Source organism: Corvus hawaiiensis, chromosome 9, assembly GCF_020740725.1.
Source record: "Corvus hawaiiensis isolate bCorHaw1 chromosome 9, bCorHaw1.pri.cur, whole genome shotgun sequence".
Taxonomy (NCBI): Eukaryota; Metazoa; Chordata; class Aves; order Passeriformes; family Corvidae; genus Corvus; species Corvus hawaiiensis.
The window spans coordinates 6,823,847-6,884,794 of NC_063221.1; the positions used below are offsets into that span (position 1 = coordinate 6,823,847).

The 60,948-nt window shown below is 48.6% G+C and overlaps 2 protein-coding genes across 18 annotated transcripts; both read right to left on the bottom strand.

Moving 5' to 3' along the window:
* Positions 1–4,580: 4,580 nt before the first annotated feature.
* RGS16 (regulator of G protein signaling 16) lies at positions 4,581–13,055 on the bottom strand. 3 transcript variants are annotated; one of them, XM_048312654.1, is made up of 5 exons: positions 10,370–13,055; positions 9,069–9,170; positions 8,325–8,386; positions 6,880–7,046; positions 4,581–6,580 (listed from the first exon to the last, which is right to left on the bottom strand). In XM_048312654.1, the coding sequence occupies exons 1-5, from the start codon at positions 10,447–10,449 to the stop codon at positions 6,380–6,382; spliced, it is 612 nt and encodes a 203-aa protein (XP_048168611.1). In that variant the 5' UTR covers positions 10,450–13,055; the 3' UTR covers positions 4,581–6,379. The 3 variants fall into 3 exon arrangements, with proteins under 3 accessions (XP_048168611.1, XP_048168612.1, XP_048168613.1); XM_048312655.1 differs by lacking the exon at positions 10,370–13,055 and adding an exon at positions 9,733–10,325; XM_048312656.1 differs by lacking the exons at positions 9,069–9,170; positions 10,370–13,055 and adding an exon at positions 8,519–8,864.
* Positions 13,056–16,969: 3,914 nt separating this feature from the next.
* On the bottom strand, positions 16,970–59,628 carry LOC125329996 (regulator of G-protein signaling 8). Of its 15 annotated transcripts, XM_048312639.1 has the most exons (8): positions 59,384–59,622; positions 53,699–53,748; positions 47,211–48,828; positions 38,324–38,382; positions 34,350–34,451; positions 33,403–33,467; positions 25,281–25,447; positions 16,970–23,582 (listed from the first exon to the last, which is right to left on the bottom strand). In XM_048312639.1, exons 3-8 carry the CDS (start codon positions 47,289–47,291, stop codon positions 23,400–23,402), a joined length of 657 nt encoding a protein of 218 aa, XP_048168596.1. In that variant the 5' UTR covers positions 47,292–48,828; positions 53,699–53,748; positions 59,384–59,622; the 3' UTR covers positions 16,970–23,399. The 15 variants fall into 15 exon arrangements, with proteins under 15 accessions (XP_048168596.1, XP_048168599.1, XP_048168603.1 ...); XM_048312642.1 differs by lacking the exon at positions 34,350–34,451 and having other exon boundaries at positions 59,384–59,628; XM_048312646.1 differs by lacking the exons at positions 53,699–53,748; positions 59,384–59,622 and adding an exon at positions 36,657–36,830 and having other exon boundaries at positions 47,211–47,229.
* Positions 59,629–60,948: the final 1,320 nt, after the last annotated feature.

Here is a 60,948-nt window from a genome sequence, read left to right on the forward strand (position 1 = left end):
TCCTGACTTTCCATGGTACCTTGGTACATGCACAAACTGGGAATCTGCATGTGGACATGGATACAGGCACAAGGGCACAGAAAAGCCCTTAAAGGGTTGGGTGGATGCAGTCTTGCTTGTGTTTTACGTGGATAGCCCAATCCTTATGGATGTCTGCACTGCTGACTCACATCTCTATGCCAGCTTTCACTAAGCTCTGCCTCTGCAGGAGTCTCATCTTTGTACCTCATTGTGGTGTTGGGCATCCTGCTTCCCGCAGCATGCAGTGCATCCGCAGGGTCTGGGAACATCCCACGGTCTCTGCATGGAATTTCACAGGGTTTGTGCTGCCACAGGAGACCTTGACACAGCCCCACAGGGACAGAGACTGTGAAAATTCAGGGAGCAATCTCCAATCTGTCTCAAGGCTGTCAGGATCTCATTTTGGTTCACATGAAGAATCTCTCCCGGTTTGACCAGGGCTATGGCTGTAGCTGCTGGTTTTCAAGTACCCTTTTGCAGGCTGCAAAACAGACTAACAACCAGAGCAAGCACATCTCAGCTTCGAAGCCAATATAGACATCCAAAAAAAAGCCAGTATTACAGTACATAACATCACATCACCCACCCACCCAAGTACAAAAGCCTTCTTCAGCTTGCTGATTTAATTAAAGTAATTTATTATCTTATGGTGGGAAGATGAAAATCCCTAGGATGGTAAGAACCCAAATGCTACAATGGTGGGAACGAGGTGTTTGCAACCAGCAGGGCTGTGGCAGTAGTGTCCTATGCCTGCATCCCAGCAAAGAAGGGTTTGCTGGTAGCACTTTCCTGATCCAAATTGTTTTCCACAGAGCCATAAGTTTAAACCCTGAGTCCCTGCAACAAGAAGTTTCCAGGGAATGAAAGGGTCTCAAAGGTTTTCTAAAGCATGGGAGTAACAGCTCCTCTCCGCCACTATTCTGTAGCCTCTGGGTTATAGAGTTCCTGCTGTATTTGCACATTTGCAGAATCATTATTTGCCCCCACACACTCAGGGACTCAGGATATGAGCTGCTGAGACACAGACAGCAGGAAAATCGAGGGCACAGCTAAGCAAATCTCCCTTTTCCTCCATTCTGATGGGCTTACACCCATTTTTGCATCCCTTCCCCTGAGAATCCATGTCCTCCCAGCAACCACAAGTAAACACGAGGCAAAATGTGGCAACAAAAACTGCCTGCCAAGGGCAAAATCATTTTTAAAGGAGCTATGAATAGTAGGATGAAGTTTTTTCTTCATGTTCCCTTCACGTGCTTTCTTATTATATTTCCGAATGGGAATATCCCAGGGTTTATGTGCTTGGCCATGCTGATGTGTCTTTCAGTGCTGGAACACAACCCTGGAAAATAGTCCACAGAAGGATGGCAGGTGATGCTACTACCCATGACAGAGCATCACCTTCTCACAGAACCATTTAGGTTTGAAAAGACCTCCTAGGTCATCGAGTCCAAGCATCATCCAGCACTGCCAAGTCCACCACTAAACCACATCCCCAAGTGCCATATCTGTGCCTTTTTAGAGTATTTTTACATTTTAAAAAATTTACTTTCTAGTTTTTTAGATTGCTGCTCAATCCTCATCACCACCAGAAAAGAAAAGAGCAGTGTTTTGCCAGCAGGGAAGGAGAGGTGAGGGCAACAGTGAGGCAGGCAGGGACCTCACCAAGCAGGACAGCACATCCCAATCCCTGGGCAAGGAGAGCAGGGCAGGTCCATTTAAAACAGCCCAGAGCAGCCAAAACAGGTCAGACATAGAATCAGGCTGAGCACCTGAGCTTAGATGCCTTTCCCAAGGAGAGGCGGTGGATCTCCAGCAGGATTTCTCACAGCTGTTTCTCATCCCCATCCTTGCCCCCAGGCTGTGGATGCACCATGTCTGAGCTCCCCTCCAGCACAGGCAGCCCAGCCCCGAGGAGTCAGGAGGGCTGCAGACCCCAGCACTGTCCTCGGTGCCCCAGCAGCAGCAGTAAACATGAGAATTATCTCTCATTCTTTCTTGGCTCCCGAGGCACCCCAGGGGTACGAATCCTTGTGCGCATCTGGAGCAGATTGGCAACCTTGGCATTCAGCTGCACGTGTCAGGGGAAGGTGAGCCATGTGGAAACACATCAGCTGTGAGTTCTGGCACGTTATTCAGGCAAAGGCCTTGAAGTGGAAGCTGCAGACCAACGCCATCCAGCTGCTCCCTCCCCACTGGCTGGGGCTGGCAAAGCACTGCAGAATGCGGGGTGAAGCATTTGCCGTGTTTGAAATGGCTCTGCTGCTGAGCTTCCTCCAAAAACGTATCTAAAGAACTATTTACAGCATTCCTTTGCAGCCTTTCTTTTAAAAGAGAAGTAAGTCATTGATGTACACACATGCAGCCATGAATTTGCCTGTTGTCATGTGTGTGTATCCATGGAAAATGAAGGCTTAGAATTCCTACACATATATATACACATCCACCTGCCTAAATACTTGTACTCCTGCATCCGTGTCCATGTCCTAAGGCCACCTCAAAGCTGCTTGGTCCTACTGGAGCAGGGACCCTCTGGCTAAAGGAGCCTCTGAGCTGCTGCTGGGAATGCTCAGGGTCTCAGGGCATGGGGAAATGGCTTTTTTCCACCAAATAAATCCACCCCCCATCCTGGCTCATGGAAACCTGGCCCTGGAGCAAGTATGTGTTCTCAGCCTGGGGGGCAGGGCAGTGCCAGTCCCCACATTGGCTCCTGAGCTCACATCTCCTCAGCTGCTTCCAAATTCACAGCCTCCTCCCTGGGAAACCAGCTGGGGTTTACTGGGAGTGACCACAGCCAGCCAATGCAAGCTTTGGCTCCTCTTTCTCAACGTGGTTTTGGGGGTTGAGGTTTTTTATCCCCCTGAGGCTTTAAGGTTTTGTTGCATTACCACTGGGTTTTGGCAGCAAGCCACAGCTGGATGCAAGGCTTGCTTTTAGTGACTGGATTTTCTCTTTGGGAAGCATCTCAGACTTGTAGAGAGGAAAGCAGGCTGCAAATGGGATTGTCCAGGATCAGCTGTGGAGTCTGAGAGCTGCCAACAAGGCTGAGACTCAGCTTGGTCCATGCATGATGCAGCAAGAATGGACACAGCCTCAAATTTCCTTCTAAAGAAAGCTCAAAAAGATATTATTTCTGTATTTTTCTTCATTATTTTATTGTTGTTGTTGGCCTATTTATTTTTTTTTAATGGAGAATTGGTTTTAAAATAACTTCAAGGTGTGCAAGACAAAATATTCATATTTTTCTTTCAGGAGCTGCAGTTGAAAAACAAAGCAACAACAACATTATTTTTGATTCTAGCTTCTAGTCTGCTTTACAGCTCTCTTTCCTGACAAGTAATTTAAATATTTCCTGGATAATTTTCAGCCCATTTCTTCCCTCTGACATGTACAAAGATAAGGTATAAATGCAAACTGCTATGATCCCAAACCACCTGGCTTGTAAGACAAGGCCATGTTTAGTTTAAAAGGAAATGAAAGGTGAGGGGAAGCTCAACCTGCTTTCCTCTGTCTAGGCGGGGAATAGGGATGAAGCTGAGTCGATGTATTTTACAATGACTGGTGATCCTTGGACCCTGCATGCCTGTATTAGAAGGGACAAGAGGTTCTGTTGTAGCTGCAGGTGCTTGTAAAATGCCTGTGAATGGCAAGGGGTGACTTGTGCTCATAGTAACACCTTGGAGTATGCATATTCCTGAGTTATTCCCCTGTGATTCCAGCTCCTCCTCTGCAGTCCTCTCACGCTCTCCTCTGCTGACGCAGGCCAGTTAATTTTGGCTTCCAGAACACACAATAAATAGAAAGAAGGCAACTGAAAAAACATGTTTTGGTTGGGTTTTTATTCCAAGTACTTCTTCAAGCTGCACTGGAGTGCTCCTCTCCCTGTGTTGCCACAGGCAGCCCTGGGTGCTTCCATGGAGAGCTCTCCCAGGAGAGACACAGACCATGCAACCCTCCCCTTCCCTCCCAGAGCATGCCAGGATGTGCTCAGACCTCAGCACACTCTGCACAGGAATAGGATGTTTTTTAATAACTCCTCTAATACCAGAGAGTTTCCCCCTTGTAAATGAATTCAATCATGAGGTGTGTTACGGACAAAAATCAAGTAGTATTTATGTGAATGACCCAAAAGCAGGTTTTTTTGCTAAAAGCAGCCCTCACTAGGATCTTCTTTCCTCTTAATTTTAAGATATTGATGTCTTACTAATACCAAGCAGATATTGGGAACTGCAGTCCTGTAAAGGGCTCAGAAATTATGAGCAGTAACAGCAGTACTGAATACCCTGGCAGTTCATATATTCAAAACTTCACTTCTGCTTTCATTCTTTTTATGAACCGCTCAATTTTCTTTGATAAACCAAATACCACAAAGCTTTAATCTTCTAAAATCTTCCCCCTTCCTTTTCTACTCTTGACATTGTCACTTTTAAAGTGACTGGAAACGCCCCCTGAGTCACCCAACACAAGCAGCTTTGCAGGGTTTGCAAAGCATCCAGAATTAGAATGTAAAATTTAATTGAAAGTCCACAACCAAAAAAAAAATAAAGACCCAGACCATGCTATCAGGGTATTTTCCTCTTTACATTTTATTTTATAATGATAACATTGTGTCAGTAATGAGAACAGACCATTGTGCGTTGCTCACTTCAGTAACACAGCAAAGGTGGTTCCAGTTGTTACAATAAATAATAAATAAGAAAGCAGCTGATATCTCCCTGTAAACACAGCCAGGACCACTGGCAGAGGCTCAGAGGTGGAACCAGGATGGGGATGGTGAAAGACGACTTGGAATAACATCCCCAAACTGGTCCTTGGTTCCTTGCTCTGCTCAAGCAGCTGTGAAAAGCCCAAATGATGCTGTGCTCTGGCTGTTGCTGGGACAGGGGGGCAGAAGAGAGTTCCCTTGGCAAGGAGTGAGTACCAGTGGGATAAGAACCTCCAGGTTTGGTCTTTAGGGATAAACAGAGCCCTGGGAAGCAGCCCTCAGCAGGGAGCAGTACTGGTGGCACTTTCCTCAGGACCCAACACAGGCTCCACATCACCCACCCATGCAGCTGCTGGCACCATTGTTGCCAAGCAGGAGCCACACCTTTCCAGGATCCCAAAATTCCTGCTGAGAGGAACTTTTTGAAGAGCTGCCCCCAGGTCTGAGCTGATGATGTGTCCGGCCACCCTTCCAAGTCGCTGAATTCATAGCACTGATTTCACTCACTGCACAGGTTTCTGGTAAAATGCGGTGGCTGCAGACTGGTTTCACCATCCAAGGGAACACCAAGCCCAATTATAAACCCAGGCAAAACCCCAGGTTTTCTCTCCGATGTGTGAAAATCAAGTTTTCCATAGGATCGCTCACCAAAGTGCCCGTTTGACTTCTCCATTCCCTGCCTAGGACAAGCTGCTGTGTGCCAAGATGCCTTCCACATCCCTAAGGGGAGAAAGGAAATAAGATGGGCTGCAAAGCATCCTTGTATTGCCATCCATGGTCCTCCAAACCCTTTAGCAGCTCTCTCTGCTGCTACTGGCATACTTTGCTCCACAATTGTGCTACAAATCTGTCTGGTCCTCTCAAATTATTACATGGAAAAGGTGGGAGGCATGCTAAGTGGTACAACAACTAAAATAATTTCATTTACAAACTCCTCAGGGCAAAGGACATACATGTGTGCTTTCAGCAGTGCTCTTCTAATAAATATAGATATAATAATAATAACAACAATGATAAATAACAATAATAGGAATAGAATGTTGTGCACGTGACCTAAGATTGGGTGCAATCTGAAGGTTGTGGAGCACAAGTGAGGGATAAAAACATCACTGCACTGGAAGGAGGTGGAAAGCTTTGATGCAGAGCATGCGTAGGACACAGCTGGAGGATCTTGGGATCAGGAGAAGGCAGGTGCTGGATCCCTCCAGCTGAAAATGCCATGTAGTCTTGGGGCTTTTATCCTGGCCATTCCCTGTGTGTGGGAATGGCAGGCTCCTGTGCTGGCCCCACAGGCCAGTGGCTGATGTTGCAGATCATAGAGCAGGTGGGAGCTCTTTGGTTGTGGATGCTTAGGGAATCCCATCTCTTTTTCCTGGACTTGCAGCCCAAATCAGATTTCTTTCTGTCTCTGCGGTGGTGCAGGTCTCTGGTTGAACTGCAAGGGGAGGCTCTGGGCTCCCACCTGCTCCGCTCCTGTGGGGAGGGAGGAATGCTGGGCCCAGTGGCTCCGTGTGGAGCGGGAAGCACTTGAGGTCCTGGGGATCCTGCTAAAATTCCAGAACTTCAGCCGAAACCCTGCCAAGTGACCTTGGCCCTTGCAAACCACATCCCAACCTGTGCCTGGCCCCCCGGCTTGTCCCCCCACCATGGCTCAGGTCAGGTGTGCGACTGCTTGCTGGTGCTGTGGCTGGTGGCCTGTTTGGTCATGTCCTGGTAGGAGGCAGATTTCAGAAAGCGGGGGTAGGAGTCCTTCTCCATCAGTGTGCGGGTCTTGGCCTGGGCCTCGTTGAAGCAGGTGGAGGTAGCCCCCGAGAGGTTCTTGCGGGTGATCTCCCTGGTTTCATGGTCGATATTCACCTGCAAGGCAGCAGCACCCACAAACATTAACTCCCCTCCCATGTGAGGACAAAAACTGTTTTTAATCCATCTTCAGATGAGGGTGAAGTGGCTCACAGACATTTCTATCCCTTCATGGTTAGATTCAGTATCTGTTCCAGCATTAACAAGTCAATGGTGATGGACCACACGATGCTAGAAATTAAAGCTTTCATGAACAAGAGGACATCTTCCCACTGATCCAAGAGCACTTTAATAAAACCCACCAGGATATTTTATTCCTTTCCTGCCCTATTTGATGGCACAGAAAATGCTCTCACCTCCCTGGGCGCCTCACTTTGGACAAACTCCTCAAAGATCTTGTTGGCTTTGGAGGCCAGCTTGGTTTTCGACCGGGTCTTTTTGAAGTCTTCGCATGCTAGCCAGAAGTCAAGATTCTCCTCGCTGAATTCAGTCTTCAGGAAGGTGTGGAAGGCATTTACCCCACCTGGGGAGGGGAGAGAAGAGCAGTTAATGGGACAGAAGGCAGGGAGGAGGAGGACCAGCAGCAGACACTGCCTGTTGAGCGCCCTGGGAGCTCAGACAGTGACAACTGCAGATTTCCTTTCCCTCCGGGCAAATTCCACCCTCTGAGACACTGCTAATTGGCCTCTAGACTCCAACAAAATCCTTTCCCACAGACAAGTAATCCTCTGGTTTTATTTATGTGACCTTTCTGTAATGAGGCTTCAGAGTATTTTCTTTACAGCTTCGGAAAAGAGCCAATTCTACCTAAGGAGAAGCGTGCTGACGCATCAGAATGCTGCAGGAACCAAACAGCAGTGCCTTTATTTTGATTTCTCAGCTGAGATCTGGGGGGAACAAGATGCTAAGGATGGGAGAGTAATTGCAGCAAGGATTTCAGAGCTGTGCTGGAAGGGTGTATTAAGTTACAAAGCTGGAGATGCTCGTTAGCCATCACAGCATGTGAGAAAGTCTGGAAAAAAATACACTTGGCCCCAGACTAGCACTGTGGAAGGACTTTGGCTGGGGAAGAGCTTTTAAGGTAGACTTTTGGATTAAAATTTGGCACTTCTGCCATTGTGCAGACCCCAGTGTAAGGAGAGGATTATGTGTGGGTCTAAGAAAGAGTTCCCATCTCTGGGTCTGCAGAAACTGACTGAATAGGGAGAAGGAGACAGCATCTCACAGGAGCCCTGTGCATCACAGACAGTACAGCTGATATCAGAGGGGGAAAGGCTACGGTTAGTCAGTAAAACAGCTGAATTCCTTCCCCCTGTGGAAGAGCCATCCCTGGAGGCACAGGACAGACAGACAGAGGGCAGCAATGCAGTTTTCTGAGCAAGCCTGAGGGGAGGTGGCTACATCGCTGTCTCCACGACACATTGAGAGCAGACACTGCGTTCTCCCGAGTGTGGAGAAAGGGGTGGTCTGGGAATATCATGACATACCCCCTGGTGGGCTGCTCCACATAGGATGCCCGTGACAATGCTCCTGTCCCAAGGCAGCAGTGAGGTGTTGGTGAGACAACACTTCTGCCCCCCAAAAACGCCCAGCCAGGAGTAAAGGGTACAGCTTCATGAGGCAGGCAATGAGCCCTGTGCATCAGATCTGGGCAGGAAAGGGACTTTTTTCTAAATCCTAAAACACCTCATTTGAGGAAGAGGCAAGATTTCATCATACACTAACTTCAGGCATACAGCTCACTAAGAGTACATTTGTCCTACACACACTCACCAAGAGAAGAAAACAAGATGCTACTCACTTTTGCTTTTGAGGAGCTGGTCAAAGGACTCCCTCCATTCCAGCACCTCGCGGGAAGAGTCTCTGGAAAAGACAAAAGGAAGTAAGGCTTGCTGTCCAGTGACGAGGCACGGCAGCACTTCAGTTGTGTAGCTCCATCAATGGGAGACAGTGGCATTCAGCAGGAAACCAAAGCAAGAGGCCAGTATCCGTTACCTGTGGGCTCTCTTTCCTCTCTCCTCCCTTTCTTTTACCTTCCCTGATGGCTCACCCGACCTCAGCTCCATGCTGCTGACCAGGAGGTTCCCTAGGGAATGCTCAGAAAAACCCTTTTCTGCTGATACCAGTCCAGCAGGTTCTCTAGGGAATGCTCAGAAGAGCCCTTTTCTGCTGGTGCCAATCCAGCAGAGCCTCCTCTGCAAGAAAACCCCCTGCCCTCAGCAGCAATATTTAGTGTTTTGTCTTTAATGCTGCCTGCATTCCCCAGAGACACCAGGAGGTGTGGGAGCCCTGCAGGTTTCTTGCCTCTTGCCAAGGCCCTGCTCTCTGTGCCTAGTGCCAGAGCTTCTGTTCTCCAGTCAGACTTTATAACTGCTGGAGCTGGAAAGTGATTCGCCTTCCCGGTCTGCCTGGGTGGGACCGTGGGGAGGGGGAGCTGTGCTCTGTGCTCTCTACTGCGCAGATGGGCAGGAGCATCCCTTGGGAAGGTCTGATCTGTGGGGACCTGGCCTGGGCTGAACCTGGGGCAGAGCAGTGCTTGGCTTACCTCTGCCTGGAGCTCAGCTGCAGCTTGCTGGAGCTCCCAATCTTGTGTCCTAGCTCGGTTTTATGAAGCAGGATCCCTAAGCGGGTCTTCAGATCTTTGGCTCTGAAAGGGAAGGAGGAAGGGGAGAGGTGGGATCGCTGGACCATCAGACTGCTGCCACCACCCCCTCCCCTCGCAGGGGCTGCACCCCACGGGCTCCGGGGGACAGCCCTCGCTCCCCAGCTTCAGCTCTCTGCTGTATGAAATAAATGCTCCCCACTTGCTTTTCCTGCTCCCTGGCAACCACGCTCGGCAGCGCATTAAACCTGAGGGACTGTTTTCTCCTGCCCGCTTCCCAGCTAGAGACACATGGAATATAAAGCACGACGAGCTCTTTCCTCTGGGCCAGGTAACAGAGCAGCTGCTAAGTGCCCAGCTGGAGCCCCCCCCCCAGCTCCCCGGAGCTAACCTGGTTCCTTTTCCCATCCCACTCTCCCGGCAGCGCTCCGCTGCTCCCAAACCACTGGAAAAACACAGCAATTCTTTCCGCTCGGCAGAGGGGGAGCATCTCCCTGCTGCCAGGCTGCTGCTCCCCTGCTCTCATTTTGGGGTGCCCTTGGGTCCCCAGGAGCCTGTCACCAGGCCGTGGAGAGGGTTGCGCTCCGCAGCAGCGCCATCCACCTACCCCATGCCTTCAGGAGCCAGCGGCAGCACGATGCTCCTGTGCCGGAGGCTGGGATGCTCCTGTCTGTCCCCGCGGCTCCGCGGCGAGGGCACGGAGGAGGCACCTCCCTACCGGGAAGTCTCTGCGGCAGCAGGGCAGGAGAAGAGGCTTCTGCCGCCGGGTGCCCCCGAGGCGTGTGGCCCCGCTGCTATTTTTGTGCCGCGGCTCGTTCAGGCGTCCCAAGGCGCCCAGACAAAAATAAGGGTTTAAATGTCATGCCGGCAGCGTGGGGCTTTGCAGCCGTGGTTGGCAGGGGGAACAACATATCACTTAACAGTTCAACCGTGTGGACAAAAATACTCCTGCTGCTGTCAACTCGAAGCAGGTTGTGCAGAGACAAAGCCAGAGAAACCCTGGTGTGTTTGTACAGCCCGACACGCGCCGAGCAGCCCTGTCCAGCCTCCTGTCCCTCCGCATGTTTTACCTCCGTGTTCCCCTCCTGGGGAGCAGAAAGGATGCAGCCACAACAAATCACTTCGCTGCGTGTTTCCTTGAGGTCTGCACCCCAATTTCTACCCTAACATCACATCCGCAGCAGCAGAGGTTGGTCCAGGTGCATCTTTCCCAGAGAACCCTCTACATCCCAGAAGAGCCTTACCTTTCCAGGCAAGTGATGGGGAGCGCGGCTAAGCCCCGGCACATGCTGAGAGCTGGGCACCCAGGCAGCCAGCAACTCATCGGGTCCTTACGGGCATGGCAGGAGGGTGCGACAGGCGGCTGCAGCACCACCTGCCCCGCGGTCGTGTGCTGGCGGCTGGAACAGCGGCGCGGAGCCGCACTTTATATCGGGTGGGAGGCGGGAGAGCGGGGAGGGGGACCCAGCATCGCTCTAGCCTCCAGCCAACCAAAAGCTGCTCAGGCAGCGCCCGTGAAGTAAGAGCTTAGGTAAGTCAGTGTGTGCTGGTAAGGGAGGGGGGAGTGGGAGGCCCAGGCTTGTCCTTGAGCATCACAGTCGTAGCTGCTTCCTCGAGAACAGGAAAAAACAGGCTCGTTTCCACCGACGTGTGGAGCCTGCTGAGTAACCGCCGGCGGGTGAGAGCGCGGGTGGGAGAGCGAGGGACAGGACAGACGCTGTAGCACACAGCAAGAGTTGTCAGCTCCATCCTGCTGCCCGAAGGCTTCCAAACCTCCCCGCACTTCCAGCATTGCAGCAGCAGGCTCTGCCCAAGTGGTTTAAGCAGGGGATGCCAGCCCCCAGCAAAGTCAGGCAGCATCCCAGTGGCAGGACGGTTTTCGCTTCCTGGGGCAATACGACAGAGCAGAAGGGTGTAATGTTTCCACTTCCCCCTAATGACACTGCCGGTTCACAGGTGCAATATATAAGGACAGTGTCTGGCCTCATGTGCTGGCTGAAGTTGCACTTCTTCAGCACAAATTCCCTGTTGGGTGTAGGGTGAGAGAAAGGAAGGGAACGGACGCACATCAAAGAAATCCAAAGCCTGGGAAAGCATCTGGTAATGGAAGATCCTGATGAGACCTGAAAACTGAAAGGAGATTAAAAGCCAGGGAGAGGCCGGAAACTGGAGGGGAAGGACTGAGCCAGCAAAACAGAAAGATAAAGAGAAATGGTTAAACCAGTGTCAGACACTGCACACCAGCAAACCCCAGGGTCTGGTGCTACAAGCACCAGAGGTCCATGACAACCCACAGGTCCCCTATGCCGAGGTCAGTCTCCCAGAGGATCCCAGAAAGCTGCCCTCCCTGCAATTCCCCACCTCAATGGCTCTGGAAGGGAGTGACCTTAAATCCCCCTGCTCATGGCCAGCCCAGGGCAAGGCCAGCGCTGCCACTTCCACTCCTCATACTCTCCCTTCCTCCCTACTTCATCCCTGCTATCCCAGCTCAGGCATTTTTCCAGAGCTCAAGTTGTTACCTGCCCTTGCTGCCTACATTCATCACACACAGCACATTGCCAGAGCATCTTTCTCATTGCCAGAGCATCTTCCCCAGGAGAGATGAACTGTGCCAGGAGGGTGGCAGCACAAAGCCATCTCGGCCCTGGGCCAGGGAGAAAGGCTCTCCTCAAGCTGCCTTTGGGTGCAGGAGCATGAGGATATCTGGATGGGAGACTTTGGGAGGAGCATGAGGCACCTCAGCTCCCTTGAGCTGTAAAGGGGAGTTATGTCTTTCTCTCATTACTTAGAAAAAGCCACAGAATTGTCTTGCTCATGGACAGACAGGAAAGATGCATCAGGACTAATGACTGAACACACACTTTTAGCTCCTGTCTCACCTCTAATGTAAGAGCAGCCTCTTTCCTGATGGCTCTGGGGTTTTTCACTTGAATAATCAAGTTTAAGCCTTCTTGGTTAGCAAATATTCAGCTACAGATAAGTGACTGGAGCTACACAAAGCTCTTATTCATGTCTTTTCTGTGCCTTAAAACCAAGATTAGAGCTGTGATCCTTGCTGTGGATTTAAGGGAAGAAAAGGAAGAGTAAAGGTGAGAGGGCTGTAAGGTTGCTCTTGCCTGTACAGCTGCTGAGAAAGTCTGTGCACATCCACAGTGTGGACAGTGCTTGATCTAAGTTTTTGAAGTGCTTGGGCACACCAGTCTGGTGCTCCACCCCAGTTCAGCACCATGCTGGGAGCACTGGTGTTACAGCAGCAGTGCCCTGCTGATGTGGGCATAGGCTCCTGGTACCCACAGGACAGGGCCACATTCAGCTGTTTCACAGAGTCATAGAATGGTCAGGGTTGGAAAGGAGATCTGGAGATCACCCAGTCCAACCCCATGCTAAAGCAGGTTGGCACTCGCTGCCCAGCTGCAGCAGGTTACCAGAGGGTTTAGGATGGCAATGTCCTTTCTCCTCATCATCTACATCTCCGTCTCCTCCCTGGTTTTCCATACAAATGCTGTGCTCAGTGATGCTGTGGTGTTATTCTGCCTCATCATTTTGGGGCATGCCTGGTGTTAAGCAGGAATTCACCTCTGTCCTTTTCCCCTCTAAAACTGCAGCCCATCCTCCCACCTGCAGATCTGCAAAGTCACAGGATGCTGTAGTAACTCACTGGTGTTTGAGGCATCATCTGAGCAGGTCATGCCAAGAGGAAAACCTCCAGGAGCCTGGACACGTGTTGCAGGCACATGGGACAGATGATTTCTGGCTGCAACTCCATGGTGCCTGGCACAGCCACTGTGCTGGGAAGCATGTGTTGCTTGAAGCAGCCAGGCAAATGTAACTATGGCAAAAACACAGCTGGGATGGCAGCAACAGCAACTGGTGAGGGGGATGTGAGCCAGAGCAGAGAAACTCTGTGCCTCTCTGCCTTGAGATTACAGCCTGCTGACTGCTCCCCCCGCCCGGCGCCACCACCACTCTTTGCTTTAGTCCCTGTTTCCCTGCTGCTTTTTCCGAGAGAAATAAAGTGCATTGGACAAGTGTGTGTGTGGTTTTACTTTGTCCCTTGTGGCAGTTTTTGAAGCTCTTGGCTCAGGTGAGGCTAAGCTGACAGTGAAGCAGAGGTGAGGAACTGTCCATGGTGAGAGACAGAGCCCTGTACAGTCCCAGTGGGAGGGAAGGAGTCAGTCAAAGGCTTCATCTTTTTGGGCACCACAGTGGCTCAGCTAGAAGAGATACAATGCCACAGGAAATGCCACGCTCACACCGGGATGTTTGATCCAGAGCATGGCTCTGGGACACAGGGCAGTGCCAGATCCATGTGTGCAGGTCTAAGCCCAGGCACAGGAGTGAGATTGGGCTGTTCCAGCAAAATCCTCCTCACCAAGCCCAGGACAGACCCTCTGCCCACAGTGCCACAGCCACCAGGCCCCTGAACAAGCCACCACCTGACTCCTCTGCTCCCTTGGGCAGCTTTTCTGCCTCTCCCCTTTGATGGGGCAGGAAATGCTATTCAAGGACAGGCAGCTCACCAGCATGGGCTGCAGTAGGTGAGATATTTCATATTGCAGAGCTCTTCCCAGGGTTATGCAATAGCCTCTCAGCCCAGCCATATATGTGTACTCAGATGTCTTCATGCTGCTCTGTATCTAATTTAATTACATGCTTCCTGTCTCACTTAGCTTAGCAGCCTCCTGTGGCTCTGGCTCCGTTGCCTCCATTTTCAGTCCTTGTTTTGGAACACAAAAAACTCATCTGTGTTGCAACTCCTGGGACCAGGCTGCCTTTCCAGAACCATGCCACAGCCTTTGCCAGCACCAATCCACCTCCCATCCATAGGGACCAGTTTCACTTCCACCTGGAAGGTCCTGGCAACCCAGGTAGGTGCTCGGAGGGGTTCCTGCCTGCTGAGGCTGGGAAGTGGCTGGGCTGTGAAGGCGCCTGCTGCATCCACAGCCACTCTTTGCAAGCATTTGGGGGGTACAGCCACTGACTGGCTTCACCCTCAGCTGCAGAACAGACACACCATCAGCCCCAGGGATTGCTGCTGGTGTTTCTGGGTTAGTATTTGCAAAGTGCCAGCAACCTTGGAAAATATGAAAGTAAAGGTTTCAGCCCCAAACTACAGAAATGGGGTGGGGAATAGGAAAACAAGGGGTTTGTGACAGGATGCAAAGTGCCCTTGTGTATGTGCCCTCTGAGAATTTCTGGCAGCAATATTTTTGTATTTTTAGACTGTTTGAATGGAATAAGGGGAAGATACAGAAATAAATGGGAAGGGGAGGCACGAAGTAGGAGGAGGAGGAGAGGAAGAGCCAGGGTTAGGTGTGCTAGGGTCTCACTGCATCACCAGGCAGACTCACTAAGGAGTCTGTCCCTGATTTCTCCTAAACCAGGGGGGGACCACAGAGGTGGCAATCGGGAATGGTCAAACCCGAAGGCAGCACTGCATGCTCCCTGCAGCATTCCAGCAGAGCCTGGCATGAAATCAGGGAGATGCTAAGTGCAAAGGAGCAGAAATGGGAGGTTTAAAGGCCCTGCTCATGTTGCATAGCCCCTTCCTCCACCTGCAAGCTGTTGATAAGCTCTGGATGTCTTTAGGGAGGGAAGCAAACAAAGGAGATGGGAATGGGATGGAGATTGCTGTTGTGCAGGCAGGAATGCAGTGGTGAGGATAGGGTTTATTGGTGGGTCTGGCAGTGCTGTGTTAATGGTTAGACTTGATGATTCTAGAGGTCTTTTCCAACCTGAGCAATTCTATGATAGTGCTGGGGAGGAGCAGAGAAGCTACCAAGGCTGAGACAGCAGCCAGGCATTTGCAAGTGGTCCCCGAGCAGCCACATTGCAGCTGGGTCTTGGCCATGGGCACAACTTACGGGACAGGGACAGTCAGGGGCTGCTATAGGACGCCATATCCATGTGGTTGCAGGTGAGCCTGGCTAAATCTGTGCCTGCCCAGCCCACCCCAGGACAGGCAGCTGCTCATGTAGGATCCTTCACCCTCACCCATGGGGCATTTGATGGATTCCCAACATGCCACGTTCACGTGCAGCATGGGAGGAAAGAGCTGCTCTGGAAATTTGTAGCAGTGCGGAAAGAGATTATTGGAAAAAAAAAAAATTAGAATTACAAATGAGGTTTTCAAGGGGCAGCTGTTATCCACTCTGCTCACGTGCTTGCTTTGCACAGCTGCACAGGGAGAGGTAGATGACAGCAGGTACGTTTAATCTTCTCTTTCCATTCCTGGCACCTGCTTTTTAAAGCCACTGAACAGCCAGAAAAAAAAAGCTAAAGATGATGGCTAAATATATCCTAACTAAGAGGAGAGACAGAGCAGCATTAATAGCAGATCCTTCCTGTAATGCATCCAAATTGGTTTGGCTCAGAGACAGGCTGAGGGAGGAAGCTGCAGAATGAAAGGAAAAACAATAAAATAAGGGATTTAGGGGAAAAAATAAGGGGGATAGAAAGAAGCCAGAGGGACTGATAAATTCCACTGCACCCATTTCCAGAGGAAAACAAGCCCATTTAATTTTTGCTTTTAAATGCAACCCTTTGCAGACCACAGAGCAAACACTCACCTTTTGCAGGGAGGGTGGGTTGTGCACCAGGCAATGAGAGCCCTCGGTGTTCCCAGGGCCAGATGAGATCCAGGTCACTGCTCTTCCTGCTGGCCAGACCTGCTCAGGAGATGCTCTGCTTGGCCTCAGCAGAAAGACCTCACTGAAGCCCCACTGCAGGGTTTCTGCAATAAGTCTCTCACCACGCAATTTGCCACTGAAACCTAGACTCCCCTCAGCTGCCCTGATCTCTACCCCTGCTAATGCCTCCCCTTCCCCCCTTGTTACCCAGGACTGCCCTCAGCTGCTGCCTGACCTCTTCCCAGCAATCCCAGGCTCCTCCAGACTCCCTAAACTGGCCCATGACTGGCTGGTCATCCTGCTCATCCCTCCCTGGTTTATCCCATAAGGATGAAGCAAGCTGAGACCTGGGTGTGGGCTGCCTGCTGGAGCACAGGGTTTCTTTTTTTGGTCTGGAAAAAGCTCTTCATTTGTTGTTTGCTCTTTGTGACCTGATCATGCTTGATCCATTCACTTTGCTCCCTTTCCCAGGAGCTTGTGCATCCCCCACCGCTGCTCCTGGTGCAGGGAGCAGGCTCAGCACTTGTCTCCACCTCTGGCCATAGAGGAGTGTGATGGAAAGGCTGACAGAGGGACAGGCGAAAGCAGTGCCACCACAGAGCAGATGATGCCCCAGCTCTGCCACCTTTGCCATAGCCACTTCTGGCTGCGTGGCTGGGGGTTAGTGGGCTGATAAAGAGCATTTGCTCCGGAGCCATCACAGGTTCTCCTGGCCTGAGGGCAGGATGTGTGTTAAGAGACAGAGCCCACCTGCTGCCTCTGCAGCCCCATGTCCCCCTGCCACGCTCCCAGCAGGGAAAGAGCCAGACCCTTCCAGGAAAGTCCTACAGATTCAGTTTGGGGTTTGGGGCAGGGAATCCATCTCAGGCAGCAGTGGGGTGTACCCAGAGAAGGACAGCAGTGTGCTGCTGGAAGGCTCTTGAGATTTTCCTTCCATGCAGGTCCTACTGACACATTTCTGATTCATCTCCCCAAACTGTATCTCCAAGGAGCCTGGTTCTAAATTGCTCCAACTGAGCAATTGACCGCTTGGAGCCAACACATCCCCACTTTGCTGCCCCATCCAGCACGTCTGCACCAGTGCAACCAGGGTCTGAGGAGAAACAGTTTCTCCCATCCTCTTCCTCCTCAACAATTTGACTGGGAGACACCCCTCCATCCCCCGGATTGCAGTTTCCAACTCGCAGCTTTTCAGACACTCAGGCAGAGAACAAATAGTCTCAGGCTGTTTATTATGTTCTCAGGGTCTCTATGCAGAAGAGTTGGGTAACACTGCACAATGTGATGACACGACTCAGTGGGGTATCGTCACTGGTGGGACGTGTGGCCTGGCTGAGGAGCTTCTCCAGCCTCCCATGGAAGGGGAGCCTAGCAAACAAGCAGCTAATGCAGGGGGAACCCAGGGAGCCGAGTCCATGCCTTTCCCTGAGTGGGAAGGGATCAGACTGAACAGCCTGCATGGCCTGCCCAAACTGCTCCTGCTGATATCTCCCCACACCAGCAGCACCTGGACGCTGCGGAGGCAGCTGCAGCAGCAGGATCTCATGAAAATAAAAATGTGGCAGAGGGAAGCACTTTTGGGCTGGTCTTTCTACCTGGTGGCTCACTTCTGAGTTCACTGGGTACAGCAGAGCCATCCTCAGTCTCTTCTGAGCCACCCAAAAGTTTTTTTTCACAGGAACAAGACATCTCTGTTATTTCAAGCAGCCTTACTGGGAGCTTGGGTTTGCAGTCAGATCCTCAAGGGAACACTGCCATCCCACCAAATTGGAGGTGCTAGGGAGCTTAAAGACAGATCTGAACTCTGAATTGGGTAGCTCATAGAGGAGTTGGGGGGAGAGGTTATAAGAAGATGAGATCTTCAAATGTGGTTCTTAAGGAAGGGGGATCTACTCCAGGGTGTGCGTATACCCCGTTCTCTTCATTTCCAGGAATCCCATAGAGGTCTGTAGGAGTAAACACAGCAGAAAGTGCCTCCTTCCCCTCACTGCTTTTCAGCTGGTGGCTGCAGGCACTGATAGAGCAACACGACGACATTTCTCTCAGGATAACACTGTTATCTACACTGGAAATGCAAAGCCGAGCAGCTCCTCATCTCTCATGTTTTAGATCCAGCCTGGGGCATGCAGCACGAGGCAAACTGGGAGGTGTGAGGCTACTCGAGACAATTCACAACACAGCTGGTCCCCATAGCTCCCTGGTACACCAGGTCCCTTCAGAAGCAGGCACTGCCTTTTCTCCTGTGCCTTTTTGCCAGGAATGTTGGATGGTTTTGGTAACAAACTCATCCCCCTCTGCCACCTCCCTCCCATGGCCTCAGTTCCCTGAACTCCCGCTGAGTTCACTGCAGTCCCAGATTAGAAACACATCCTCCTGTAAAGCCAGGAGGAGGCACAGAGTACAACGACTGACTTTGCCAAGCAAATACAACCCACACACCTTTATTGAGACTATTTTTATAAAACCAGAGAGCCACGGGGGAGCCCCAGCTGTGAGTGACCCCAGCACAGCTGCCCTCTCCCCTAGCCAGCCCCTGCCACAAGCACTGCATGTGCAGCGTGCATGGAAGAAGGAGAAAAAGAAGGAAGGCAAAAGACCTGGGGACAAGACAAGCTTCTGCAAAGCCCGAGGGGTGCGTAGTAGAGAGAAGCATTCTGGTCTAGCAGCAAAATGAACTTTAATTCCAGTTCTGGGATATAATGCTACAATGCTGGAGAGAGCACAGAACCAAGGAATGAGACAACTGCAGCAGCCCCAGGAATGAAAGATAATGCAGAAATGATGTGAAACATTTTGTTCTTATATAACAGGCAAGGAAGAGCTCCTAGGAGCTTTACAGTGGCAGTAGGAGGCATGTAGGAGGAAGATGGCATGACCAGAGTGTCTGGGGAAGGAAAAGGCAAAGAAGAGAGGAGGGATGGATAGGGATGGAGGATAGGCAAATAGGGGGAGGTTATGGGAATCTCAGGCTCAGATAGATGAGGACAAACAGTGCTGGTGGACAGGAAGGTTTGGAGTGCTTCAAGGAGGAAGAGGAGGAGGGAAGTCCACCAGAACAGGACAGAGAAGGAGAGAGGAGTGTGGAGGGAGAAGCCAGATGCCCCCAGAGAGGGGAGAGCTTGCACTGATGGGTGAGAGGCACTCCAGGACTGGCATGAGGTATGTTTTGCTATTGCTCTGAATGCTGTAAACATTTTGGTTTTGTGTCTGTCAGTGAACATTCAGTTCAGTTTGATACATGTGCTCTTAGGGGTAACTGGAAGCCTAGCAGAGTTTTACATCTCTTACTACTACTCAGACTTATACACAAGGCAAACACAGCACTGGCTAAAGATCTCAGTTTATATAATTTATGCCTAATTCTCCTATTTTAACATGCACATCTATGTCTCAGAAAAGCTTCTCTAGTAGAGGACACTAAATAAGATACAGATGAAGTCACATGCACTCTCATCCACCCACACCCCCAGACACACATATCAATTTCCCCCTCCCCTGGTTATACTGGCAAGACTTTGCCCTTCACATCTCCCCAGCATGGACACCCCTTGGTGCATTAATGAGTCCACTAAAAGGGGACATGGAAATCATTCCAAGCCTGGCTGATGGATCAAAGCAGGAGAAACTTTAGACAGAGTAGAGTTCTGCATCTGCTTTTGGGGTTAACACCACCCAAAGCTCATAGAAAAGGGAAAGGAAATTTGTAAACTCTTTTCCCTTCTCCCATCAAAATACCTGGGAGCTGACTGGATTTGTGTCAGAAAACAGAATAAAAAGAACCAATTTCTTCCCCTCTCTTCATGTGATGGCACACTTTCATGCTACTCCAAAAAGGATGAAAATTTTGGGGGTGTGTGTTTGTGGAGAGGAGAAATGTGTTTGTAGGTTGTGAATATCCCTTTCACACCAGGAAGAGATGAATCAAGGATAGGATATTTGTCCTTGGTGGGGATTAGTCACCACTCAGTTATTTTCGAAGCTTTGGCTCAGTCATTATTTCCTTAATCAGCCCCTGGTTTAAGGGGTAGAGCTACAAGCTGCCTATTTTGATTCATGTCCGGATGGCATTTGGCATAAAAGAAGCAGCTGGTGCCATTTTCTTCTTTAAGAAAAATATAATTTTACTTTAAATAATGAGTCTGCTTTCCTTCAAGAGAGACAAACTGCAAGAGCAGCAACAAAAATAACTGTGGTAGACTCACATGCCTCAGACAATACTTTTGCTCCACTCTGTGTTCTAGGATGCTGTTTCCCACAGAGGGCGTTATCTGGCACCAATTTAATGGGGAAAACACTTCTACATCAGCCGGCCCGATTCCAGCTCCTGTCACCACTGCAGCAATGGCATCTCCAGCTGTGCCCTGCTCCAAACAATTCCCCAGGTGGATGGAGGAGAGAAGGGAGCTTGAATTTACAGGGTGTTGGCACCTTTGAAGTTTTTCCATGAGTTCTGACATGAAATGAAAGGACAACAGCACCAGCGCTGGAGGAGTTTGTGGAGAGATGCAGTCACACTCTGAACAGGACCAGGTTTTGTAGCCACCAGGGGAGCCTGGGGATTGTCCTTTCTCACATTCCTCGACACAAGCATCTCGTTCCGGCTGCGTCCCCTCGCCTGGCTGTCTCTGTGACCCTCCCCAGGGTGCTGCAGAGCCTTGTCTGGGGTGCCTCAGCTGGCACTAGAGGTCAGCACCACCCAAGCCCACTCAGAAGGTCTGTCTGGAGAGAAGTACCATAAGGCAGTTATCATGGCCTTCTGCCTTCTCTTTAAAAGCCGTGACTGCTTAAGCCTCCTGCTGCTGGCTCTGGCATCCTGGGCAGCTCTGGGATGCTTTTTGCACGTGCAGGCAAGAGAAGGGTGGACGGGAGGAAGGCAGGGCCAGACAAGGTGGCATCCCTTCACCACTTGCAACACTTGTTCGGTGCCACAGTGTTGGAGAGCTGAGCTGCCCTTTGGCAGCAGTGGGATCACTGGGTAAAACTGGGACCACAGGCCAAGGGAAAGTACTTCAGCCAAAGCAGCCTGTGCCCCTGGGAGATCCCAGTCTGCCCTGTGTTACACAGGCATGGTAGACAGTGTCTTTGAGAAAGGGGAATTCTTCCAGCCTCTCCTCACAGCCAGGCAGGGAAGCATTGTGTCCCCCCTTGCAGGTCAAGCACCGACTATTTCACTGCAGTGTGGTTTGGTTTGTCCTCCTCACTCCCTACCCCAGGAAAAGGCAGTGGAGGTGATGTGACCTACTCCCCTTCCTGCAGGTCAGATACCACCAGGGACAGCCACTGGATGCATGGCTCTGTATCCTTTGCTTCCATCTCTGATTCCTTTCACACATTGCACAGGTTCCCCAGACACCCGTCTCACTGTACTTTGCTTGCCATAAAGCTTTGGGACATTGAGGTACTGCATGACCTGGTCCCATCGCATAAATCATGGCAAATCTGAGGCATTTTCCAGATGTCTCTCATTGCTCCCACTTTGAAGCAACCAGCAGAAAGTTTCTGTGAAACTGCCAAGTCCAGACCTTGAGCTTTGTGTCTCTGGACACAGGGCATGAGAGACCTCACATACCTCAAGTTCCAGGAGCTGTGACACTGAGCCTGGGCGTGGCTGCAGAATGCCACATCTGTCACCACACGCCAGCCCCTGCTCCTCAGGGGTCCTTGCAGAGGCGGAGGACAGCCAGGAATGCTGGGTCACTGCTGCTCTTTCTGGCCATTCTTCTCAGAAATTTAACTGGAGATGGTATTTGCTTTCTAAAGACCTGGAGAATTCTGCTGCTGACCAACCAGGTACCAAAACACAGGTTTCCCTACTGAACATTAAGTTTGCCCTTGCACTGTATTTAAACTTCAGTGTCTTAGAGACCACAGGAATACACCTCCAGAATAAACCCAACATCTAAACCAGCTCTATCTTGATCCTAAACCTATTCGTCCAACTCTCCTGCACATAACCCTTACAAAAAACCTCAAAAAACTGTTCCCTACGTAATTGATGGACATTAATTTTTAGTATCCTACCAGACTTTTTGTATCTTGTTCCAAACACATTATGCTTAGCTTTAGAATTCATTCTACCTCATTTACACCACATTACACTAAATCTTTATCAGCAGCTTTCTGATGTATCAAACCCACCCACCACTGTTGGCTAGAGCAGAGGTTTACAGCCTCTGGTCTGGGGATGACTGAGAGAAGGAAAAGACCCATCGGGTCACTTTCCATGCCTTTATTAAGTTAAGAAAACAGACCTCTGGTCTGTCTGCTCAAATCCACAGACAGGCTGTCTGCTTCTCCCCTAGAAAATATTGCAAGAATCTGCCAAACTGGAACAGTAATGCCATGGAAATAGGGCCATCAGATGGTAGGAATTATTGCACAGCACAGAGGAAGTGCTACACCACTGACATCTGCACAGAGTCTTCTCCTGCAGTGGCCATCCAGGCTATGGGAATAGGGCCAAAGAACACCTCACACCCCACTGCACACCCTGACACCCATCCTGCTCACTCCAAGCTCTCTGTGTCCTGCTGGAAGCAAGCACCTTGCAGCAGGGTCTGTGTCTTGGGGAGTTCTTTGCAAGGCATTGAACCCATAATTGGTAGGTAGGAACAGTCAGTAATCAGGAAATAGCAAAAATAGAATTATGATTTTTCATGTTGCCTGAGCATGCACTGCTCAGGTACCACATGAAAAATGCCATGTGCTGTGGCAGATGGATCTTGTGCTTTTCTTACACCTCAGCAAGTGGCAGAGGGGACATTCCTTCTCTCCACTGTCTCCCAATAGGTCATTCCTGAGGAGCCACCAGGCCTGTGGCAGCCAGGAGCCCCTTTGTATTGGTACAGTGCCCAGCATAACAGAGCCTGAATGACGAATGGGGCCCGAGGCTGAACTACCACACAAATAAATAATAGTAATGAAAAACAATCATTCACATTAGAAGACTTGCCTGCTCAGGCCTAGTGAGAGCTTTTGGGATTACCTTCCTCATGAGGAAAACTCAACTGTCCTATGGAAAACACACTTAGTCTCCATCCCTGAAAGGTAAGGGGCAGTGACAGGGTAGCAGCTGTGTCATAAGGTGTGCAACCAAAATGGGGAGGTGAGCTGAGTTTGCTGATGTTTTCCACTCTGGGAAGGGGAATGAGTCCTGTGCCTTTGTCTCCTCTCTCCCTCCCTTTGCTCTCTGGGTCCAGACCCCAGCAGCCAACATGGGAGACATGGGCTGGATGTGGCTTCACAAGTGTCAGAATTGCCCTTGGGGCCCTTCCAAGCACAAGGGAGAGGTGGGGGACAGGGACATGTGTGGAAGGATGGAAAGGTGTTATTTACACACAAACCAACACAGTTATTTTAAAGGAAACCTGCCTTGCCAACAGATGACCCCGTGACTCAAGAGGGTTGTGGGTTTGTGCTAGAGAGAGGCAACAACTGCAAGGTGCTACTGCTAACCAAAAAAAAAAAAGCACAGAAAGTTGAAGAGTCTTAATATCATGCCTGGATCACTCTCTGGAAGCTTCCTCTGCCCCTTCTTCCTCTTTTCCCATTCCCACTGCTTTTAACATCAAGAAAGTTTCACATTTAAGACATGGGTTTTGGCTGTTGTGGGAAGCACATGGTTTCTGAGGGCCCCATTGCTGCTCTAGCTGAGCCTCCTCTGGGTCTGAGACAGCAGGTCTGTGTAAATTTTGGATCTCAGGAACCTGGGATACGAGTCTTTCTCCATCAGGCTGTGCACCTTCCCCTGAGCTTGGTCAAAGCAGGAGAGCGAGGGCTCCTGCACATTTCTTCTTGTCAGCTCCCGTGTCTGGAAGTCTATGTTCACCTGAGAAAAGCAGCAGAAGAGAGTTTGGCACTGAGAGTCCAGCTGGTCTCCTTCAAATGGCACATTGCCTCTCAACCATGGCTGTAAAACAGCAGCAGAACCAAGGTCCTACCCTTGTCCATGCCAAAACAGCCCCCACAGCTCTGGGGAGTTTAGTGATCCAGGGCTATGAACCCTACCCCAAGCCTGGAAAAGTTGGATTTATAGTGATCTGAGGACTTCTGAAATCAAATTATCTTTATTTGGGCTCTCAGGCAGCACGTCACCTAAAGCTGCTGACTCAGCCTAACTTCTCTCCTATCAGCTACAATTTCTCTATTCGCTTCATTCTTCACTACATGCCCAATATATGGGTGAATAAACTTTTAACTGGGTTTAAACTATTAGTACGTTCTTATTAAATGTTTCTAAACTCTGTTGATCTAAAATAAATAGTTTGATTTTTCCCATAACAGCTTCACATTACAGTATCTTGAGGAGAGGCTTGAAAAAACAAACCACCCTATAATGTTATGACTGCCATTTGTTTGTAAAGCCAGCCTATGGAGTTTTCCTGTTTTCCTTCCCTAGCAGAGCAATCAGCATGTTAGGGTTATTGTCTGGAAGAAAAAATGGCTGAAAAGATGTTATTTGTTGTTAACTCAGTCTCCAAACTTGAAGGAGTTTGGAAAATAAAACTGTCCACCTTAACGTGGATGGTCAGCAATATGGATTAGCTCTCTGCATTGCTTAATAATTTCTTATTCTAGCATGCTAAAATTATATAACAGTGCTAAAGAAACTTCACCACAGAACCAAATTTTAGAAAAGACCCCATCCAACCTGCATTCCCATTTCTAATCAAGATTCAGCCCTCCAGTCTTTAAAATCTCACCCAGATTCCTGAAGAACAGTAGGAAGGTGCTCATGGGAGAGCAGTGGGCATTGAGATACCCACGCACCTTGGTGTGAATCTGAGTCCTTCCCAGTGGCCTTGCAATGGCCTTCCTAGCTGGGAGAGGGAGTAAAATGAGCCCTTTTTGGGGTCCCTGACAGACACCTGTATTGTGACAGGCACCCATGCAGTGGAGCAGGAGGGGTTGGGTGCAGTTAGAGCCACCCTGGTTGTGCTGTGATTGCAGTAACACAACCCAGAATCGTCATGACACAGGATCTGACAGTGCCATCAGCCTGTCAGTGCTTGAAAGAGGATTTAACAATCCCAGGCTCTGGGTTGTGACTGCACTTTTTGCTCAGGTATTGTTCGCACCTCTCAGGAGGTCTGAGTGAGGTGGGAGTTAATCAGTAGATAAACTCTCCTCCCTGGGGAGCCAACAAGTTACTCACTGGTGGGATGGTCCTATGCAAAGTGTCCTCTGAGGAATGAGCCCAACAACCTGCTCGAGGGTTGACAGTAAATGAGAGGAGCACTGTGAAATGCTCTTGGGAAGCTTGGAGAGGTTAGGAAATGTAGGTTGAGGTTGCCGGTGAACTCCCTGGCTGTGACTAATTTAGTATCATCAAAGTAGTTGCCCTCATCAGGGATGAGTCACCGTGAGCTGAGGCAGCTGTAGCAGGCAGGATGGCATTCCCACCCTCCTTAGCTACTCTCTGAGAGGGAAGGAAGGGAGGGAGAGCGCTCCCGAGCCCAGCTGGGGGTGATGGCCCTGCTCAGTGCCCGCAGGGATGCTGTGCCATCCCGGGGTGCTGCATACCCACCTCCCGAGGGGCCTGCACATCGATGAACTCCTCGAAGATGCGCTGGGCCTTGGAGGCCAGCTTGGCTGCTGAGCGCGTCTTCTTGAAGTCCTCGCAGGCCAGCCAGAACTCCAGGTTTTCCTCACTGAATTCTGTCTTCAGGAAAGCACGGAAAGCAGCCAGCCCATCTGCAGGAGAGACACAGGGAGTTACAAAGGGAAGAGAAAGAAGGCAGGGAGGTGTTCCTTTCACAGACACCCTTCCATCCACCCCTACCTACCAAAGACCATTTGATTTTTCTCCCAGGGTCTGCAATCCCAGGATGTGTCCATAACTTACACCACTGGGCTCCCATGAGCTGCCAGAAAGCCAAACATCACTTGATGTAATTCTGAAAATTCTGTTTTCCAGCTAACATGGCAAAAGACTTTCCTTGAGACTGGGACACCCACCCTTTGGAAAGTTACTTTTGGAATTATCAAGCTTTAACTCTTTGCATCTTGTGCATGTTAATGCAACACTTTGTAACACCCTATCTGTCATTAAGAAAAACCTTTAATAAAACATGGCTGCTGTGGACTTGTCTCCTATGTTTTCTGTCACTTTGCTTTATTGCCTGGTGCCATTTTTAGTTCTGAATTAAAGAGAGGAAAGCTCTTGGAGAGTCTGTTACAGCTCCAATAAAGGGTAGAGGGAAAGGACAAGCATAATTATGGCTTGTCTAGTCAGTGGTAAAAGTGTGCTTAGCATTTGCTAATGCTCAGCAATTGTGACATTTCAGTCAATCTGAGTCAGCCAGGGCAGATTGGAAATATGGAAAGATTTATTAGGCAATCTGTGTCCTCTTAAACCCCTGCCTGGGCCTATTTATGGATGCAGTCATTGTTTTTTATTTCCTTTCCCTGAATGGCACCAGTGGAGTTGAAGTAGCTGATGGCTTCACACATAGCCTTTCTCCTTGGGATAAATTTAGGTTCTCATGTTTTGTTTTGTTTTGTTTTCCCAGTAACATGTTTCTAACACTTCCTGGTCTTTTGCAATAGGATCTGGGGTTTTGTAGCTCATGACTGGAAAGCTCTTGAGTCAGCACTGGCTACTTCCCGGCAACTGTCTAAAAATACTGATGGAACTGGAGATGCACTTGGCAAGGTCAGACTCCTCAAAAGGATAAAGGGAGCAAGGACAAGGCATGTCCAGCCTCTCATCCACTGGCATCCTCAAGTCCTTCTGGGCAGGGCTGCTCTTGAACTGTTCATCCCTCAGCCTGGATTGATATTGGGGGTTGCCCTGATCCACGTGCAGCACCTTGCACTTGGTCTTATTAAACCTCATGAGATTTCTATGGGCCCATTTCTCAAGCTTGTCTAGATCCCTGTGTATAATCCTAGCATCTTTCAAACGGGCTATTCAGACAGTTCCTTCTATATGCTGTATATGTTATCTATATGCTATATATAATATATATGCTATTTATATGCTCCCTGTATGCTGTATATATGTATATGCTATGTATGCTACAGATCTATGGCAATGTAGCACTGCCCTGCATTTCCTTTGCATGTCCTAAACTTCTTCCTGCTTATTTTGTTTCTGGCAATAACTTAGGACATGGAGATATTTTCCAGCTCCTGCTGAAGACTCAAGCCCTAAGCAATGGCCCCGGGTATTGAACAGCAATAAATAATCCTATTTCTGTCTGAATGTCAGTCACAGGAGATGTCTGACTGCCCAGATCCTCAAAGGGAAAGGCAGAAGAGATATCAAGCCAGACAAGCCCAAATTAGAGACTAAATCTCTCTGCATTGGGTTCCTCAAAGCTCCTTCATTAGCGGGCTCTGTGCACTGACTGCTCCATCAGCAGTCTGCTATCAGCAATATAAATGCATCCATCCCATCTCAGCCATGCTCCCTCCTTCTGTCAGCCCCAGAAACAGCTGTATTATTCCAGCTTGTCCTGACACTTCTTAATTCAAGCAATTTCAGGAGATCAGGGTTTTGCACTGCTAGAGTGGACAAAACTGGGGCTCTTGTCCAAACAACAGTGCAAATTATGGGTCCAAGCCTGGGGAAATATTGTGACTTCAGCCCAGAGAAGCCTGCAGAGCAGAATGCCAAAGGTATCTCCAGGAGCAGGGCACCTCTCAGGATCACCCTGCCTGTGGCTGCTTTCAGCATCTCCATGGGTAGATAAACATGGTGAGGGGTGTTTTAGGGCTGCTGCCCTTCCTGAAATCTGAGACACAGAAACATTTTCCAAAACCTGTGTCCCCCTTAGTGCCTATAAAATTCACAGGAATTTAATCTGTGCGAGAGCAAGGGAAGGACCGGAGAACAGGGCAGGGAGTCTTTGCGGGCTGACAGCTTTCAGAAAGAAGGAAACAAAACACGGAGAAAATTCCAGTTCCTCAAGATCCATGTCATTTTATATATTATCAGCTCCTAGGATGCTTGACATTAAATATTGCAGCACCCAAGCACACTGCTATGTCTCTGCAGTCTTTGCTGTGTCCCTGCTGAGATCTTGCTCCCCTGTCTCTGTCCTGGTCTTTTTTTCCCCCCCTTTTCCTCTAAAAGAGCCCCAGAGTCCCAGCACTGACAGAGGATCACTTGCAGGAATAGCAGAGTTGCATGAAAGTACCATATCTGCAAAATATCATCACTGCAAAATACAATATCTGAAAAATGTAATACCTGCAAAATATAATGTCTGCTAAAAAAAGGGAATGTCATGACTGACAAGGAGAGAAAGGCATTTGCTATAGCCCTGCCCCAGAGAGCAGCTGCAGCAGGTTCCCCTGGGACCAGGAGGTTTCTATGAGCTCTGCCTTCTGCTCTAATGTCAATCAGCTCCTTTATATCCTGAAATAAGTTTAGACAGTGAATGGATAAATAATAGTGTCTGGCTGTTCTCTGCTTTTTTTATACACTCCTGTCATGCACTCCTCACAGCCTTTGAGGAGCTGCAAGTGATGAGGCTGAACCTGTGAGGACCTTGCACAGGAAGCTTTGGATGCAGTCATCCTTGACTGCCTGGTTTTCCATAGTTTTCATCTTTAGCCCTTGACTGCCTGCCAGCCTTTCCAGCTGTGCCTAACAGCCAGTTTTGGGGAATTGCTGCCAGAAGTTTGTCATGGAACAGTGACAAATCTGATTGAAAGGGCAGGAGGACAAGTAGGCATGGGAACTGCCACGACCTGAGGTGGAATTTCACCTGGATGTTGACTTCAATCTCCTCCTCTCCTTCACAACACATGAAGGCTATCAAGAAACGATCACTCATGAACGATCAGCATTTCAAAGCTCATCCTGCCCAACTGGACATTGTTTTTCCTGGGGCAACCAGCACTGGAGTGTAGTGTGATATGAGCAGGAGAGAGATTTCACCTCCTGAAATATCCTGGAGTGCAATTCCAAGGGGATGCTTTACAGAGAAAGCACAGGAATTAAAAGCAGGATTAGAAGTCTGCAGATGAAGCAGCACAGAATAATCCCTAACCTGTGGCCCAAAGGCATGGGCACTCAGGGGGACAGGATGTGCTGGTGTAGGTGCACAGCCCTTCAAGACAACTATTGGACAGTTATTCAGGAATTTGACTCAAGAGTCCTCTGCTTGAAGCCAAAGGAGGAAATCGATACTGATGGAGCAGATAAGTCGAAGGCAAAGAAACAGAGCTCTTTACTGAATGTCAAGAGTCTGAGGGAGAAGCAGCAGACATTTGCTATTTTACTTTTTCAGTGTAGATATAAGCTTCAAAATGCCCTACTCTCCATTTAGACTGACTGAGGAAAGAACAAGAGCATTGTCAGGTGAGATTGTTAAGTGCTCAGACATTACTCAGGATCTTGCAGGTCACCTGTGAGTTATGCAATGACAGGAATTTCTGTTTTATGAATGGGCGGTGCCAGGCAGTTCAATGGCCATGTGAGGACAGGGACTCCTGAAATCCCATTGAGGAGATGGAGAGTGGATCCTTTCCAGCAAGAAGGGCTGTGGAGGAAGGGACTGAAGTGGGGAGCAGAAAACACAAGAAAAGTCTTAACTAAATCAAGATCCATCTTGAGGAAGAGCCCAGATTAGTGGCAGCCTAATAACCAAGCACCTGCCACTGTCAGAACAAGAAAGCAATCAACAGTCATTTATTTAATGCATGTGTTTCACCCCATCAGCAACCAGACTTCACGCAGGGAGTAGAGTCCCTGTGGCTGGTGGATGGATGGATTGGCTCCATGGAACGTGTTGGGTCCAGGACTAGAGAGACAAGGTCACAGTGCTCTGCACAGCACACCAACGTGCTCTCACTGCTGCTGAGCAGTGCTCCCCTTAATCTCAGCTACCTGTCACCAGCACAATGCTAATACTGTTCTGGCTTAGAAAGAACTTGGAATAGGTTGGGATATTCCTATGCTGTGTAGGAAGTGAAGGAATGTGTAGATAACAGGAGGAGAACAACAGTAAAGTTTCGGCGGAAGAGCACAGAGATCACAAAAAATCTGGAGAAAAATCACCCTTGAGATAAAAGTGGGAATTCAGCAGGGAAGGTTTTTGGTGTCGGGTGCTTTGTTGAAAAGGGTTGAGGACAGACTGTCCTGCTGGATGCTGGATAAATGATAAGCCATGTGTCCAGCCCCGTGAGGGAGGTAGAATGAGACATGCTATTGCTTGTATTTCCCTCCAGCAGCCTGTCACAAGAAATCCTCATCTGGCTGGCCAGCCTGTGCCTCCTGGGCACAGGCACAGCGAGGGGAGTAATACTCAGTTACTCACATGCATGCACTCACACTCTGGGGACAATGCTGAGCTCGCTTCCCTGGGAGCCTTCATTCTGGGACAAAATGGGAAAAGATGCCAAAATCCAAATGCATGTTTAAAACACTGCTCTTTCTCCCTGGGCACCCAAGGAAATACTGCATACAGTCTGCCTCTTACTCTCTAAATTCCCTGACGAGAGCAGGATCAGACTCCCCTCTCCTGTTGCTTGCTCAGAAGCCCTGACCCCATTGAACATGGCTATGCTGTGCTTCTGGCAGTGACCCCATTGAACACGGCTATGCTGTGCGTCTGGCAGTGAGCTCAGACAGGGCTCCTGATGTAAAATAGGGATTGTCTGCCTGACCCCAGGGTTCCTAAGTTGATTTGCTTCACCCATTAGCAAAAGAAATTAGGATATCATTGCATTGACCTATCCATCTGGGGCTGCCAGCAGGCAGAGCTGCTGCATCCTGCTGCTCAGCACTGCTCACTCCAGGAGGGATGAGGGAATTGAGTCCCAGGGCCAGTACAAAAGCGAGGTGGGGAAAGCCCTCCTGCATTTCCTACTCACAATCTCATGTCAAAGTCAACTCAAATTATCCTTTGAATGGCTGGGGAATTAATCCAAATCAGACCACTCTATGCAGAGGGCATTACCCAGCCTGGGAATCTCCCAAGACAAATAATTGCTTCAAATCCCAGGGGATTTTAATCCTCCACTCGAGGTGCTGCCCCACAGCAGCAGGTCAGGATCAAATATTACCTGCACAGGTCATTCATTAGAAGGGTGAGGGGAGATCAGGGAGAGCTCCACAAGGCCATCACACTTCAAGGGATATCTGGCAAAGGTGATCATAGAATCACAGAATGGTTTGGGCTGGAAGGGACCTTAAAAATAATCTTATTCCAACCCCTTTGCCATGGGCAGGGACACCTCCCACTAGACCAGGTGGCTCAAATTCCCAGCCAGCCTGGCGTAATGACACTCTCCGTAGTCTGTGAAATGCATGGCACCTACTCAGGTCACTTCCATTCAGAAACCTTTTGGAGACTCATGAAAATAGGAAAGGGAAGAAGTGTTTTTCCCTTCTAACAGAGTACTGCAGCCCCGTGAGCCTCCTGCATGTCTGAGGGCAGCCTGCTCACCTGGGCACTTTGGAGAGCCTCTTAGGGAACTCTGATCCACATTCTTGCTCCTTGGAGCAATTTTACCAATTGTCCAACCCCTTGCAATACTGCCTACAAGATCTGCCCCATTTGCAGCTGCTCCATCCAGCTACTGAGTACCACTTGAGCACTTCGGGGTTTATTTTCCCTGGAGAACAGTTTGGCTGGAAGGGACCAAAACCATCTGATGCAGCAGAAAGCACCACACAACCCCCTGAAATCACAATCCTCTTTCCAAAATAAATGAACTGTCCATCTAGTGAAGACAGTTTCTGACAGATGTGTCAAGCAGAAATGCACCTGTGGATGCTGTGAGTCCCGGGGGGGATTCTCCCCGAGCTCAGCTGGTGCTTAGCCCATGCCCCCAGGCATGAATTCAAATTTTCCCTGGCTAATGCTGTTCACCTGAGCAGTCACAGGGAAATTAGACTGGGACAGTTCTGTCCTCATCTTGGCACTAAAAGCAGAATATTTGCTGGCAGCTTCCCTAGAGACAGATGCCAGCAGACCAGGCACAGCTTTATTTACTCCCAGATTTTGGCCACTTAAGGCTCCCTTACCTGTCTAACATCAGCACATCCTAACAGCAAAAATGCAGCTCATACAATATAATTAATTCTATGAATATGTGCTCTTCTCTCCTTTAAACCAGTGTAACTAAAATAACACTTCTGTTTCAACAGAACGTTTTGTATTTGCATCATTATAACCCTTGACTACCAGGCTGGCAATTCCAGAAACTTCAGGTGCAGAGCAGTTATAAAATATTCCTTTAGAAAGTAGTTTATTAAACAAGAATATTTTGTGTCATCAATCACCAGGCAATGTCACTGTGACTGCTGATAAAAAAAGATTAATTTAAATTTTAAAGATCACCTTCTGTTGCTATTAGGAACTGAATATTTTTCATTAGAAACTGAATATTTTTCATCAGTGCCAGAGAGTTATCAGAATTACTTTCCATTCTAAGAGATGGGAAAAAATCCTGATAATTCATTTATCACTCCAAAAGGCAAATTTATTAATAAAACCAGACACCCTTTTGGAGGTTGCTGGACAAAATAATTCTACCTATGAACTAAGGCTTGATTTAGCATTTTTGCAGTAGTCAGCTGAAGAGGGAAATATATAACATCAGGACATAGGTGGGTAAATTCACTGGGGTTTGTAATCCAAGCACTTTTTCTACAGTCTGTATCTAATAAAGAAAACTTCTACTTTTACACCGGTGAAGAAGAAATGGGTTTCAGTTCAGGATGGTAACAGGGATGTGAATATCCTTGCCCTCCCCTCTTCCCATCCCACAGGCACCCTATAATCTCCTTGCATTTTCCCCTTCTTGTTCTGAATTTCCACAAAAGAAATGCTCCTTTTCAGTCATACCTAGCTACACCATATATTTTTTCCCCTATTGGCTGCAAGAGCAATGATCTCAACTAGAGACTGCTGCTAAAATTACATACTGCTTTTCCTGCCTTGGTCAGCCAGCCTGTTTAAAGTTGTCACTTAATTCCCTGCCAAAACTGTTGTCATCTCAGTAGAAACCTAGCAAAATCACCCTTCACTTAATAATATAATTCTACACTTATATTTTAAAATGTAAGGAAAACCTGGGTCTCTAAGCAAGCCAGACAGCTCCTTATTGCCAAAAAACAGTTCACCACCCACGTTGACTTTTCCCCAACCTTGACTTTCTAGGGTTTAATTCTCCAATAGAAGCCCATGAATGAACCCGTACTGGGAAATTTGCTGTCTTGTTTATAATTTCTCAGTGTGAAAATGCTGGTGAAGCAGAGCAATATTTGCTGAACAGAACTCATAGGATTAATCTGTTGAGCAGAGCAGGGGGTGCTGCTTATAGGTTGGCATAAGGTCTCTGGATGTGAAATATTCAGGTTTGCTGAGATAACCACAAATCAGGCTCTGCTCAGGGGGACCGCACGTGATTTCTCTGTGACAGGGCAAGTCATTCAAGGGTACTAAGCTGGAAGAGGCAGCACCTTGGGCTTATGGCTTTAGCAGTTGTGGTCAGGAGCAAAGCCATGAAGGGAACACACAAAACCCTTTTATCCAGAGGGCAATTAGTGCCTATAAAGGATGGTGACTGCTGGGGAGTGAGCAGCTCTGGAGGACCATGCCCCTGCTATGCAACACACATTCTGCCCTAACTACAACAGGGGTTAAGGGCAGAGGAGGAAATAAAAGAAGAATTTGATCTCTACTCACACTTATGGGACAAAAGGACATCAAAAGAGTCTGCCCATCTTGTTGCTTCTTCTGTTGACAGTCCTCTGTAAGGAAAAGATGGGGCAAGTTATGGGCAACCCATGGCTGCTCATCCTCTCTAGAGCTGTTTGATGAGGATGCCGAGGAAGGCTGGAATTCTTCTCGCCTGATTTTGGAGGTCTAGAGTGTAGAACTGAGCCAAGTGACCTTGGGCTCCCTCTAGAATCAGTGAGGAGATACCAAGGCACCTGCAGGGATTCTGCTCATCTCATATCCCCAGGCAGGCAGGTAAAATAGGCCAGGTGAATCATACCCAAAAAGGGACCAATTTTTCCTCATTGACTCTAAGCAGAGGCCCAGGGAAGAAGCTCAGATGCAGACATTTACATTGTAAAAGCCAAAAGTCAGGCGAAATGAAACTCGGCCCTGCAGAAGTGTTTATTTCTCTTGCTTGCCTTTCAGGGGATCTTAGCTCAGGTGTAAGCAGGGACTTGTGATCAGATGAGTCCCATCCCACGTCTCAAATCAGGATTCTGGAGGGTCTGAAACATCTCCCTCAAGCATGGTGCAAACCCTCACCTGAATTTTGGCAGTGTTAAATATAAGGCTGAGCTGAAGATGACCTGAAATTGCTGGTCACGTCTTACACCAAGCCAACTGCTCAGGGTTCGATTTGTGATGACAGAGGTGTACATTATGTCTCCAAATAGGTGCAGACATATCCCACACACACAGCAGTAGGGACTGTGAGCATGTCCTGTCTCATGGCAGAGCTCATGTCAAAGATCCAGGTATTTCCTGAGGCTGTTCCTGATGGATCAGTGCTGGTTTGTTTTCCTTGTGGAAGTAGTCATAGCTTATACAAAGTACAACAAAAGCAAGACAATACTGGAGAAGCGGGTGGGTGGGTAGGAGAAGGACAGGAGTGATGCTGCAGCTATACTCACTTCAAAGCCCGGTTGGGCTTGTCCGGAAGAATAGCTGTGAAATCATTATATGAGTCTGATTTGTGAGACAGGCAGCCCAGGCGAGTCCTCATCCCTCTGTTCCTGTGGTCGAGGTGGGGAAGCAGGGGTGTTAGCAGGGGAAAACCAAAGAAGAGGATGATTATAAGTCTAGCCAGCTTGGCAAAAGAAAAAGAACAAACCCCAAAAAACCTCAGTGGCTCTGTGCTAGATCTGTGTCCTTTGTTCCCTCATGTGTGAGAGGGACCCTGAGACATCTCCAGGCAGATGCTAAGGGTGAACACAGCACCAGAACAGCTAAAGGCTCACCCACACCAGGCGTTCAGCTGCCTTGGTTGGCAAAATGGCTTTGAAAGGCTACGCTTTGGGATGGTTTCTTGGAAAGTCCTGCTCTGCTCAGATGTGGGAGGAGAGCAATGGGCAGCAGTACAAGAAATCAGTCGCCACATTCCAGCAGCACCAGAAACAGCACAAATACCAGAGTTGGAGGGCAGGAGAGGGCAGGAGAGGGCTGGAGGAAGGAGAGGGGTAGTAAAGCACCTGCGAGGTGAGCCTGTGCTGCAGAACCGTGAGTTCCCAGCCAGGATCAATCCCAAGCATCTTCTTTAGACTCAGGATTACATAAGCAGGATCAAACTGCCTGTTTCCTGACATGCTTACCCAAGCAGACAATGGCTTTATTGCTTTTTTCCTCTAAATTTCAGCCCAGTCCCAGAGCCTTCAATCCTCCACCAGCCCCTGGCGTCCTTGCCCAGCCCCTTCCCAGGACAGCAGCCACAGCATCCTTCATTACATAACCCAGGATGGGCAGGGACACAGAGGGACAGGGAAATGGAATACACACACGCATTACACAGGACTGGCATCACCTTTTCCCCAAAAACATGTAGGGCCTGCCTAATGGGTTTGCATGGGCTCTGAGATCTGCCTCTCCAGCCCAAGCCTCTCTGAAATTCTCTGGATATCAAACTAGGCCATTCTCTCCTCCGGACCACTGGAAGAGCATTTAGTGACCCTGTCTCCACTTCTCAGCTGCTGGACCTACTTTGGAGCAGCTGAAAGCCCTTCTCCAAGCCCTGCTGCCAAACAGATGCTGAATACTTTCTGTGACTGCAGAAGTACAGCATTTTTTCCCTTCCATCTCTAATTCTTGCAGAACACTTCAGCACCAGTGCCTGAGCCAATCTGTAGTGAGCCTGTTTCCCCCTTCTCCTCCCACCCTTCGGAGAGCTTCTATTATTGCACATTTTAATGTAATCTTAAAGCAAATTAAATGTTAATTAAATGCACTGAGTGTCTCCCTGGTGCAACACAGGCAGCTTGCAGCGTTTAACAAGCACAAAAACCAGGAGCTCTTCAGTCATGGGAATTGTTGCACAGCCTCCAACTGCAGGCCCATGGCCATGGGCCCGGGATGCTACGCTCCACAAACTCCAGATGAGAGCACAGGGAATGCCACATTCCCCGCTGGACTTGCTGTGTTTGAGTGGACACTGAGCCCACCACAGGATCCTTCTGGTATCTCTCCTGATGCCTCCTATATGCCACCTTTCTGTTCCCTGCTCTGTTTGCTCACAAATTTCCCAGCAAGAGGTGTGACAGGCATTACTGCAGTACTGCTCAGATCCCCCTCTGACGCCTGAGATCAAGGGACTGCAGCAGGGAATTAGAGCAGGTGGGGGGTAGAGCTGCTGTGCCATGGGCAGGGAGTTGGTTCCTCATGGAACACTCTTCTCTCAGTGAGGACTTTCAAGACAGGATATAGAAGAGAGAGAGAGGGAAAGGAATTGGGTCTGCAGGAGGTGGAGAGGCAAGGGAAGGACAGGAGGGAAGAGGGGACACTGCAGTGAGCTGAAGGGCTTGCTGGACAAGGCAGACAACAGAATGGGCAGGGGTGAGAGATGCACCGTGTCTTTCCAGTTACCTCCGTGGGATAAGTAAGGCAGCCATTCAGGCATCCAGTTATGGTTTACCCTTTAACTGGCTGGCTTGGACTGCAGTCAGGGCTGCTTGCAGGAGGCAGGAGTGCGGGAAGAAGGGATTTACTGTTTCATGTCCTGGCACTTAAAAATATACCAAAGAATCCTCTTTGCCAAAGCCAAGAAGGGCCAGTTGTCCTCAACCCATTTGATCCTTGCCTCCTACCATGGAAAGTCAATTGTTCAATGGAAGATGTTGAGAGGTGAGGGATGGTCACAGAGGAGAGACAGCATTTCCTTCTAAGACCAGGACTGCAGGTAAAGTCCAGCTTCAGGTCTAAAGTGGTTTGAGTTTGTTGTCCCAGCTCACCAGGGAGCAGCAGCAGTTGGCATTATCCCACTCATCCTTCAACATCTGCGAAGGTCTCTCCTCAACGGGCAGAGCTCTGGGCTGACCTTGCTAAGAAGACCGAACTACCTCTTGTGCCTGTCCCTCCAGGTTCATGGCTGATGTTACTGGCCAGGCATCATGGAAAAGCTGGCACTGCAAACAGAATAACAGGAGGACTTCATGCATCTGCAAGTGCTGCTCCTTTCACCACCACAGGCTCAAGCACTCACACAAAAATAACTCAAAGCAAGCAACTCCTTGTTGGGGTGGTGGGAGCCTGCGGGCAGCCACCAAGGAGATGCACAGCCTGCAAAGGAGAGGGAAGGAGAGAGGGAGATTGGAGACGGCGGGGTCCTTGTGAGCCTTGGCACACTGAAGAGCAACTGGTTGACAACTCTCACATCAACAGAGAGCAAAGGTGAGATCCACCAGGCAGGAGACCCAGGGGACAAAGAACAGGACTCTATGATGAGCAAAGGCAAAGGTTTCTGATTTGCCAGGACAGAGCCAAGCTCCAGGTACCCTCCATGTCATGTCCTCCTGCCCACTGGGAACAACCAAGGATAAGACTAAGGAGCTAATGAGAACTGAGAGGGTGTGCAAGGAGTCAGGATCCTGCTCTGCTGGGGCCTGGGGAGACCCTGGAGCTTGGGCTGCCCAATGCAACATACCTCTTAAAACCTGATTACATTAAAAATGCACAAAGCCTCTTCCCCACTAAATTAATGAAACCAGGATTGCGTTGCACTGCCAGTGAGTGCATTTCCTTAATCCTCACCCTGACCAGCTGCTTAACTGCGCTCTAACTGAAATCAATCCTTGTAATTCCTTAAGCCCCTTTAAATTTCCTCATTAACAGCCTCACCCGCATGTGGGGCCACAGCATATGACTTCCTAGAGTCCAGCAGCTCCTGCTCCTCTTTCCCACTGCTGCTCCAAGGTGACAGCTGGAAGTGGAGCTGGGTGCTCTCTCCCTTGCAGCCTCCTCCAGCAGCCTGAATTTTGGGGTACTGTTATGAAAGAGCCTTCTGCTCACCCCCACTGCCACCCACTCAGCCCTTACAGTAACCACCTGCACTGCTGAGCAGCACCCAACTTCACTAAAATCCCAAAGTCCATCCAACTTCACAGGTGCTGGGACCTGTGTTTCCCGTGAAGGCAATCCCACTGCTTGGCTGACATACCCACGGATGTTTCCTCTGTTTGCAAATAAAGCCAGTCAGTTATGACTTTGAAATGTAAGCTGTGGCGTCTGGTAAAGGCGTTGCAATAAAGGTCCTGTTGAGGGGATTTTCCTCCTGCTCCATCCTTCATCCTACCTCCCCCTTCTATAAAGGGAACCCGGTCAAGGAGAATTGCCAGCCTCATCATGGATGTGTTTTGGGGGTTTCTCCTTGAGAGACAGAAAGGGAGGGGTGTGATTAGGACGTTCAGGTTATCAAGCCACCTGAACAAAGATAAAGAAGCCATCCCAGTACAAGAAAATAAACAGCACGAAGGTCAAACAAACAAACAAACAAACAAAACAGCAAACCATTAGATCTCTCAGGGGGTTCAGGAGATTAAGACCATCTATTCACATGCAGAGAAAGCCAGGGAAAAAAAGAACACAGAGGCACTGCAGACACTGCGAAAAAGATACTCACTGCCTTTGACCCGTCCTCTCTGCCGGGGGGTCTGTGCCGACAGCGTGGTCAGAGAAGCTCTGGGGAGAGAGCAGAGCGGTCTTCTTCAGAGACAGCCCCCTGCTCGGTGTGACAGTCACATCTCGACACCCCTCCCTTCCCTACCTTTCCCCGGGCAGCAGCAGCGGCAGCAGCAGCAGCGCAGCTCAGAGCCGCTCTCGCATCAGCCCCAGCCCGGCTGCGCAGCCGGCTCCCAGCGCCCAGCGCCGGCTCTGCTCCGGAGCCCAGCGCATCCCCGCCTCACCCACCTGGCAGCAGAAGCCCAGCTTCTCGCCCCGAGGGGACGGGGGACCGCCGCGCACGGGCGGAGGATGCCAAAGGCTGCCGGGGAGCATCTGGGGGCGGGGAGGGGGGATGCCTGCGAAAGCGCTCGCTTTTGTCACCCTCGCTGCGTTGGAATAAAGCACCCGCCCGCCTCGCTGTGAACGGCTGCTCGGAGCTTTAGGGAAGGTTGCTGCTCTCAGATCGCTTATCTCCAGGAGTTGTCACAGACAGAAGGGATGGAAGAGTTTCATTAAAGAGCCCAGGTGTCAGCAGGGCCAAGGAAGACTTTGGCACAAGGCAAAGAAGAACCTTATTGCTGGGCATGGGATGACAGGATCAAAAATCCACCCAGTGACGTGGCAGACCCCCTGAACCCACCTTCCCTTCTCTCACCTGGTGTGTACATCCCTGGAAGCTCCCTCAGTGCCCTCCCCCCTATGTATGGGCTCCAATCCCCCTTTTTTCTCCTGCACCCACCTTCATCCTCCAGAGAATATGTATGGCATGTCCAGGGCACCCCGGTGGCTCTAACAACAACCTAACCCATGTCACCAACAGCCCCCCAGCTCTGGGCTCAGCACAGCCACCAGTGGCAACACCTGGTGTTGCACAGGCGCTGATGGGGGTCACTGAGAGCTCACTGAGAGCTCAAGCTGTGGGATCTCCATTGCTTTTTTGATCCTGACAAAGCTGATTGACTTAAAAAAAAATAATAATAAAAAAAGTCCTCTCCAGTTTAACAAGTCATTGCCTTTTCCTTGGAAACTTGTAGTCACCTTCCTCTCTGCTAAAACACTGCTGGCTTTGGCAAGCATGCCTTGAGATAGCACATTATCACCAGGCGCCATTCTTGGGGAGAGGCAGAGTCCTGCAAAACCTCCTACAAAACCACAGGGTTTAGCAGCACTGCAGCAAAGATCCCAGCTCTCCTTCAGCTTGGATCCCCTCCTTGACAGCTCAGCATGGCATGGAAATGTTTGCCTTGTTCTTATCCCTCTCATGGCAAAGCCCAGGTCATCCTGACTGGGATTAATCACATCTCCAGTTATCAGAAAACAAGCACTGAAAAAATGCTGCGGCCAGCAAAACCTCCTCTAAACCACAGTCAAAGGTTGAGGCTCATCCTCTGCCTCTGCTACCACAGGCTGGTTTGTGCAAGTTAAGTAACAGTCAGCTGCAGCCCTTGTCCCAAAACCCAAGCCAAATTTAACTTCTAATATGTCATTTTTGGTTTAGTATGTTATTTCCATGCTCCTGGGTTCCCTCTGGGCACTGCAGGGGGTCACAAGTGACAAGGTTTTCATAACAGTCCCAGGACATCTCTCAGCTCTCATTCACAACACATACACTGTGGGCTGGAGGAGGTCACTAAAATGTTCAATCCAAAAAGCTCTGGATGATTCTGCTCCGTTATTCAGATACTCTGAGACTTTGCTGCAGTCCCAAACAGATCAAACTCTGGTCCACTAACACTGAATGGGACAAATCACTGGATCACGGCAGTGGCTTCCACTTCTCCCTCTGGTTTTACACCAGTTTTAGATATTGCCATCTCATAGCCATCAACAGTATGAGACCCCCAATTCCTATTTCTCCAGTACCTCATTAGACCCTTTTTCTGAGCTCAGTGAGATCCTGAATAACACACAAATTACTCTGAATGCCAACAATTTTTCTTTCTAGTTTCCTAGGGCAGGTGTGAGTTAATAGAGAACAAGAATAAGTGAACTGTTCTGACAAAGGCACTATGGGAAATGTAATTAAATTGCAGATAAAGAGAACTACGGGATTTTTACAGGGTAATATTTTAGAAAGCTTCTGTGCAGTAGGTTTATAGCAAATTCCTTCTAAAACAGCCCTCCTGCTTCTGACCGCTCTGTAGTTTCTATTTAAATGCTTTTAATAAAATAACTCATTTTGATATTAGGCTTGAATCCCATACAAAAATTTAAATCTCTCCAAAAATTGCTCCAAAACAATTTCCTCCTGACCTGGTAGCAGCAAACACACAAGCAGTGAACACGTCCAGTGTTGGGAGTGTTGGCTGTCACTGTGGAGGGCAGAAGGGAATTTGCCAGCCTGTTCCCTACATGTTAACCTCCCTCTCCAGGGTCCTTTTCACCCTCCCCATTATTTTCAATCCCTCCCTGCCTAATCCAGTTGTTTTGACCATTGATCATTACTCAAATGGTTTTTATCCAAAAACCCCATCCAGACCAAATAGCTCCACCAGCTTCAGTTGATCCCAGTTTCTACCAAATGAGAGGTAATTGTGTGGCCTGAAGACACCTCAGCTGTCCTGACACATCCAGCAGGACCAGGAAGGCAGCTCTGGCTGGTGGTGATGCGGCTTTTGCCTCTCCACATGCAGGGATGTTCTTCCAGGGGCTGGCAGCCAAGCACCCTTCTCTGTTTGGAGCAGGAAGATCAGACCATGCATACACTGACTGGCTCATTTGCTTGGCTGTAGGTTTGCCTTAAATTAACCCCTTTACCTTGACATTTAAGTAGACTTCTCCCTGTCCTCTCACCCTTGTTCTGTATCCTTGGGGGTTTGCTGCCCCTCTGGGGTGCCATTATTTTATGTTTGATGACCTGCTGCTATTGCTTCCACTTCTCATTTCCAACTTCATGGTCTTGTCATATTTACAGTGATCCCTGCCACACTTTGAACTTCATTGGGTTGTGCTTGCTTTTACTTCATGACTTTTCTTGGGTCCATGGCAGCATCTCTCCTTGTTGGTACTGTGCTCCAAGGGACTCATTCAAGGGGTGAGCTTTCACAACCTGCTGGTCCAAGAGGATTTTCCCTCCTGCCAAGAATAGCACTTCTTCACTCTGCTGTGATGCTGGGCAGCTACATCCCCACAGGTGAAATCATTCCCTGATGTGTTTTCATGAGATCCTGTTGCCTCTGAGATCCCTCCAGAGGATGCTCTGTGGCACCAGTGGAAGGTGCCCCTGCCCATGGCAGGAGGTTGGAACTTGATGAACTTTAAGGTTCCTTCCAATCCAAACCATTCTGGGATTTTGTGTAGGCTCTGTCACTGCAAAATGCCAATTACAGGAGGCTGGCTGCCTCCCACAGTAGTCCTGGCTCTGGGAATCCAGGTGAGCTGCAAAGCCTGCCTTAAGCTCAGCCACAAACCTGCAGCCACACTGCTGCAACCCAGGGGGGGTTGGGGCTTTTGCTGGACTACTGAAAGGAATAAAGCATCATTTGATCTCCTTCATAGTCATTCAAAATTTATCCATAATCCAGAATGGTACCTATATGGGCCCCACCCCACAGGAATTCAGATTAGCAATTAATCAATCAGTCTCCAGAGTCTGCTGTTCTCCACTACCATTTGCAATTAAACCTGGAAGGAAATTACTTGTAACTTTCATCCAGCTGTTCACTGTGCCAGGCTGCCCTGCTGTCTTGTCTGAAAACACACTTCGTCCAGCACAAGGTGACTGCCTTGGAAGGAAGGAATTATAGCTGGTGTAGATCACTTGCTAAACTACAAAACAAACCACATACTTATATTAATTGCAAACTGAAGCCCTTTCTAAAAAGAGATCTCCAGTAGCACCAGGAAATATCCACAGATGCACCTCAGAATGTTTTTAAGGAGTTAATTTATCTATTCATCTTAAACCTCAAATCATTCTCCACCTCAGGCCTGGCAGGGAGGAAATCCTTAAAGGTGAAACAGGGGAGCCAGAGTTTCAGGGACAGGTGAGGAGACCATGGAGCTGGATGGGGAGTTGATCGGGGAAGCCACGGCACGTGCTCTACAAGGCAAGGCAAGGCAATTAAATTGCAGATAAAGAGAATTATGGGGTTTTTACAGGGTAATATTTTCGAAAGCTTCTGTGCAGTAGGCTTATAGCAAATTCCTTCTGAATCAAACTGCCCTTGAAAATGAAAGAATATGTTCAAAAATAAAATGTAAAAATAAAAATAAAAAAGAGTTACGTAAAGTGAGATCCACAGTTGTGGCTGTGGCTTAGCTCGAAAGCATGGCAGCTATTTAAATTCTCCTGTGTCAATGATAAAACTGTCTCCTGGCCATGTTTGTGGCTCCTGGGCACAGCAATTGCTGCAGCAGAACAGATGCTTCTGCTGCAAGATGGCTCCTGGCCTGTGCTCCCTGCTCCCTCCCAAATTCCTCCGGGTAGGTAGGACACAAAAACAACAGCAAAGCAGGGCAGGAAGCTCCAGGATGAGAAGGGCAGGCAGGAATCAAAGGGAAGAATTTTCCCTTTAAAGCACTTTATTACAGTTTCATAATTGTTCTCTGAGGAAATGAGCTGCCATGCCCAGGAGCAGCTCCATGGAAAGGAACGTGCTATGGCTCTGCCTGTGCATTGTGGAGGATGCTGTGAGCATGGAGCAGGGAGGCAGAAAGGATTGGAGTTGACACAGAGCTGCTCTGTGCAGCCTTGGAGTCCTCCCAGCTTTCAGCATCGCTGCTGCTGTCAATATGGCAGTGGCTGGAATGCAGCTCTGTGCATGGCTGGGAAGCTGGGACAGATCCACCCCGACAGACAGAGCTCCACAATGATCCCTTGCCATGGATTCTCCGTCCCTCGCAGGGTTTGATTGAGATCTGATGCTCGGCACAGGTCAGGGAGCAAGGCTTGCTGACAGATAGGGTTAATTTTCTGCTGGGACATCATCTGAGGTGCTTGCAAGAAGCCTGCATTTTGTGAGCTGAATACTGCAAACTAGCTGTTTACTGAGTGTTAAAAATCTGACCCGAGACCTCGGGGTTGCAGTCCCAAATTAATTTATGATGGACAAGGTCTATGTTGCAGTGGGGATACTGCAACATGCATATACCAAACCAGGCGTCCCGTGGAAAGGAAATATATATGGACAGACAGATTCTTGATAGCTGTTTCAGAGAGATGTTTATTTCTCCAGCCGCATGGCCGGAGCTCTGCCCAGGAACTGTTCCAGTCACCGGACCAAGGGTCCTTCTGCCCGCGCAGGGAACACAAACCAACCAACGGGAACGAGGCTGAGCAGGGGCAGGGAAACCCCGTGTCTGTGCCCTCAGGGCCCCTCTCCCAGGGCTACATGGCGGGGGAGGGACCCCAACACCTCACCCGTGTTATTTTAATAAAAGGAGAATGAAAACAACTGGATAAACATAACAAGAACAGTTTCAAAACAAAACAAGCCACCCTCCTGAGTCTTTAAATGTCCAAACAGATTCTGTGGAACATCTTAGGGCTGACAGAAGGGAGACAGAACTCTCTGAGCATGCTTTGTGGGGAAACTGAGGCAGGAGAGGGTTTAATTTCTTCCCGCCCCCTTTTCATCCCCCACTCGGCATTGGAAAGGGATTTTTGGGGAAACAATTGGCAAAAGCATGGTTTTGTGAGGAAAACCATGGATGAAAAAACGGATTGGGAATACACTGGGGGTAATAGGACATAGGGTAAAAGGGAAAGGTGGGATTAGGAAAGGGAGACTGTAGGGGGGACTTACAATGGAGATATTGTCTAACATGACTACGATTTTTAGCATATATACTGCCTTTCACAGAAACACCATCAGGCCCAGTGACCTGCGATGCTTGTAACCCTTTTCTACCTTGTATAATTTTGAATTGCACCACCTCTCCATCTCCCAAGCTTGGAATGCATTTTTCAGGGTTATTCTTTTTAATAGCAGTTCTATGCACGAATATGTCTTGCTGGTTGTCACACCTTGTTATAAAACCATAATTTTGCTTAACATTATACTATTTTACTATCCCTAAGGTCTTAGTTACTATGATCTTTTCCTTTTTCCGAGTGGCTGCTGTTTTCTGTCTCGCTGCGTCTTTGCTCTCTCCTTTGGTCGCTCCCGTGTTGGAATTGTCGGAGCTGCTCGTGCCTGCGCGCTCTTCCCGGGGTCGCGTTCGGGGCTGCGCGGGCCGGGCCGGGCCACGCCGCTCAGTTCTCCGTGCGTCGCCTCCTCTGGTCGCAGCTTCGCTGCCGCTGCCAGGTGCTGCACCCACGTCTCGGCCGGGCCCCCGAGCGACGACCCCCCCGCGCCCTGCTCCAGCGCTCGTCTCGGCTGGGCGCGGCTCCGCTCCACCGCCACCGCCGACCGCCGCCGCCCGCGCGCCGCCCCTCTTGTTCGGGCGTTCCCGGGGCTCGCTCCACCACGTGCTGCGCAGGGCCGGGCGGGCACCGCCGGGTCCCGCCACGCCTCGCTCCGCCGCCGACACTGCGGCTCGCGTGGCTCCGCCCGCGCGCGGGAACTGCCTCGCTGCTGCTCGCAGAGCGCTCGGTGCACGTGGCCTGGGCCGCACGGTCCCTGTGCCAGGCTTCCCTTCGCCAGGACACAGCTGACATTGCTCAACAGTCTTGGTAACTAAATAATATTCACGAAAATATTCTTCCATCGGCATATACTTTGACTCCAATATTAACTGTGTCCAAACGGTTTTCCAAAAGCCCTTGGTAAGAATTAAATCCCAAGAAACATAGAAAAAGTTCTTAAACAACCATGCCAGGAAGTGTTTCAGTTCTTTTTGAGCTTGAATCAAGCTAAAATTTACAAATCGTTGTTCAAGAATCATTTTAAGTTTAAGATAAATGTCCATATGCGGCTCTGAGAGCCAAGAGTCTTCCCACGGTTCCTCCATAGTTTAGATATGGAATAGCAAAGCAAAACCAAGAAGAGGAATCCAAAGTTTCCAGGGTTTACTCACACAAATCAGTCGCTTAGGGATCGGGGATCATTCTGCTCTCAATTCTCCACCATTATGTTGCAGTGGGGATACTGCAACATGCATATACCAAACCAGGCGTCCCGTGGAAAGGAAATATATATGGACAGACAGATTCTTGATAGCTGTTTCAGAGAGATGTTTATTTCTCCAGCCGCATGGCCGGAGCTCTGCCCAGGAACTGTTCCAGTCACCGGACCAAGGGTCCTTCTGCCCGCGCAGGGAACACAAACCAACCAACGGGAACGAGGCTGAGCAGGGACATGGAAACCCCGTGTCTGTGCCCTCAGGGCCCCTCTCCCAGGGCTACACGGCAGGGGAGGGACCCCAACAGGTCTACACTGCTCTGCTCTTATTGATGTTATTCCAAAGACTGGGGCTTGCAGGGCATCAAGATCCCACAGCAAAGATTTCCTGGGGCCGTTAGCTGCTCTCTGTGCCACGGGGAGGTCACTCCCACCACAGCAAAGCACCTGAGCACGTGCTTAACTTTAAACACACGAGCAGCTGAATGGGTATTTGTAGGATGAAATACAAACAGGGTTAGCCACAAGGGTGAGCTGGGATTTCTCTTTCATCTCTGGAGGCTTCTGCTGCAGCCTTAACTAAAATATAAATTAGGTGAGTGAGATGAGCTCGTCCTCTTTCTCCAGCAGACGGTGGTTCTCTCACAAAAATGTCTGCTGCATCCAGCACTAATTTCTCCTCGGGAGAGTGGCTGCCATCAGTGCCTGTGTCCTGCCAGACTGGAGAGAGATGCTCCCTGAGCTCTGCCAAAGCCTGAGCCAGCCCAGCCCTAAGGCCTGGGCAATGTCCCCAGAGCCGCATGGAAGGGGGGCAGGGCAAGAGGCCAGGCTTGTCCCAGCGCTGCTCTCGGGGCTGCAGGGACAAGAGAAGGGCAGCATAGCAGGACAGAGGAAGCTCTGCCCATTTATTATGCAACCTGTGGGCTCCCCAGATGGAGGAATGCAACGGCATTCCACTTCGATGGGGCACAGCAGCCAGGATCAGCCACGGGGAGAAGATGCCAACACAACAGGCCCCTCGTATTTGTCAGCTGTGCCAAAAAAACGGTTTATTTGCTCCACCCATGGGAGAGCAAAGAGCTGACCCTCACCACTGTGGGAGTCTCCATGAGTTACAGCAGCCCCACCATCACAGCAGCAGGAAAATGAGCCCCCCCAGTTCAGCTGGTTCTTCCCCCAGAGTGCACATGCCCATGCCATCTGCAAGTTTTTGCTCCAGCCTTGGATCAGTGCAGCTCTCTCTTGCCTCCAACATGGTCTCTTTTCGCTCCAATTAGTTTTATTTTTAACCAGGTCAGCCCCAGTGCTCAGCCCAGGCATTAGTCATAATGTCACATATACCGAAATATTCAAAGCAAACACAATCCACCATTTAAAAACCACAATAATAGCAAAGCAGGGGGGGAAGATGCCAAGATGGTTAAGATCTCAGAGGTGCAGGCACAAGCACAGGCTGATGTTTTCTCCCAGCATCAAAGGCCTAGTGCTAATCCCATTGCAACTGAGATCATCCCAGAACCATTCCGGCTCCTCCCCAGTCAGGGCTGGGCTGAGACTAAGAAACGCTGTTCTTTCCCTGCCTGCTAATTAAAAACAAGCCGTGTCTGTGTCCCTTTGACCATCCATAAGATGCCACGGGAGGATTAATGCACGGGGAGAAGCCCTGCAGTGGCATAAATAGGGATGACATCCGAGCAGCACCCTTCCCCTCCCACTTTGCCTGAAGAGCCCTCCTTCCCCGCAGGAAACTGGGGCAGGAACAACTCAAAATCCCTCCTCCCCCAGGGCAAGGGAAGTACCACCGGGCCTTTCATCACCTTCCAAGCCCCTCCTGGCTCTTACCTGTGCTGAAGCTATGTGGCCTTTGGTGCTTGATGGACACTGCTGGTTGGGGCTCTGAGAAACTGCGGAGTCCCAGTGCATCGGGGAGGGCAACGGACCCGGCCCAGCCACGGTTATCTCCGCAGGAGCAGCAGCACTGTGCCACTTTCCCCGGCTCCCCAGCCCTGCGTCTCATGAAAAGAACAAGAGCTGGTGGAAGGAGGGGGGTTAGGAAAGAGAGGGAAGGGGGAGAAGGGAGAGCGGGAGCTCTCGCAGATGCACACACAGAGCATACAGAGGCTTGTATAGGATGGCACTGCCTGACTTGCTCTCATTATTGCTGCAGGCTGGCTGCTGCCCATGGAGAACTCGCCAGCATCTGCTGCTGACCATGGGCATGGGGGAAAGGGACAGGAAAGAGATTAGGGTCTTACACACCATCGGAGCAAGGAAAGCGACTGCCTGGGCATAGGGGACTCTGTGGTCTTTGTTTGCTTTTACCTGGGAGCGGAAGAGCTGTGCTAGAGGGCAGGAAGAGATTGCAGTGATGGAGAGTTCAGCTTTTCATGGATGACTCATTTCTTCCTTTGATCTTCACAATATCCCCAAGCCCAGTGCTCCCCCGGGACTCCAAGGGATGGCACTGGACTGGCCTGACCCAGGGCTCTGAGAGAGGTGTTACATGGAGATGGACAGAAAGTGGGTTGCACATCCCCAAAGCACCAGCACTGCGAAAAGTTCAGCCTCCCCCTCATCCCCATTATCTGGGTCGTGCTGATACAGATCCAAAGGGCTGGAAGGGCTGTTTGAGGGGGTTGAAAGACACTCCAGCCATGACAACTCCCATTTGCATCCTGTCAGGAAGCTGCTGGCAGAGCTGCCTGCAGTCCCTGACACTGCTGCTCTGCTGCAATGACAGACCCAAAACGGTGGGATCCAGAGATCCAGCCAGAATCATTCCCAAAGGGGCACCAATTCCTCACTCCACAGGTTTTATTTTTCTAAAGCATCACATGCTAGAAGCATGTGCCCCTCTGGAAGAAAGTGAGAGCTTTGTACTTCATGCCTTTTTCAGCTTTTTGAAAGCTCCCAAACCTCTTCCTCTCCTCTTCTCCAGTGCTTTGCCACTCAGAGGGTCTGGGTCTTGCCTGGGGGAGCTCAGTTCAGTCAGAAGGATTAAAATGAAAGTCAAGTCAGATGCCTGAAGTATTATACCCTCCCCAAAACCCCCAGTCATCCGTTTTACTCCAAGGTTTCCCACTGGTGTTTGCAGACACATGGATCTCTAGCCACAGGACTGCTGTTAATAGAAATCAATGGGTGATATACATGGAATTACAAGTACAGAATTTCCAAGTCAATACCCTCCCCAGCAGTTTACCTGGCAGCACACCAGGCCCATCCCCATCTCTGAGTGGCTGTGTTCAGTACCACACCTTCAAGACTCACCTGGGAACACATGCATTCCTACAGCAGAGGACAGGATCAGTCCTACTGAGCCAAAATCTAGTACCCTGATTACTTGCCTGCTCCACTGGCCTCAGGATGGATGTTACCCAGGCCCAGGAAACCTCCCCCTCACTGGTCACTCTGCCAGGAGCTGTCAGAACATATTTCAAGTCTCAGCATTCCATCAGCCCTGCAATAGAAAAGGTCTTGCTGTGGATCGATAGCTATGGATGGCTCCTCTGCCTGGAGCAGCATATACAAGACCCAAGGGATGATCACTTCAGGGTCTATAACCAGGTATCCCATCCTTATTCCCACCACAAGAGGAGCGAGAAGCTGAGGTTTGATGCTATATCAAGATCATGATTGTTTCTCCATCCCAGAGAGATCCCAGTGGTGCTGGGGAGCTGGATCCCTTTAGGATGTTAAAATCCGGAGCAATACCACTGCAGAGGGGGGTGTGGGCGTCTCTCTTGCAGGTCTCTGCATCTGTATTACTTAAATCCCTAACAAAGCTGCCAGGAGTCTGAGGATGCACAGCTTTCCTAGACCCCAGGGATTTCCAAGTGACATCCGTTCTCTGTAGGGCTGTTTTTAATGGGGATAAACTGCAGTGCCATCTCCCAGTACATTGAGGGGGGGGTGGGCAAGAACCATCTTTGGGGAAAATAATCCCCACATCTGTCTTGTGGGGAGTGAGGAGCTGTCTGCTCCGTGCCCCAAGGCATGCAGCCAAACTTCCAGTCTGCAGGAGGACAGACCCTCTGGCAGCCTCGTAGGCTAGGGTCTGACTCTCTCACAGGGAAGAAAAAAGGGCAAGACCTCTCAGATGATTTGCAATGTGCTGTCCAGGACTTGCAAGGGGACACTGTCAGTGCCACTGTCTGTCATCACTGTGAAGGTGCCCCCAGCTTTATAGGGGCAGGGACAGCTTCTCCCTGGGTGACCCGGGATTTCCAGCTGCATGTGAAAAAGCAGGTTTGTTTTGTATGCATGCAAAAGCCTAAACTTAGCAAGCAAGATGTTAATTTGTGAGGGGAAAATAGGCCATATTTATGTAACTGTGAAAAGCTGCAGCAAAGGCTACAGATCCAATGGGAGAGGAGCATCTGCTCCCAGCTCAGGGCTTTGTGAGAGCTCCAGCAATTGCATATTCATTGCCCCACACCCCAAAGAACCAGCTTTTAGGCTTTCCAGACTAAGAATAGAGGTCTTGTGTTTGCTGCTCCATGGCCCGAGTTTTGTCCCAGATTAGAGGCACCAGGGTGTGGAGCTGCAAATGGCAGCATCTCTGCCTGCCTGTGAGCGGGGCAGGGCTCTGGGCCCAGCAGGGATGGAGAGCATGGAATAAAGGGTGAATTCATTCCCAGCCACACAGGATGGCATTAGTGCTGGCCCTCTGCTCACAGAGATGTCCCCTGTGGTGGATGGGGCACCCGCAAAACACGACTCCCTTGTGCACAAACAAAACTCAAGCATTTTTCCAAGCAGGGCAGCTGGGGCAGTGCCACAACTGAAATTAGCAGCTCGTCCTGGCTGTGAAGCCTGACGGCTTGGATCCACCTCAGGAAGTCCGGCCCCTGCAGGGGCAGACAGGTCCCCCTGTGACAGCTGGGCTGTGATATTTCTTTCCCCTTCCACTCACATTCTCTGCCCTACTTAAACCAGGTTGTGAATCCAGCAATCCCCAGACCTGGAATGGAAACCCCACAGCCAGTCACTCCAGGGTTTTTCAGACAACCCTGCACTTAAGAGGTCTTTCAGATCCAGAAATCATCATGTGGCAGTGCTGGCGGGAAACAGCACGACACCGCTCCTTCTTTGGCTTTGAATTTGTCACCCTGGGACTCTGGGAAAGCGCTTTAATGGGCTTGCAAATAGCAGCAAAGGCAAAGTCATTCCTGTGGGGAAACAAAGAGAAAAAGGACTGAATTGTGGATGGGTCTGTGGCCTCTGGCTCCACTATTCCCTGAGACTGGGGCCATATTCCTGGACATTTATCCTAAAGCAGCAAGGGATGAGACTTCCAGAAAGCCTCGTAACCCAGGGTTTTGAGTGCCTGTAGTAGAGCCCAAGACAAGGGCAGCACTGATCACAGGCACTGGCTGCAGAGAGCAGGATGACTCCTGTCCACCTGAAGTCCAGCCTGGAAAGTGAGGGAGGCTACCATATCACAGACTGAAGGCTACAACTGATAAGAGGTGTTGTTATCAAATAAATGGGGACAGAAATTGGTTTTTTGAAACACGCAAGGAAATGTTCTGCAAAACATTAATCCCCTGAGAGAAAGCTCAGTCTCTGGAGAAGGTCTTTCTTGCTAAAACATCACATAAAAGAGAAGTCTCTTGGGAAATGACTCCTGAGATAACCTCTCTCCTAAAATAAATGCCCCTGGGAGCAACAGTCTTGGCAAAACATTTTTTTGGGGAAAAAAAAAGTGTTCTAAAACCTGCTATTGATTCTGTATTTACCCTTGCTGCAGCAGCAGCACACAGAGCTCAGAGGTGAGCCATCATCTTCCAGTGCTCCTTCCTAATCAGAACTGAAAGGATACAACAGCGATCCTGCTGCTCCCTCATTTCCTCCTGGATCACTCAAACCAACCCACTGTGAGCAGCAACTCTGCAAAACGTGTTCTGGAGTCGTATTCCGGCTTTGTGGAGCACAACAACGGGGACCATCCCACCTGCTGCTGTTTGTTTAGCCCTTGCATTGCTAAACTAACATCTGGGAACACTGCTGAGCCTCTGTTCAAAGACCAGTGCACTTGGAGAAAGGACACGTGTGTCTTTGCCCCCGTGGAAGTCAGTGTGACATGAGCACAATTTGGCAAAGAACGAGAGGCCAAGAAGCAAGTGATGCCTGTTCACTGCCCAGACTGCTGTAATTAACTGCTCTCATGACACTGGCCACCATCCAGACACTTGGCCAAACACAGTGCAGACACTTTGGCCTGAGAATTGGCTCCCATGCCTGGAAAACCACATGCCAGCTCTGACTAAGCACCTGCAGTTTAATTTATCTTTCACATTTCCATCAGTGCAGCCCAGCAAAACCCAGAGCCACGCTGGGAGCCAGCAGAAAGTCCCTTATAAATAGCCATGAGTTGGGAAGGTCTGAAAACTCTCCAGGAAATACTCACGGAGGCAGAAGACAGCAACTGAGCACTGTTAATGATCTGCTGCAGGGAGCATTGGAGACCAACCCTTCTTGCTCCTGGCAATGCTACAAAGCCAGAAAAGATTCTTTGGATATCTTAAGGAGAGGAAGGCAGAAGCATTCTAAAGCCTAGTCTAGTATCTTGTTAAAACCTACCTGTCCGCTGTGGTTTAAAGCCATAGATCTGTATTTATTGCCCAAATTCTGCATATCTTGCAGTCCCCTTACACATGACCAAATATGTCCAAACAAGGTGACCCACAGAGAGAGGGTTGTATTCCAGGATGTTACATCACCTGCCTTTGCATAGACACTGTTTTCCTGGCAGCAGCCAAATGAGATATTCCTGAGACCCCACAGCTGCATGGACAAGAGGAGTTGATCCAGACCCATTCTGAGCTCAGACTGACTGCAAAGACAGTGTGGATGCAATTCCCAGGAGTCCTGTGGACTTCAGGCAGCACCCACAGTATGCAACAAGTTACCGTGTAAATAGCACCTCCCTAAAAATCCAGTATTGGGAACATGGCCATCCTCTGGGACTGTAAAAACTAAGAGAAATATGCAATGAGATCAAGAAAAAGAGTAATAATGGACTTCCACAACTACCTGAGTATGAGCATCTCTCCATCTTGGAAAACATGGACACCTGCTAAAGAAGCTGGAGTGGTCACAGACTGTCACAGCACACTGGCATACCAGGTCACCTCTGTGTGGGGCAGGATAGCACCACACACAGCACTCAAAAGAGAACCCCATTTATTCACTCCACTGCTCTCTCACATCAGTCTCTGTCTTCCCTGCTGGCAGGCTGGCAGGCAGGCAGGCAGGCAGGCAGGAGGAAGCAGCTTTTCTGCATCAGACAGACCCATTTAGGACCTGGCTCATGAGGCAGCAGGCGAACAGCTCTGCTCTTGGCTGGCCCAGCACAGACCAGAATTATGGCAGCACACAGGGTCTCCTCAGGAACACTGCTTCAAACCCCCAAATTGGGTATTGTGGGTGAGAGCAGCAGGAGGAGCCAGCAGTGTGTGTTTTGCTGTCTGAATGACGGTTTACACCCCAGCGTGATATTTGCCTTTGCACAATAGGCCGAGTTTGTTGACTCATGTTCAGCTTGTGACCCAGCGTCAGCAGCAGCAGCTTCTGCTGGCACAACAGCTGGCATCTGCTGCTGACTGCAGGGCTGCTTCCTCCAAATACAGCATCTCACACTAATTGTATGCTTTTCCCAGGTTTTCCATGACCATTTCTCAATTTATCAAGGCCTGAAACCTCTCCCACTACATATTCTCAAATTTGCACTAGCTTGATCACAAATATAGGAAACATTTTCTATTCACCATCCCAGATTGAATTAAATGTTCCTGGGACCTGAAAATAACCATTTAATTTACCTTATAGCAGCCTTCCAGTACCTAAAAGGGGTTACAAGAAGGTTGGAGAGAGACTTTTCACACCAGCATGTGGTGACAGGACAATGGAGAAGGGCTTAAAGCTGAAGGAAGATAAATTTAGATCAGATATTAAGAAGAAATTCTTCCCAGTGAGGGTGGTGATGCCGTGGCACAGGCTGCCCCATCCGTGGAAGCATTCAATGCCAGGCTAGATGGGGCCCTAAGGAACCCGGTCTGGAGGAAGGTATTCTTGCCTGTGGCAGAGGGATTGGAATAAGATGATCTTTAAGGTGCCTTCCAGCCCAAACCATTCCATGATTCTATGATCATCCAACCATTTTGCACTCAGTTTCATCCTGAGTCTGGCATAGTATGACTGTGCCCAAAAAAGCTGGTATTTGTCACATAGTGTCTCTCCCCTAGTAATAAAAACTTTTTATCTTGTCAGAGAATGACATTACTCTGGTTTGAGTGACACTTCCCCAAACAACCACATGGTTTTACCTGTCCAGTACCTTCCAGATCTGTGCTTTTTTTTCAGGATTTTTTTCCTCCTGCAAATGAAAATTAAACTGATCTGTAATTACCCAGGTCACCTTTCTTCCTTCTACAGACAGGTACTGAACGAGTTTTACAGCAGTCAGGTTCTTCACCTATCCACCCAAATTTATCAGAAATCACCACAAACTATTCTGAAATCACTTCACAGCTCTTTACTAAAATTCCTGCCACCCAGCCAGCTTGAGACCACCTGATTTCCCAAGAGCCCTCTTGAATGTAATTTTTTCCCTTCTATTCTAAGGAGAGACCTCACTATTTGTCATTATCACCAGCAATGCTACTCAGCACTTCTTTCTCTTGAACTTTCTAACAATGACAACTATGAAAAATAAACATTTTGGCCTTCTTGACATTTTTGATACGTCTTTCTGTCCCCATGATTATCCCACATGGACATTAACAGTGTGAGGAGAACCAAGGGAAATGCTGACCTCATTTGTTGTGATTACCAGGACCACTGAAAGGAAGGGTTGTCACAGTCAGAACACGTATTTCTTACGTTAATGGATCATGACGAAGCAAAATGCATTTTTCCTGCAGGTTTAGAGAATAAACTAAGCCCAGGGTTAAAAAGGGAGAAGTGTTGATATTCACTAAGTAGTGGCACCTTAGGTCAGTGTCACCAAAAGCTCGTTCCCAAGAGTCCAACACTCCATCTGTCATGAAATGTTATAAGGCAGATTTGTAACTCCAGCTCCAGGGAGGGAGAAAAACCCCAAAACAAACCTCCAGCAATTTAAAAGCAAAGCCAAGTGAAATGCAAGAGCTGCCAAAGAGGTCATAGAAGTATTTAGCTCAATTAGAAACATCCCACTGTTTTTACAGCATCAAGTTGAAGTCCTGACTGTTGAGAGCAAGGTGAGTGAAGCAATTCGCCCTCCTGAGCACCATCTTAGTAAATCATTTTATGATGGACACAGCCTCCAGCAGACTTCTCATCTCAAATTTTCCCTATCCTCCTGGTATACTTAATAAATAAATGAGCACTATACATCGACTTCCATGATAAATGACATTTTCTGATTATAAATTTGTTAAAATGTCTACAATTTTCTGTAACTGCATATTATATGATGCCTATTCTTCACTAGAGGATGCATAGTACCACTGAAATGATATATCTACACACAATGTGTACCTCCAGCTTTTAGTTCCCACTACTGTGAAAGGCTAAGGAATAAAGCAACAACCTATTTCATGATTTCAAAAGGAACAGTAACCCCCAGGAAAGCACACAAAAATCTTCTGTGTCACTGGCTATTTAAAGAACAGCTTCAGTATTTCCTACTGTTGCATAATAGATTCTGATTATTTTGACACTTTTCAGTATTTTTAAATCTCTTTAAGCAGGAGCCATGGGGAAGAAGCATGAATTAGCTGCACATTATTTTATTTCTGTCAGCTAATTTCTATATCCTCCAAGCCTCAGTTACTTACTCCTGTTCCTCACCAGAGCTGCAGCAGCTGTTTAGGAGGCCATGCAGTGTTCTGGGTCCAAAATCTAGTCCTAGTTGAAATAATGAAGGGCTGCTCACCGGGCACCCCTCAGACACTTTGATCAGCATTGCCAAGGAAACAGCGAGGAGCAGAAAAAAGAGATGGAAATGACCTTGATGTGAAGAAAAAATGTCTGCAGGCTCACAACTTCAACAGAAGGTTTTTCAGGTAGCATTAACAAAATTATAAACTCGCAGAAATTGCCTTTCAGAAAGCATCCTTCCAGCTCAACATTGTCCTGACTACAAAGTACCTATCTGCACATTAATTCAGTCAGCACAGTTATTTAACTGGCGAGTCTACATTTAATATGTGTTTATATTCATTAATATTTATCTCATCTTCCACAAATGAAATTAGTAACAGCATGCCAGAGATTTTCTCCACCTGGCTCCTGCAAATGCATTAAACCCAGCTATCTCCAGAGGCAACTGTGGGCAGAGCTTGGCCCTGTGTGTTTCTGGGGCAGCTGTGCTAAAATTATGCTCCTCCCATTAAAAGAATCCTTTTTTTGCTGGGTCTGGCTTTAGTTATACAGTATTAACAGTGAAAATAGGAGCTGAGAATTCATGGCTTCATACGCTTTCAGTTTAAATTCTATTTAGAGAATTCTTGGGATTTTTACAAGACATCTTTAACATCCAAATCAAGCTCTCGCCTTCCATAATTGCTTTTTTAACCTTTTACTATGAATTTGACAGAGTACCTTTTATTTAAATTCCGGCATTCTTTGCTTGGAAAGAAGCATGGGAGGTTAGAGATGAGTGAGCTTCCTCTGTGAGCTTTAAAGTACTCAGAGAAGCACGGAATGGTTTGGGTTGGGAGGGACCTTAAAGAACATCTCATTCCACCCCCCTGCTTTGGGCAGGACACCTTCCACTATTCCCAGGTTGCTCAAAGCCCTGTCCAACCTAGCTTTGAACACTTCCAAAGATGGGGCATTCACAGCTTCTCTGGGCACCCTGTGCCAGGGCCTCACCAGCCTCACAGGGAAGAAGGTACTGGAAAGCCACCATGAGGTCTGTTCCCTAGGCTCCCCAGGGAGCTGGGACACTCCCCCTGGGACAATACCCTGTGGCACCTTGAGCTACTCAGCCGGTCATCCACCCACATCTCCTCATGGTTCTCTGGTAGGTTTGTACAGAGTTACAAAAAAAGGGCAATTCCACAGTTACCAGGGGCTGTATCACCCTTGATAAAACTCCCAGCTCTGGGCAGTGTTTGGCTCTGGACACTATTGTTTTGCCACTCATAGTGAAGTGATGCTGTGTGAAAGGATGGGAGTCACTCAGTCCCTCTCCTCAGAGCCCCAGTGCTGTAATTGCTGTCAAATTAGTTCTGTTCATGCTGCAGAAAAAATATATTGAAGGCTTTTCTTTCCCAGAACTGCCCTGGATGTCTTTTTCCTTTACATACAAATAAAAATAACGACAAGGAAAATTGAATAGATGACAAACAAGGAGCCTGCATTTCAAGGGACACCATCAAGAAGCTGAGGGCTTCAACTACAATTCCCTTCAAATTGCTCAAGTAAACAAATAAAATTCTCAGGACTGAGAGTGTTTTAAATCTATCACTCTCCAAGTAGAGGGTAATATTAAAAAATCCAAGAGTACACTGTGATTGCTGTTCCACAGAAAACTGCCACCAAACAGGGCCCTTGTACCAACTGTTCTCAGAAATGTTTTTATACTGTTCACTTTGCTACTTGGGCAAGTAGAAAGTGTTGTCAAAATCTGCTTCTTGCTTTTTCAGGCACATTGGGATCTTTTTGAACAGTTAATATTTTTAAAAATATAAAAATATGTAATTTAGTACTAGTTTTTGCACCAAAAAAGTACCTAGTCACTGAAACTGAAGGTTGGTAAATACTAACAGCAAGATGTGGGGAAAAAAAGGCACCAAAAGAACCAACAAGAGCATTCAGCTTTGGCCATCCAGCTGTCCATGGGTGTATGAAGTCACTGCACAGAAGGCATGCATGGATTTCCCCAGGAAAGTAGGTGAAATTGCCTAAAACTGTACAGCTTAAAATAGATGTGAATGAAAAAAAAGAGGGTATTAATTCATGAAGTGATAAGCAGAACAGAAAACACATAAGAAATTTCAGTATCATTCCTTCTATAAGCTACATGGGAAAGTGCCTTGCGGAATGATCAGGTGAGAGGTTTAAATTAAGCATGAGGAAGTAGTTTTTAGAATAATACATAATTTAACAGAACTCAAGGCTATAGAAATACAGAAGGGAGTCTACAATAAAGAGGGGGAGGTACTTTTTGCAAGGGCATGTAGTGACAGGACAAGGGGATACAAGTTTAAAGTGACAGAGAGCAGGTTTAGATTGGGTATTAGAAATAAATGCTTCACTGTGACGGAGTGAGGCCTTGGCACAGAGTGCCCAGAGAAGCTGGGGCTGCCTCTGGTTCCCTGGAAGTGTCCAAGGGCAGGTTGGATGGGACTTGGAGCAACCTGGGATAGTGGAAGGTGTCCCTGCCCATGGCAGGGGGTGGAACTAGATAGTCTTTAAGACCCCTCCCAACCCAAACCATTCTTGGATACTATGATTCTATGAAATACAAATACAGTTAAAATATGACCAAATTAATGGGGGAACCATCCACAATGCTTTTCTGCAGCTCTGCAGTGAACACCAAGACTATCACAATATAACAAGCAAGCTGGCTCTTGATGGGTTATTAGAGGCAAATGTGACCAATCCATCTGAACGTATCTGTCATGGAACTCTGCTCACTGTAAAATTGTGGCTGGCACAGCTGGTGACTGCATGTAATCATCATTTTTTAATTACAGAAAACAATGCTTCCAAAAGAACACAACAAACTAGAACAAGAAGCCTGGAATCAGAGCCCAAACATTTAGAGGTAAAGTCACGTAAAGGTGACATGGGGGATTCCCATCTGGCACCGTTTAGGTGGCTGTCTTGTCTCTGCCTGTTCTGATGCTATGAGCACAGGGGATCAAGAATGCACCAAGGATCCTCACCACACCAAGAGTGCTCCAAACACATCACTGTGCAAGCAAAGGTAAAAAATAACTGGGGAAAAATAGAAATCCATGCATTTGAGAGCATAAATTCTCTTTATCCTTCTGCTTTTACGAATATAGACTCATTTTCTGAGGCTGCCTGCATTCAGTGCAGCATCACTGCTCCATTCCTTGCAGTGGGAGAGGTGCTGGTAGAATCCAGAGCAGCAGAGTCATTCCTGAGATTGGGAATGTACAAAACCCCGCCTCCTGCTCACACTCAGGATAAAATAGTGGGTACAAATCCAGCTGCAAACAGCTGAAACCATTCTTTGAATATTTCAGCTGACTTGTAACAAGTGATAATATTTTCATATAGCAGTGGTCTGTTTTCAGCAGAACTGGGAATCAATCAGCAGTCTGAACCTCTGGGTATGTGCAGCACAGGATTACACAAAGCTGCTGTGTTATATTGCAGTTCGGTAAATCACATTGTCATTTAACTAATCTTGAGAGAGAAACCAGCACAATACAGGATTAAACTCCATCTTAAATTCTTGGACCACTTTCTGTCTTTGTGGCACTTTATACAACACCCTTACAGCTAAATTCACCCAAACCACCTTGGATGACTGAAATCAAAGGCTGCAATTTCTCCCCAGCTTGGCCCAACCTGAAAGGCTTGGAAATCTTTAAGAAAAAAAAAAATTAAAAAATAAAAAAACAACTCACACTTTGACTGCTGAGAATCCCACCTGCATGCTACACTCCTGTTCTGGAGGGGGGAAATATATACTGAAACACACCAGAAATTTATCTCTGCTTCTACAAAGGGGTAGTATAAATTTACTAAAGGGTTGTTCTGGTCAAATCTACTGAAACATACACAGAGTAGGTTCTCCTACAGGTGAGGAATAAACTGTCCCCCCATTTTACCAGTGTTTTGTTCAGATCCAACAGTAGAAAATCAGTAAGAGGTGGGGTAAAAGGAGTACAGAGGCCTTACATCCAACCCTGGCTCCTGCAAGAGCACTTCTTGTACAATCCTATTGCCCACCCTGATGTTCACATCCCATCTATGCCAGTCATGAAGTTCTCTGGAGTGGAGAGGATCATGTAAGGGAACATTCAACCTCACATTCTTACCTGAAGAATAATTCTTAACAGAGGAGTCCAGGATTTGGCATCTTCTAGCACAGTTGACAGATCAGGATTTCTCCACAGGTTTGTCTGATACACGGAAAATAATGAAGAGCAGAGGCAACAAGGGGTCTGTGAAAGTTTGCAGTCTGTAGATTGTTTCCAGAAGGTGTTTTTGATGAACACTGTGCTGAAGTAATGGTTTCAACACCTCTTTCCAGGATCACAGGCCAGCAGCTTTTCTCCAGCAAGCAGGAGATACTGGTCTACAATATGACCAGCCCTGATTTCCAAGGATTTCTTTGTAATGACTGTCTACTCTTGCTCCTACCAAAACATGCAGCTAAGTGTGCCAACCAGATTGTGGTTTCAGGGATTTTCTGTAGATTTGGCTTCCATAAACCTAAGCAAAATCATACATAATGCTCTACAAAACTAAAAAAAAAATTACTATTTTCTCTGTGGCAACATTCACACAACCCAGGCAAACTCACACTTGTCTTGGAAGCCACCTTCATTCACAAATCCAAGCACGAACAGCTTGCCTGGATTTGGGACACACCCTTTAACATTTAACCCTAATTGTGGCAGAACATCAGCAGCTCATACAAGGTGTTTGTTGCAATTTTGTTTCCCCTTGTAGCTGCATCACACACTTCTAGCTGCAGGGAGTCTCTAAACTAGCAGTGGGTAAACAACCAGCACACAAAGCTGCTTGCACAAGAGGGATGTGCATGGCTGGGAGACAGCTCACTCACATGTTTTAACAAGTGCTCTCAAAAAGAATGTTCCAGGCAGGGTTACATTTCTGCCTAAGCCTCCCAGGGCATCAGCTTCCCCTTAAACACTTGATAATCCTAATTTGGGACTCATCAGAGGTAAACAGCATTTGCCTTTGCAAGCGGGTACTAAGCAAGTGACACACTACTCCTGATTTCACAATTAAAAACCAAAATTAAGCACATTTTGTTTACAGTTACTATAAATAATAGCCTGGAGGGAGTGAAGAACTTTTGAGGGTAATTTACTTGCTATGTTCCATGAGCTCAAACAAGCCTATGACATCCCTGCTTTGGGAACACAGATGATCCTCAAGCAAACTCCATTCAAATCTTAATCACACTACAAGCAAAGAAACTAAATCAGAAAATCCAGCATCCTCTAAACCAGCAGTCTGAATCAGCACATAGCCTGAAGTGGCTGTATTTTGTATCACCACTGACAAGTAAGGAGAACAAAAACATCCAGTACAACTGCCCCAGGGGCAAAAACAACAACAAAAACTAAATAATTGTTTTAAAAATCACAGAATGTCCTCAGTTGGAAGGGACCCACGAGGATCATAAAGTTTACCATGGATTTGCTCAGGGATACATTTTCAGGTCAGATACTCTCTGAAAACTGATCCTCACTCCATTACTGATAGCTTCTACTCAGGGAAAAAAAAATGGTACACTACAGGTGAATTGATTTCAAGTAAGAATGAATAGCCCATACAAGGAAAAAATGAAGGAATTCAGCGTTTGGCTAAAATGAATGTGAATACAAATCCAGGATTGTTCTCTTTTAAA

Excerpts from the sequence above, each read along its gene's own strand:
- RGS16 (XM_048312654.1), bottom strand. The coding sequence starts at position 10,449 with ATGAGTTGCTGGCTGCCTGGGTGCCCAGCTCTCAGCATGTGCCGGGGC. Across the intron at positions 8,387-9,068 it reads CAGCTGAGCTCCAGGCAGAG|AGACTCTTCCCGCGAGGTGC; the intron begins GTAAGCCAAGCA and ends TGTCTTTTCCAG. Across the intron at positions 6,581-6,879 it reads AAAGTGAGGCGCCCAGGGAG|GTGAATATCGACCATGAAAC; the intron begins GTGAGAGCATTT and ends GCTGCCTTGCAG.
- LOC125329996 (XM_048312638.1), bottom strand. The coding sequence starts at position 38,697 with ATGCTCCCCGGCAGCCTTTGGCATCCTCCGCCCGTGCGCGGCGGTCCC. Across the intron at positions 34,452-38,323 it reads GAGAGGACGGGTCAAAGGCA|GAACAGAGGGATGAGGACTC; the intron begins GTGAGTATCTTT and ends CCTCGACCACAG. Across the intron at positions 23,583-25,280 it reads ATGTGCAGGCCCCTCGGGAG|GTGAACATAGACTTCCAGAC; the intron begins GTGGGTATGCAG and ends TGCTTTTCTCAG.